Source organism: Canis lupus, chromosome 1 (assembly GCF_048164855.1).
Source record: "Canis lupus baileyi chromosome 1, mCanLup2.hap1, whole genome shotgun sequence".
NCBI lineage: Eukaryota > Metazoa > Chordata > Mammalia > Carnivora > Canidae > Canis > Canis lupus.
Genome location: NC_132838.1, coordinates 21,903,750 through 21,964,163, shown reverse-complemented (window position 1 = coordinate 21,964,163; position 60,414 = coordinate 21,903,750). Strand labels below are relative to the sequence as shown.

The window sequence follows — 60,414 nt, the reverse complement described above, 5'->3', positions numbered from 1 at the left end:
CCCTTACAGGAAAAGCTTGCCAACTCCCATGTTATATAAAAACCAGTCTGGATTATAAATTTCAGGAAACTCAGTGACTTCTGTGCAGACATTCAGTTCAAAAGGAAAGTGGCCTTTAAAGTCAGCTGGATTAGCTGGGACAAGCCCTTGAATTCAATCAAGGGAGGTAACTATAGGCTGCATTTATTCATCCTTTCATTATAGGTATCATTTTTAAGTCGATTGTAATTGGGGAGTTAATCTTTGTCCCTTCCCACAAATCTTTGCCTTTCCCCACACAAGCACCCAAATGAACTTCTCCTGTCAAATCTCTAACTTCCTGAAGGGATATTTGCCCTGAACAAAGGAAAGGGCTGTACCAGAATCCAATTTCAGGGACGTTGGTAGTACGGTGGAGATGTGAGACGGTGTGAAATCCTTAGGTAGTGACCTTCGAATCTCACCAATTCCATACAAAGAGCTCCTTAGGTCCACTTCTCCCTTGATTTGCCAGCCAGCCAATTTCTGCACAAACCCGAATAGATATGTTCTGCTTTCTGTTCCTATCTGACACAACTATTCCCGACCAGGGTTGGGGGGCGGGGTACAATCCTACCCAGTTCCATAAGGATACGGAAGATCATCAGGGCTTATAGACAGGACATATTAGTGAAGTTCCTGGTACTTGGCTCCATGCTTGAAGATGATGTGCTAAGCTCCCGTGTGGCTCAAGGTTTAACAAATAAGAAAATATTTTCCAATGATAATGAGATCGCACAAGTGAAACCATTCCTGAACTGTGGCAGGCAATATGACCATAATAGGTACTATGGTGATAATAGACCTCGTTATGACTCAGCAAAAAGCAAGCCAAGGTTAGGTCAGAAAAAAAAAAATCCTATGGGTAGTCTTGTTTTATACTATAAGCACATTATAGTCAGTTTAGCCGCCCTAATCCTGACTGATACAACATCCCGTGCTGTTTGCTCTTCCCAGGGACTCAGGAAGTGTCTGAGTTTGCTAGGGCTGTCGCAACAAAGTGTCACAGACTGGTGGCTTCAAAAAGAAAGTTTATTGTCTCACAGTTCTTGACACTAGGAGCCCCAAATCAAAGCCTTAGCAGGGTTTGTTTCTTCTGTGCAGTACAAATATGTCCCAGGCCTTTCTCCTTGACTTGATAGATGGCCATCTCCACCCCATGTCTCTTCACAGTCTTCCCACGGTGAGTGTCTGTGTCTAAATTCCCTCTCCTTAGAAGGACGCCAGTCATATCGGAGTAGGACTCACCCTAGAGAGCTCGTTTTAACTTGGTTACCTCTATAAAAACCCCATCTCTAAGTAATGTCACATTCTGAGGTGCTGAGGGTTAGGACTTCAACAAAGGAATCTGGAGACAATACAATTCAACCTATAACATGAAGGACAGTTTAATTGGTGAATTTAGGTACAAGACCCTTTTAGTTGAAGACCTAATTCTTTGGTGATCCATTGATCCTAGTGTAAAATGTTCTCCCTAACTTTCTCAATTTCTAGACCTGTCTCGCCCTCACTACTGAATCTAGCCAACCAAAAGGGAAGAAGCAGATGAGCTTGCCCTCCACAACACTGCAAAGGATGAGTAGTGAATTCAAAGACCTACATGTGGAATTAAGGAATACTCAACTTAGTATTCAGGTTTTGAATATATGGATCTTTCCCCAAGAACTTGAGAACAGGTAAGAATGCATCTACCACTCTCTGCAGAGCGTAGAAAATATGAGAGGTGTGCTCCTGCTTGAGGTCAGTCTGCAGGCTTGGCTGGAGTATAGTGTAAGTAGAAGCCACCAAGGAAGGGCGTTCACCTATGTCAAAGGGAAAATCAAAAAGACTATTTTTATAAGAACATAGAAGTGATAGGACACAGATAAAGACCAGGGGGCACCTGGGTGGCTCAGTGGTTGAGCATCTGCCTTTGGCTCAGGGTGTGATCCCGGGGTCCTGGGATCGAGTCCCACGTCGGGCTCCCTGCATGGAGCCTGCTTCTCCCTCTGCCTGTGTCTCTGCCTCTCTCTCTCTCTGTTTCTCATGAATAAACAAATAAAATCTTTTTTTTTTTTTTTTTTTTTTTTTTTTTTATGATAGTCACAGAGAGAGAGAGAGAGGCAGAGACACAGGCAGAGGGAGAAGCAGGCTCCACGCACCAGGAGCCCGACGTGGGATTCGATCCTGGGTCTCCAGGATCGCGCCCTGGGCCAAAGGAACAAATAAAATCTTAAAAAAAAAAAAAAAAGACACTAGCAAAGACCAGATTTCACTAAGTTCTGTTGGGGAGCAAACTTATGAAGAAACATAAGGCACTGAAGAGAGGACTTTCTTTTTGTGGCTAGAAAACTATATCTATACATCTGAAAAATAGCCTATTTATTTTTAAACACTAAACTAAGTTTATTTATTTACAGCTTTAATAAAAAAGCATTCCGGCTAAAATGTTAATTGTAGCAGCCGGCCTTTTCCATTGTTCCCTGAGTACACCCCTGACATTTAAAATACAGTTTTCATTTTCATTTGTCATGTACTAACATGTGCTGCTGCGCATCTTAATGCAGGCAATTACTGAAAATGTCTTTGATGCAGTAAGACAGGTTCTACCTAATTCTCCTCTTCTGACTCTGCAGGGTTCAATGACAAACCTGGAAGTCAAAAAAAAAAAAAAAAAAAAAAAAGAAGAAAGAAAGAAAGAAGCCCCAAAACCTTTGTATGAAACCTTCCCCAATTTCGTATTCAAGCAGTGACCAGTTTAATCATTAACTTATAGGCCTCCTCCGCCACCAACAATTGCTAAATGGTAGCAAAAAGCTGTGCAGGAAACTCTCAGCGAGGTACACTCAAGAAGCTCTGAAATAATACTTAGGAGACACTGTAAAATGCCTGTTGTCAGCTTCGTGCCTGGGGAAGTATGAAGGAGCAAACACAGAAATCCTGAGTTACCTTTTGCAGTAGCCCAATTTTAGTCCATGCATTTGTTTATTTACAGATGCCTTTCCACCGGGCAAGAGATGGAAGTGTAGCTGCTGGGCTGAGACTAACAAGAAGAAACGGTGGTGACAGTCACTGAGCCCCAGCAGAACTGAATTATTGGTACGACTGTAACGAGAAGAAAAGAATCTAGCATTTCCTGAACACTCACTCAGTGACTAGGTCAGAGCTTCACCAACTTTAATGTGCTTATGAATCACCCAAGACATCCTCTTAATAAGCATATACAGATTCAGCAGGTCCGGGGCAGGGCCTGACATTCTGCGTGTTTAATAAGTTCTCAGTGACTGCTAACTGCTGATCCCCCCACCCCCCAAAGAGTCTAGAGCCTGAGCAAGAGCCCGGATCCTTCATCTTTAATACTTACTATAAATTTAAGAGGTAGATGTTATGATTGCTTTTTAAAATAGACATTGGATTCGACATGGATGGAAGTGGAGGGTATTATGCAGAGTGAAATAAGTCAATCGGAGAAGGACAAACATTATATGGTCTCATTCATTTGGGGAATATAAATAATAGTGAAAGGGATCATAGGGGAAAGGAGGGAAAATGAATGAGAAATTCAGAGAAGGAGACAGAACATGAGAGACTCCTCACTCTGGGAAACGAACTAGGGGTGGTAGAAAGGGAGGTGGGCGGGGGGTTGGGAGTGACTGGGTGACGAGCACTGAGGGGGGCACTCGATGGGATGAGTACTGGGTGTTATTCTATATGTTGGCAAATTGAACACCAATAAAAAATAAATTAAAAAAATAGACATTGGAGGAGAGGTTAAAAAAATCCATAAACGAGGAAAACTGAAGTTTGACAAATAGCCTAAGTTCTACTATCCCCAGGGTGCCGATAACACCTGATAGGGGTACCAGATGCTTTATTTTATTTTTAAAAATTTGAGTCTCAAATATGCCTTGTCATCTGTGATATTTTTTTTTTGTCATCTGTGATGTTTGTCTAAAATTCAGAACCGTAGGCCCCACTACAATCTATTAAATTACAATTTCTAGGGGCGCCTGGGTGGCTCAGTTGGTTAAGCATCTGCCTCCTGCATGAGTCATGATCCCTTGCTCAGCGGGGGAGCCTGCTGCTCCCTCTCTGCTCCACTCCCCCACCACAAACCATCCCCTATGCCCCTCCCCCACCTGTGCTTTCTCTCACTTCTGCTCTTTATCTCTCAAATGGGTAAATAAAATGTCTCAAGTGAGTAAATAAAAATCTAATAAAAAATCAGAATTTTTAGAAGACATGCCTAGGAAAGGGTATTTTATTTTTATTTAATTTTTTTTGAAAAGATATTTTAAATTGGCATGTAGATTATTCTTGTGCTCAGGAAAGTTTAGGGAACCGTGATCATCCAGGTGACATTGTAGTTTTGAAAACTCAGGTTGGGAGTACTGGTGTTCTTTGTTTCTTACATTCCTTGGAGAGAACGTGATCTGATCAGGCAAAGAGGATCTCAGAACCTCTTTACTGCATGTCGACTTCACTGAGAAGGGCTGCTGATGCACAGGGAATGAAACATGTTGGTTTTTGTGATGTAGGGGATAGGTTTAAACCTGTATCTTATAACAGGGTGCGAAGGTACAGTATCTAATTATGTCGCTTTAATTGTAAGGTGAAAGCCGCAACAGGCACAACGTTTTCCTTCCCTCTTACATCAAGTAAATGATCTTTGTCTACCAATCCAATTATAGAGCATCTGTATTCTAGAATAAAAGCTCAACTGAATAATATTTCCCATGTCCAAAGTCCATAATTAAATTTTTTAGTTGGGACTTTCAAAGAGATCAGAGTAAGCTTGGTTATTTATCTTTGCTTTGAAAGGGTGACTTTGTGCCAAGGAGATTACCCATAAATTTTTCACTATAGTTCTGAGTGGTAAATAAAAGGACTAAAGAAGTAGACGTTTTAAAGTAAACATTGAGTTATTTCTTTTAGATCACTGACCTCTTTTCTAGCTTTTAAAAGACACATTTATTATACTGCCATCCTATACATTATTAAAAGGCACTCTAGGATCTTGATATAGTTAATTTAATGTATTTATGAAATACATAATTTATTAGCTTAATACATTCCATTACTAATAGAACCTTATAACAACTAGAAGACCTAGACCTTGGATTTCCTCATGTATTTCTACATATTGAAGAAAATATAAATATATAAGACCATTTTCAACTATCACATTTCCTCTTAAAATTAGCAGAACATTGCCAATATGTCATAGTGAAATCTCACTATGACACAACTACACTAAGGGTAGAATTTGTTGCAGACAAATATAAATAGTGAGACATTTAGAGACAGCCCAATCGGAGGTCAAAGCCTAGATTGGGGCAGTGACTTAACATTTCTGAACCTCCATTTTCCTTCCTCTGTAAAATAGAGATGTTTTCTTCCTGAGTTAAGTATTAGACTAGAGAGAGACAAGTGCATAAGCACATTCTAGGTGATTACTGAATAGTAATTAGAAAATGATATATATTATTGCTAAACTGCCAAAAGGACTTCTTTTTAATGATTATCACTTACAAGATGATCTCAAAGAGTAAACTCCCCTAGCACTCCACTAGCAAAATTCCTGGGTATTTACTTCCTCCACTGGACCACAATGAAGCCAAATAATATCTACACTTTACTTATTCAAATTCAACTATATGCATGTGACAGTAAAGAACAAAATGGAAAGAGGAAAAAAATTTCCCCAATGTTACATTGTCTAGGCAATTTAGCTCAATAACCCACTCAATGAGCCAAAATCTGGCATAAACACAAGATGGGAAATGTGGATCTTTCTCTCAGTTGGTCTTACGTCCAGTGGGCCTCTCCAAGTAGGGACATTTTGCAGTGCAAAGTATAAATCTGGTATCTTGAAATGTGTACTTCTGTACAAAATATTCCTAAAGCAAGTATAGCAGTAACTGTCGTTTATCTACTGCTCAACTAAAGAAACGATGCTCTGTTTCAGAGCTGGAGGGAAAACCAGCTCTATTGGAACTATTGAGAAATAGTATGTCTCTCTCTGAAGTAACAACTTCCTGAGGAATTTTCCAACACAATTACAAAAAAAAATTATTTTGAAATAATTTTAGACTTACAAAAGTTGCAACAAAGCTGCAAAAATAATTCAGAAAAGTTGTTGTCTCCCCTTTAGTCAGTCTCTCTGATGTTAACAGTGTACATAAACCATGATAAAATTATCAGAAGCAGGAGACAAACACTGGTACAAAACTACTAACTGCATAGCTTATTCAAATTTACTGGGGTTTTTTTTCCCCCCCAACGTCCTTTTTTCTGTCCCAGGATCTGATCCAGGATCCTAGCTCTCATTTATTTGCTACATTTTCTTAGTCTCCTCCACTCTGTGACATTTCCTCATGTTCCTTAGTCTTTCCTTATTTTGATCTGTGCCTCCATGTAGGAAAAAAGAAAAAAAACTGAAGTAAAGTTGACATTTTTATAAATGTCTCAAGTAAGAATTCTTAGGTAATGCTGTACAAATCCAAAAGGAGGATATTTTCTACAGTGGATTTTTTTATTAATTTGTCATTATACAAGTGAATGTAGCAGATGCCACTATCTGAATGAATATAACTGCCTGAGTGACAACAAAAGTAACAAAGTGCTTTTGCTCTTGGGTAGTTACTACCTTATGGTAAGAACCATTCCGGACATTGGGAGAAGAATCTGCTGGCAGTACTCCATGTCCATCACCTTAGATGGATTGCACATTCAGCAATTCTGACTTCAGGTTCTCATTACCACTGATTTCTTAATAATCTTGCTGGCTTTTATTCAAAAGAAAAATAAGCTAAAACTTATAGACAAGTAAGAATCATCTCATGTGGAAACTCTTTTTATGGAGTGATGATTTTAACAGTAGTAATTATCTGTCAGGTACCAGTATGTTCAAAAATATCCTTCAATTATAAAAATTAAATGGGCATTAACTACACAGATAGCATCTTTCAAGGAATCTGACATTATGGTAATAGAAGTGGAAAACAATAGTTAAGACCTAGGAGGCTTAAAAATTTTGTAAACATAATTCAGAAGATGGTAGTTATCAATTTATACACATGCTAACTAATAAACAAAGTGTTCATTGCACTTTCGAGTATCAGCAGCAACATGTAAGATTCCCCCCCAGCTTTATTGAGGTATAATTGTAAATAAAAATTATACATATTTACGGTATGCAACACGATGATTTAATATATGTACACATTGTGAAATGATGACCACAATCAAGTTAATTAACACAACCATCACCTCAGAGTTAGTTCCCTGTGTGTGTGCATGTGTGTGTGTGCGCTGAATCTAGAGGACTGTCTTTATCGTTTTTGTGTTCTTTTATATTTAAATATTTGAAATTCTAGTTTGTGATTATTTTTTAAAATAAGCCTTTTATTTTGGAATAAATCTATGCTTAGGGAAAAGTTGCAAAGATAATAAAGAGGTCTTGCTCCTTACCAGTTTCCTCAGGTGTTCACATCTTCTATTACTACGGTACTTTGGCCAAAATTAAGAAATCAACATTGATGTATTTCCACAAACTTGAGGTTTTATTTGAAAGATTTGTCTATACAGGACTTTTAAAAATCTAACATCATGAAAAGTTAGCCAGCTGATGTCGAAATAATGCCTTTCATTTACTGCACATATATTTTTGGCAAGTATCAGTAAGGTAAAAGATATACTGGGTCCCTACTGTAATGCAATTTATATTCTAGTAGGAGGCAGAGATTAAAATCAAGTAAAGAGGGGATCCCTGGGTGGCTCAGCGGTTTAGCACCTGCCTTCAGCCAGGGGTGTGATCCTGGAGACCAGGGATCGAGTCCCACGTCGGGCTCCCTGCGTGGAGCCTGCTTCTCCCTCTACCTGTGTCTCTGCCTCTCTCTCTCTGGGTCTCTTGTGAATAAATAAATAAAATCTTTAAAAAAATAAAATAAAATCAAGTAAAGAGCAAATAAAAAGTTACATATTTGGGTGTTATAAATGATACGTAATACGTCATAAGAGAATGTGATTCTGGGGGAGGCTATCTGAGAGAATGTGGTTTGGAAAAGTCAGTTGGAGGTGCTGACATTTGAATTGAGAACTGGAGAAAGAGAATAAGCCAGTTAATGTGAAAAAAACTTTTGAGTGGTCTGGAGGCTGGAGGTTGTCCGGTGGCTAATTTCATGCATCAATTTGACTAGGCCACAGGATGCTCACATATTGGTTAAACACTATTCTGGGTTTGTCTATGAAAATGTTTCTGGATGAGATTAACATTGACATTGGTAGAATGAATGAAGTAGAGTGCCTTCCCCAGTGTGGATAGCCTTATCCAGTCTGTTGAAGGCCTGAATACTGCCAAAAAACGAACTAAGGAATTTTTTTTTTTTCCGAACTAAGGAACAATTTGCTTTATCTACCCGCCAAATAGTTAAGACACTGGTCTTCTGCTTTCAGAGTTGGACTCAAACTAGAATTTGCACCACTGGCTTGCCTCGTACTTAGGCCTGTGGGCTCAGACTGGAACTATATCTCCAGCTCTCCTAGGTCTACAGATTGCTGACTACAGACTAATATATACCCCCAGAATAGAAAGGAGGCTGGTGTGGCCCAAGTGCAAGGAAAAATGATAAACAGCTATGAGAAGAAGTAAGGAAGAAAGGTCAAGTGTGCCCCAGTGGTGCCATGAAGACCATGGCAAGCAAGGGGTTTGATTTCTACTCTAAAGGTTGTGGGAAGCCTTTGAAAGGTTCATAGCCAGCAAATGAAATTATAGATCATTAAAAGATCATTCTAGGGCCCATATATGGTAAAAGGAAGATGTTAGGAGGCTACTGCCATAGGCTAAACCAGAAACGACTGTATGTGGCCTGGACATGGAGTGCGTTGGTGCAAAATCAGAGGATTTCAGAGCATGTCTAGAAGCAGAACTGACAGGCCTCATGTATCACGGTGTGCTTTCACATGGTGTTTTATTAATTTAAAAAGATAAAGATAACATTCTTACTAGATCTTGAGGTTAGATTTGTCCTGGGGAAGGGTGGGTTCACACTCCTGAAGAAGGGCAAAGACAAATGTACAAGGATGTTTACTGCAACAGAAAATCAGAGATGAGTGTCTATCAATTTGGAATTGTGAAATAATGCAGCCACTAAAAAGAATACAGCATATTTGTGTGCATGGAAAATAAATGATGTTCAACAGATACTAATTGAAAAAACATAGTGCAGAAAGTCTGTATGGTGTGAGCCCACTCATATAAACTAGAAATGATTATCACTATGTCTATCCTATCCTAAGCATTATAATAGAAAGTCTGATGCAATATATATCTATCATCTATCTATCTAATTTTAAGATTTTATTTATTTGTTCATGAGAAACACAGAGAAAGAGAGAGAGAGGCAGAGACACAGACAGAGGGAGAAGCAGGCTCCCCGTGGGGAGCCCGATGTGGGACTTGATTCCAGGACCCGGGTCATGACCTGAGCCACTAAGCCCCCCAGGCGTCCCTACATCTCTATATTGTTAATAGTGGTTAACTGTTAACAGTGGCTAAATCAAGGTGCAGAGGGGGTTATGGAAGATTTTCACTTTACACCTTATACTTTTTAATAGAAAATCTTAAACAATGAGAAGAAAAATAACTTTAAAAAAATCAGTCACAAGCAGTACATTTAGGATTAATAGGTACATTAATGAAGTCTTTGAATCAACTTTAAGACGTAAGTCCTAAACATATAAATATTATTTTCGTTTTTGAGTTTATATTAAACTCAAACCAGGAACATGGAGGTTACTGATTAAACTGAAATTATTAACATCTCCAAGATGATGGTGAGACCATATTTATTCATTTCCTTCAAATTAATATCAAAAGCAAATAAATGTATAATGTTTTTCTATGTCATTTGTTCTGACAATACATCTCACAGTGGTTTTTGTGGTTTGGTAAATAAATAGATGCAGAAATATATTTGTTAAATTAAAAAATATCTTTCTAAGTTGTGCTTTATGAAAAGACTATTAAAGGATGGTTATTTCTGAGCACCCAAATTATGGATTCTTATGGATTATTTCTATTTTCTCCTTACCCCCTTTCTATATTTTCCCAATTCTCCATAATAATCATGAATTACCTTTGCAATCAGAAAAAGGGTTTCCTTAAAAAAAAAACTGTTACATTAAGGGTGCCTATAAATATAACATAGTAAACATATTTCAAGCTGCTTGCACTTTCTATATGACATCCAGTAGTTCTTTTTCCCACAGTGGCTGAAGTTTGCAGACTTTATTTACAAACTGGGACCAAATCACTTGCATAGTGATCACCTTGATCCCCATCTCTCTCCAAAATGACAAAGCAAGGTCCACTGAGCACAACCTGAGAGTGTTTTAAATGGCATTACTAAAACAACTATGCAGGCTTTTCATTAGAATTCTACAGAACCACAAAGAAAGGTCAAAGCAAAGAGAAGCTGACTGTTAGAAAAACTGTAGCCTCTTACACATTCTCATAGCCACAGTCACATGGTATGAAGCAAATATTTTTAGGTTACATGGAGAAAATCTGAAGCTGCAGCTTTGGTGTGCAATGGGATGTGCAAAGAGAGACAGAGAGAGAAGAGGGTTTCTTAATGATTAAAGTTTTTGTGCAAAGGGTTTGAGATCCTTGGATAAAAGTTGTTAAGTAAATACTGCATGACATGCACATTGTATGACAGCAAGTCATAATTATAGTTTGCTTTCAACCAACTGAAGCCTTTCTGTGTTTTCTGGTTTCAACTTCTAAGACTTATAAATTATTTCTGACTCATCAGCTTTTCACCTTAGGGGCAACTCACAAGCTCCATAAAAATGTGGATATTTTTCTTAAATCTCTTTTCTAGCAAATGCATTCATTTTTTTAGCCTCAGAATGTAAATTCCCACAATGAGGGGCAATTAAATAATACTTCTCTCCCTCTCTTATCTTCTCCTTTCTCTAAAAATGTCTATTTTTAATTAAAAGCACATATCCAAAGATTGGTTCTTCACTATAACTGGGGACCTGAAGCTGAGGAGACAGTTGGGAGCAGGATGGTAACAATGATACTACTAGGTCAAAGTGCCCAACCTTGGCCCAACCGACACTTTGGGCTGGATAATTCTTTACTGTGAAAGGCTGTCCTGCACATTTTAGGATGTTCAACAATATCCCTGGCCTCTACACACTAGATGCCAGTCCCCAGATGTGACCACCAAAAAGTATCACCAAGATATTGCCAAATATCTCCTAGCACCAAAATCAATCCCAGTTGAGAACCACTGCACTAGGCCCAGAACCCTACAAAACCAAACGCTTTGTACCTTTGCCAATTCAAATTGTTCCTTTGACCTCAGAGTCAACCTCTACGTACCTACCTAACTACCAAACGTAAAATGAAGACACTCACAAACACCTTCACACTTTTCAAGTCGAAGCCCTTGAACATTGTCTAGAGTTCTTCCTCTGAGCCCTATGTGGCCAATTTGGCTTGGAGGAGAGAAGCAGGCACTGGTAACTTTCCCACCCTCCACTGATATCAGTGCTCATGCTTGTCACTTGCAATGTGCCTAAGTTCATGGTGTCTTGACTACTGAAGCTTATAAATATCCAGGGTTTTTTTTTTCATCTGCTAGTCACACCGAGACCCCAACCCATACTTCATGTGAATATTGTTTCAACCATAATTTTATTTAATTCAATATGTTTATTTCGCCTTGCAATTCTATCATTTGGTCCTTAAGTAGGCAGTTATGATCTAGGCTCAACATATTTATTTCCTGAAATTATCCTAGATTAGAACTAGGTAATGAAAACTGAGGATGGGATTTATAGAATAAAAAAAATCACTTCCTAATTCATTGCACAACAAAGAAACACATATCAGCTCGTATAAACTGTATTTTATGCATCTTAATATATGCAAGGGATGTTTATTTTCCCTACTTCAAGTTATCTGGTATTTGAAGCACCAAGGAAAATGGGCAGAGAGAGTGATTCCTATATGGAAGAAACATTATTAACAAATTCTTCTCTATGGGTAGCCCAGGTGGCTCAGCGGTTTAGCGCCGCCTTCAGCCCCAGGGCGTGACCCCAGGGTCCCGGGATAGAGTCCCCTGTCGGGCTCCCTGCATGGAGCCTGCTTCTCCCTCTGCCTGGGTCTCTGCCTCTCTCTCTCTGTGTCTCTCATGAATAAATAAATAAAATCTTAAAAAACAAAAACAAAAACAAATTCTTCTCTATGGAGAACTGTGACAAGTTGATTTACCATTACTAAATTAATAGTCTTGAGTAAGTAAGCCCTTAGTCTCTGCTGGCCTGTTTCATTTTTGGTAAAATGTGAATGATGATACCTACCTTCTAGGGCATGTTGAATGAGATCATGTTTTAAGCTTTTAGCCCTGTGCTGGACATAGAGGTGTTTTATTAATGTCATTTCTATACCACTTCCCGCCTTTGTTCCTAGCACCAAGCTAAATAATTTGTGAGATTCAGTGCAAAATAAAAAATTCTTGCTCAAGAATTATTAAGAATCTCAAGATGACAATATAAAACATTAAGCCAAGTGAGGGCCCCTGTGAGCAGGGGCTCTCTGTGCTACTGCACCAGCTGTACTCTCATAAAGCCAGCCCTGCTTACCCCCCTAGGGTTCTCAACCTTCCCTTTGTCTATTCCACTAAATTAAAAGCCCCTCTTCAATCTGACAACTGACAGGGAAATAAATGTCACTAACCAAATAGGGCTTGACTGTGTGTGTTGTTTTTCAATGCGGGCTCACTTTTACTCAAGCTATTGAGTGTCATGAGCCTAGTGCTATTATGAAGGACCTATTTTAATTTGCCATAGCATTTTAGGGGTTTGTTTCATTCTCAACACCGAGGAATTGAAAAAAAAGGGGGGGGGGAATCCCCGGGTGGCTCAGCAGTTTAGCACCAACTTGGCCCAGGGCGTGACCCCGTAGTCCCGGGATCGAGTCCCATGTCGGGCTCCCTGCGTGGGGCCTGCTTCTCCCTCTGCCTGTGCCTATGCCTCTCTCTCTCATGAATAAATAAAACCTTTAAAAAAAAAAAAAAGAAAAAAAAAAAACCACTTCAGTTGTCTATAAGAAATTGGATGCTTGATGAGAGCCCAAGAGGTACTTAGTAGCTTGAGAGGCATTTACTTGAAAAGCTCTTTATCCAAATTATCCAACAGCTTTCGCAAAGAAAGCAGCACAGCTCGAAATATTTTAGATCCTGGACTGGAGACTTTTAAGGGACCAGTGTGGCCCGGATGTCTTAAAGTGAAACACCCACAGAGGAAGAGCTGGTCTGCAAACCAAGCCCCAGTTCTGTGGGTCATTCCTTCTTATGTTAAGGATGCACCAGCCTGTTCTTTAAAGGATTTGTCAAGGGTCTCATATCCTATTTGAAAGAACAGAATCCTGCCTTAAATAGGAGAAAAAAGAAAGGCAAAACATGTGTGTGAACGTAAGCACAAGTATGTCCTCAGCAGACAGAAATGCCCCACCCCGTCTCTTGGAAGTCAGGCGGGCCCTCGGGCATCCTCGGGGCACCCTCGGGCATCCTTGGGGCATCTTCGGGGCACCCTCGGGCATCCTTGGGGCATCTTCGGGGCATCCTCGGGCCACCCTCGGAGCATCCTCGGGCATCTTCGGGGCATCCTCTGGCATCTTGGGGATATCCTCGGGGCATCTTCGGGCATCCTCGGGCCACCCTCGGAGAATCCTCGGGCATCTTCGGGGCACCCTCGGGATATTCACGGGACATCCTCGGGCATCTTCGGGCATCCTCGGGATATCCTTGGGGCACCCTCGGGCATCCTCGGGATATTCACGGGGCGTCCTCGGGCATCCTCGGACATCTTCGGGCATCTTCAGGCATCCTCGGGCAACTTCGGGGCATCCTCGGGATATCCTCGGGGCACCCTCGGGCATCCTCGGAGCGGCAAACGGAATCAGCATCTGCGGAGCGCCTGCGGGGCGCCCCGGCTTTGCAGACACGGGAATGCGCAAGCATGTGTAGGTTTCGTGAATTCATTCAACCTCCCGACACTGAAAACACCTTTTTTTCTGTCTTTGATGCCGCGTTGGCCCGGGAGCGCCGCGCCGTCGAGCCCACGGCCCGGGCCGCCCGGGTCACGCGCGCAGCGAGGCGGAGGCTGGTTCCGAAACCCCCCGCGGCCACCCGACCTGAGCCGCTCAAGGATTCAGGCCTGACCCGCCGCCGGCGCCTTGACCCCGCGAGGGACCCGCCCCATCCCAGGGCTCGCAGGCGCCTGGCGGCTGGGCCGAGGCCTCCTTCCCCCCCACCCCCAGGCTCCGCGGCCTCGCGGCTCCGCCCAGCACCCCACGGGGCCCCAGTTCGCAAAGTTATCCGGGGAGCGGGCTGGCCTCTTTGTCAGACTAAAAACGTTTAAATTTGTGCGATGGGCCTGACTCCAAAGATCTCACCAAAAACAGACAAAAGCAAAAAACCAAAAAAAGCTGTTTCGGCCTGAAAGCCCGCCCTTCCGGCCTGCCCGGCACGTGGGCCCAGCGCGCGCCGAGCCCGCGGCGGCCCGGACTGCGCAGGCGTGGCGGCCGGGGAGGGGCGGGGCGCGGTTTCCCTGGAGACCGGGCGGAAGCGGCCGGAGGCGGCCGGAAGCAGCGCGGCGGCGGCCCCGGCGACATGGAGCAGCGGCGGGCGGGGCCCGCGGAGGAAGCGGGCGGCGACGAGGCGGCGGAGGCGGGCTGCAGCCCCGCGGCGGCCGCGCCGGAGGAGCCGGGCGGCCTCGGTCGGCGTCAATGAGGAGGGCAGGGCGGGGGCGAGGGAGGGCGCCGTCCGTGGCTGGGCGTTGGGCGGCCCAGACCCCGACGCCCGCGGCGTGGCCTCCTCGGGCTCGAGTGGGCGTGCGCGCTGCAGTGCCGCGGGGAGGGGCGGGGGAGGGGGCGGGAGGGGAGGGGAGGGGCGGGCGGCGCTGCGGACGGGCGCATGCGCGGGGCCGCCCCCGACCTCGGGGACCCCGCCTCCTCCGACCTGGGGGGGGGCGGGCTCCGCCTCTGACCTCGGGGACCCCCGCCTGCGACCTCGGGTTGGGGGATCCCGCCTCCGACCTCGGGGCTCTGCTGCGTAGCGCCCACCCCGGCCCGGCGCCAGGCTGCTCTCCGCACCCCCTACCCGCTCCCCCTTTACACGTTTAATTCTTTTTTTTAAAAAGCTTTTCTTTTTTTAAATATTTTTATTTACTTATTCGTGGACACACACACACACACAGAGGCGGAGACGCAGGCAGAGGGAGAAGCAGGCTCCATGCAGGGAGCCCGATGCGGGACTCGATCCCGGGACCCCGGGGTCACGCCCTGGGCCGAAGGCAGATGCTCAACGGCTAGGCCACCCGGGCCGCCCCCCTGTTTTTCTTTTAAGATTATTTATTTATTCATCTGAGAGAGAGAGGCGGAGGGAGAAGCAGGGTCCCTGCGGGGAGCGCGGCACGGGACTCGATCCCGGGACCCGGGGGCCGCAGAAGCGCGTCGGCCTCCTGCAGCGCGCGGCCGGGGCGGCTGCGGTGCGTGTGGGCTCAGTTGGCGGAGAAGCGAGCGCAGGCCCCAAGCGGCGAACTGAGGCACAGACGCCACGCAGCTCCGCCGGCTTCCCCGTGAAAGTGCGGGTTCCCGTTCGGGGCCACGGTAGCGCGTCGCCCTTTAACCGGTTGAGAGCTGCACAGCCCTGCGCCCTCCCCGCGCCTCCCCACCCCAGGACATGAGCTCCTTTTTAAAATTCAAGAAATAGTTATTATTTTTTTTTCTTTTCCCATTTAACGAGTTCTTATCGGGAGCCTGTTAGATGCCAGGCGCGGTCCTAGACCCTGCGGATTCAGCCCCGAACTAGACGGGCCTGTTACCCTTGGTACCTAGGGGGAGGCCTGGGGGCCATGGCCTGGCTTCTCTGCCTTTGTGTCTTTATGATTTTTTTTTTTTTTTTTTTATTTAAGGACATGCTACTTTGATTTTTTTAGTTGGTTGAAATCAGCGTTTGAACTTCTCTGCCCCTTAGGCTTTAATCTAGATGGTTTTGTTTTGTTTTGTTTTGTTTTGTTTTTTTACCATAAACTTGCAAGCAACGGATTGCCTCTTGGATCTTCCGTTATCGACCAGGATAGGATTTTCGGCCTCCAGGTAGCGAGGAGCCTGAGAGCAGTAAGAGTCCACAAAGAAATAGGAGCTGAACAGGACTGGAGACCCGACTGCACGTGCAGTTTAATCTCTATGATTTTTTTTTTTTCAGATGCATTGACCCATGAATCCAGGAAAAAAAAAAAAAAGTCATTCTGCATTCTTCTTTCTCAGTTACCGTTTTTTTTTTTTTTTTTTTTTTTTTTAAAGAACTGACGGTTACTCAGAGACGACCAGCAGCCTGAATATATTTATTTCTCTGTTTTTTTGCATGTGGCGCGTTGGTTCACGGTCAAGTGGTGCCCGAAGGAGGCCCTCCAGCCAGAGTCATAGTTCACGTGGACCTGGATTGCTTTTATGCACAAGTAGAAATGATCTCCAACCCCGAACTGAAGGGCAAACCTTTAGGTAACTCTGGGCGTTAGCAATAATTCCTTTTTGTATAAGAGTGCTAGCTCTTCATTTATGTTGATTATATTCCGAGTTGTTAATCCTATTAAAGATTTTGCAAGCAGTTCTTGAGGTACTTTGTAAACTCTCACGACCAGGTGTGAAACTGATAAGCCCTATTTAATAAATGCTGGATTTTATACAAGTACTATAGCCAACTGAACGTGAACAGAAAGACCATAATAAACTTGCAGTCTTGTTCTCAATGAAATTTATAATCCTCTTGTCTCAAAGTCTTACTACATTCTAGTGGAGTTTTCATCTATCCAGTTTTGAAATTAACTCTTGAATTGCATAACAGTTGGATTTTGAACAGACCCCTAAATACTTAAGGCATATAGGGTGTAAGCTTTTCACAAAAATATAAGTATCATTTTGAATAAAAGGCAAAGAGAAATTTTATGTTGAGAATTTACTTATTAATATGTTGGCTTTTTTTTTTTTTTTTTTAAGATTCTATTTATTCATGAGAGACAGAGAGAGAGAGAGAGAGGGAGAAGCAGGCTCCAGGCAGGGAGCCCAATGCGGGACTCAATCCCGGGATCCTAGGACCACGCCCTGAGCCGAAGGCAGGCACCAAACCACTGAGCCACCCAGGGATCCCTATGTTGGCTTGTATTTGGAAAAGTCATTTAAATTTCCAAAAATTTATTTTATGCATGTAGTAAGACTTTATCTTTTAATATAAACATAAAGGGCAATTCTGGTTCACCAGCTGCTAACCTCTCGTGCCTAGTTTGGTTTTGATAAATCCCAGTTCAACCCAGCCTGGTTGAACAAAGGGATGATTAGTTTTTAGTATGCCAGTACCGGTCTAAGATATTTAAACTTTCCCAAGGGCGTCAAGGAGTTAGGATTGGAGGATGTAAGTTTTCTCGTAAAGGCATTTGTAATTAGTAGCAGTATAACACAAAGCTGCTATGTAGATAATGCTCAATAAAAAATTATTGTATGATTAAGACACAGGAATGAATGATTATCTGGAAGTGAGAAATGTGATGCTAAAAGTTTCTAGGAGAAAACAAAAGTAGTCTTTCAGTTATGCTCACCGAATGTGTGACTTTTTGGGCTGGTGACATACAGTGGTGAGTCTACCTTAATTTAATTCTGTATTAAGAGATTGCTTTTTTAGTTCAAGTTACCAGTCCTATTTTTTATATAGTTCACTAATGACTCTTAAATTACTTTGACCCAGAGATTCTGTTTTGGGGCACAATCTGATATATCAAAAATCTTTATGTGAAATAACGTTTCTTGCCCTGTTTATAATATTTTAGAAACAAATGTCTGACATTGGTGGAATGGACGTAACCTTTTTCGTTCACCCACCTGTTTGCGTTTTACGTATGTTAGATGAACATTACTATTATAATGGCAAAAAAGTGGTCAACTTGTGTAAAGAGAAAATTAATTTCATCAATCTTAAGCCACCACTAGTAAGCTACAATTTTTATGATCTGTAGATCATAATTTAATCATTTTTGATAAGGAGGAGGCCTATTAATGATGCCTCACTGTCTAATATTCAGCTAATTACTGTGAAGAACAGTTTGGTAATTACATTTATTGGGGATGGGAGAGATCTTTAATGATTACTGTAGTTTGACACTTGTAACAGAACGTTGCTTTATATTCTTTGGAAAGTTTTTCTAGCAGAAACCAGTAATTAATTGTACTCAGTTATTTTCATCTGCCTTATTTTTTTGGTGAAATATGGCATACACTTTATATAGAGCGAGTTAATTCAATGTAAATCAATCTGGTTTGTATTGTCTGAAAAAAAAATCCTAGAAGGATTTTATTTGTATCTTTTCACTGAAGACTCCAGAGAACATACTGATTTATGATAATTTTTGTTGAATTTTACTTAATAAAACTTTGATGAATGGAGGATTTGCTTTTTAAATGAGTAGAGCTTTTTATTCTTAAAATAGATTGCATTACAACTTATAATAAGGAATTAGTAGATTTTATTTTAAAATATTTCTTTAATCCTGCTCAGTTTTCTCATAAAATATTTACTTTTTATAGGCGTTCAGCAGAAATATTTGGTAGTTACCTGCAACTATGAAGCTAGGAAACTTGGAGTTAAGAAACTAATGAATGTCAGAGATGCAAAAGAAAAATGTCCACAGCTGGTGTTAGTTAATGGAGAAGACTTGACTCGTTACAGAGAGATGTCATATAAGGTTACAGGTACAGATCATGGGCAATGTACTTTCAGCATTAATTTGTATATAGGATGCCCATTCACTACATGAGTCTTTTAATTAGTAAAATGCCATAAATCACTTTTGTTTGCTAATGACTTTTATTTTGGATCTTGCCTGGTTTTAAAAACATTTTATACACATAAGAGGATGACTTTATATGAGCAATATTGACAAAAAAATGTATAGTTGGGAGAAATTTGGAGACTCTTATGACTGATATTTATATACTGTGAGAAAAAATGTAAAATAAGATTTGGAAACAAGATAATGGAAAGATATACCAAAGAAAGTAAAATACTTTTTTTTATTTTAAACTTAAATACGAAATTTATTTATTATTTATTTTTTAGATTTATTTATTCATGAGAGAGAGAGAGGGGGGCAGAGAGACAGGCAGAGGGAGAAGCAGGCTCCACACAGGGAGACCGATGTGGGACTCGATCCCAGGTCTACAGGATCACGCCCTGGGCTGAAGGTGGACGCTCAACCACTGAGCCACCCGGCCTGCCCTTTAAATACCAAATTTAAATGAATTATGAGGAAATAACTGTACTTTGATGCACTGATATTTGGGAGAGGCTTCTCTGATATTTGATTAACTTAATTAAAAACTAGATTTGTTAAGAACTATTAGACAAAATAATGAGTATATTCATTTTTTCTTGGATTGTATACATATGTGTATATGTACACTAAATATTATAGTATAGATAAACTCCTCCATATTAAGATTTGGGTTTGAATCTTAAGAGTTTTAGTAAATTATAGGAAAAATGAAAATGCATTTGTACTGGCATATTGCGAATATATAATAATTTAAAAACGTATAAGAATCAGCTATTCATCTTTTTTGCTATTGTTTTTGCATGTTCTTTTATAAATTGGAGCAGTTTTCAGATGAAAGTGTTAAATATCCAAAGCCCTTTCAAATTTACAAAAAAAAAGATATTTAAGAAAAATGGATGAAAGATATAAATAGGCAGTTGACAGAAAGAACAAACCCAATGTCCACAATTATGTGGGACAAAAATACTCAAATTCATTAGTAGCTAAGGAAATTTGAATTAGTGAGAGATTGTTTTATGTCCATCATACTTGCAAAAAATAAAGAATGTGAGAAAAAGTAGAAACAAAGCATTATACTTTTATAAAAAAAGTACATAGAAACATTTTTTGAAATTAGAGATATATACTGTATGGTGAATTCAAGCTCCATGTTGGTGTAATTACATAATGACAAATATTCTAAGCATGATTTGTGCATTAATAAAAAGTATTTTCTTAATTTTCTCATAGTATTTTCTGAGTTGAAGTAGGAAAATGGCTTAATAGTCCTATACTGAATTTAGCTCTGAGCTATTTATAATATATAATCTTGTTTATTTTATATTTTTCTACTATGTATATTTTTATATGTTTTGGTCTAGATAGTTTTTTCTCTAATTACAAACTGCTCTCTTTGGCCTTGTATGTTTAATAAATGCATCTTGTTCATGAAGTTTGACAGCAAAAAAGAGATTAACTTCAGGAATAGGATAATGATTTATCCCTGTGACCTAGTAATAGAACTCATATAATCAATCAGTGCTCAGTGATCCACCAGCTTTGTGCATGGTCCCGTGTTTAATTTGCTTTTCTGCTTACTTAAAAATTATCCATTATTTTTCTTATATAGTATATGCTTTTGAAACAAATTGCAGAAATTGATGAGGGAAATGCAGTAGAATCCTTTTATGTGATCAAACATTGTCAGTCTCAAATAAATGGTTTTCTCTAGGTAGATTGGAAGGGATTTTTGGTGGTCACTAGGTCACATTATTAATCATTATTGTTTTCCCTGGATATTATCAAGTCGGCATAAATAAAATGGAGATATTTTTACTATTTATATAAAAAATGATCTGTATGTACTTTAATTTATGAATTTATGAATTTATAGAACTTTGAGAACTGCATTTTTATATAAGAAGGGACTAATAGTTTTCTGCCATCCTGCTCGTATCAGTAGATGATTCAGAGAAGTGAAAATTCTTCTCAATGATTTCAGAGTTAACTAGTTTTAATCCGAAAAATAAAAATTAATTGTCATTTTGAATTTATTTCAAATTTTGGTTCAGTTCAGTTTAGCAAGCATTTGACTTAAGGACAAGGTATTGTGTTAGGTGCTGGACATTTGAAGATATGTAATTCATGATCCATATCTACTCTTAAGTAATAAGCTGGGAGATGACTAATCAATATTTTGCATTGTATATTTTGAAACTTAAGTGACTTTTTTTTTATTCAGTAATTATTGGAAGTTTTATTTATTTATTATTTTTTAACTTATTTATTCATGAGAGACACACAGAGGCAGAGACACAGGCAGAGGGAGAAGCAGGCTCCCTGCAAGGAGACCAGTGTGGGACTCGATCCTGGATTCCGGAATCACGCCCTGGGCCAAAGGCAGATGCTCAACCACTGAGCCACTCAGGCGTCCCAGTGGAAAACTTTATTAAAGATATTGTGGAAGTGTGAATATACATAAAACCTTTAACATATTTGATATATTTTTAAGCACGAAATAGTTGAATCTATATTTTAGTTAGGACTTTAGATAACATCTGTGTACCAATATTATTTCAATTTAGAGTTGTTGGAAGAATTTAGTCCAGTTGTTGAGAGACTTGGATTTGATGAAAATTTTGTGGATCTAACAGAAATGGTTGAGAAGAGACTACAGCAACTTCAAAGTGATGAACTTTCAGCACTGACTGTGTCAGGTCATGTTTATAATAATCAGTGTAAGTGAATTCTTGTATTTAATAACTAAAAGTATCTAAATTTTTTCACTGAATTCAGTGAGTTCAATGAGTTGAATTATCTTTCTGAAAATTTTATGGCTTTTGTTGTAGGTACAGCATATTTCAGTGATCGATCTCAAATGACTAAAATTAGATATTGCTATTCCATATTAAGTAGGCAGAAAGTGAGATTTTGATGATCTGTAGCTTAGGGCTCCATGCTCTTTTCTTTTCTTTGACACATTTTGTGTTACTATTTCTTTTTTGTTGTTGTTTTTTTGTTTTTTTTTAAGATTTTATGTATTTATTCATGAGAGACACACAGAGAGAGAGAGAGAGAAGCAGAGACACAGGCAGAGGGAGAAGCAGGCTCCATGCAGGGAGCCCGACGTGGGACTTGATTCCAGGTCTCCAGGATCACGCCCTGGGCCGAAGGCGGCGCTAAACCGCTGAGCCACTCGGGCTGCCCTGTGTTACCATTTCTTAACAGCCATACCTCCTTAGGTCATCCTTAAGTTATAAGAGTTGCCATGATAATAGACTTTTTAGAAAAATTTTTGATTCTCCTAAAACTGTCTTTAAGCAAAAATTTGAAGTAAACTGAATTTGTTTTTTGTTGCCTCTTCTGCTTGTTCCCTTCTATTCCCCCAGGCATCAAGACACTTATGTTGCTCTCTGAGTTCTTGAGTTACCCCTGTGGAAGCTTGTCCAGGCCTACCTGCCATCTTTTGCAAGCTCATATTCAGTCAGTTTGACAATCTTTGCCAGCTCTTAGCAAGAAAACAGAATGGTCCATCTCCTTCACATATTAAAGTATAAATGACTAATGGTATTTCCAGAGATATTTGCATTTGAAAATAAGTGTCAATAAGCCCCAGTGAATATCTATTAAACTTTAAACACCTTGTAACTCTGCTGGTGACTTCCAAATCATACTACCATGGAAAACATGCTACTCTGCTTTTGTGTAAGACTTGCCCTGACCTTCTTGCTCCTAGGTCTCAGCATATGTGTCCTCTTATCGCTTTTTTGAGAGCTGGTGATCAATCTCCAGTCTAGTTTTCTGCCATTCTGATATTAAAGAAGAAAAGGGGTAGAGCTGCAATTCTCTTCTAGCAGAGGACATGAAGCTTTTCACATCTTTTGTGCCATGTCACTTATAAAGACTGAATAGAAGGTTCTAAGTAGGTTTCCGTATAATTTTTAAAGCAAATACAGTATTTGTTAGAACATATTACAAAGCTAGATTTTCTTCTTCTTTTTTTTGTTTTAAAGATTTTATTTATTTATTCATGATAGACACAGAGAGAGAGAGAGAGAGGCAGGCTCCATACCGGGAGCCCGACGCGGGACTCGATCCTGGGACTCCAGGATCACGCCCTGAGCCAAAGGCAGGCGCTAAACTGCTGAGCCACCCAGGGATCCCGAGAGCTAGGTTTTCTATCCTAAAGAGAAGATATCTAATTCTTTATGAATCTTTCCTCACAAGATTCTGTTAAAATTTTTTTTCAAACCTACAGAAAAGTTGACAGTAATACAGTGAGAACACTATGCCCTTCCTTGTAGATAGACCCATTGTTATTTTCCTACATTTACTTTATCTTGCTCCTTCTTTATTGATTGGTTGGTTGATTGATGACCTGTTTAAAGGTAACTTGCAGACATCATGACATTTCATCTGTAAATACTCCTGAAGATAAGGAGAGCCTCATATAATCCTAATACCATTTTCACCCTGAAGAAAATGTTTCAGTATAATTTCCATATACCTTTCATAAAAGATAAATTACATACAGATTAAGAATTGTTTTCAGTAGCACATATAGGTAGTGTGTGTAAAATTTAGATTCACACCTTTAAAGCTGTAATATCAGCTCTTATTAATGTAATACTTCTACTTTTATGCTTGCTTATGATTAAACATGAGTAAAAGTTTTACCAATGTCAGTAGGGACTTTTTTTTAATGAGAGATCAGTTTTCACAATCTGTTAATCATTAAGCACTCCCAGCATGCATTCACTATCACAGGCACTAGGAATTCACTTCTGGAAGTTATTTACTTTACAGGATTACTATGAAGAATCAAAGAGATGTGTTAAGTGGGTGACAGTATGGTGGTGTTGGAGAAAAGGGTTGGATATAGTTTAAACCCTGTGCCTCCCCCTTTTTTAAAGATTTATTTATTTATTCATGAGAGACACAGACTGAGAGAGCAAGGCAGAGGGAGAAGCAGGCTCCCACATGGAGCCTAATGTGGACAGGATCCTGACCTGAGCCGCAGGCAGGCATCCACCTGCTGAGCCACCCAGGCATCCCAAGCCCTATGCCCTTTTTAAACTCATTTGCAAAAAAAAAATTTTGTGGTGACTTTTAATGATATTTGCTTTTTTTGTAGATATAAACCTGCATGACATCTTGCACATCAGATTACTTGTTGGATCTCAGATTGCAGCAGAGATGCGGGAAGCCATGTATAATCAACTGGGTCTCACTGGCTGTGCTGGAGTGGCTTCTAATAAATTATTGGCAAAATTAGTTTCTGGTGTTTTTAAACCAAATCAACAAACAGTCTTACTACCTGAAAGTTCTCAAGTTCTCATTCAGAGCTTGAACCATGTAAAGGAAATGCCTGGTAAGACATTTATATTTGAAAAATATACATTAGTTTTCTTAAATTTTTTTTAATTTTAAAAATCATACTTAAATGTTCTTAATTCTTAGAATCTGTATACTTGGCTCTTGGAGAAAACCCAAAACCCTAATGTTCTTTAGGGAATCTGGGTTAAGAAATCTATGAAAGTACTTTTCTAGTTTCACCACTTTTTGTATAGTTTGAATATGATCATGAAACTTATAACCTGGAAACACAGTCCTTTATTTTTAATCCCTGCTTTGTATCCCTAGACCATACACTGCATCTAGAGGGGGCATTGGCCTTTTACTAACTATTCTGGGATTATATGGAAAATATTAGGGCTATAAGAGGCCCTTCAAAGCATTGAGGCCAAGTTCGTGTCTTAAAGATGAGGAAACTGATTTTCTTGAGGGGATTAGTGACCTTAGGTCATGGGGCAAATTTCTGTCTTTGACGGCCAGATACGGTTTTATAGACCATTAATGAAGGATATGTTAAACTTCATTTCTATGGCATTGCTAGGGCGTAAGATGTTAGAATTCTGTGGAAGTGAATTTCTAAGATGGCTGAACCTTCAGATGTCATAACTTCATTTGTTTAACCCATGTTTGTGTGATTACAAAATGTTTTGTACACTGCCTTGCTGTCATTAATATTGTGTACCTTGAAGTTTTCTGGATGACATTGAGTCTGTGTTCTGACTACATCAGGTTGTAATAAATTGAGGACTGTATACCGTTCATACGACATTATTACTTGGCTTTACTTTTTGAGTACTTGCGTTTATTTATTTTTATAGGCTTTCTCTTTTCTTTCTTATTGCCAGATTGCCAGCTCTCTTTTATTTCAGCTATGAAAATATCTGACACACTACTAATTTCCCCTCCACGGGGGCATGGGGGACTCAGTCAGTTAAACCTCTGACTCTTGATTTTGGGTCAGGTCATGATCTCAGGATCATGAGATCAAGCCCAGCATGGGGCTCCATTATCAGTGTAGAGTTTCCTTGAGATTCTCTCCTTTATCCTCTGCTCTTCCTGCTCTTGCTCTTTTTTTCTCTTAAATGTTAAAAAAAAAAAAATATTCCTCCACATCCATTGCCTTTCAGTTACTACTTTTACTGTGGTGGGAAATCAAAATACTGTAGAATTTTTCTTTTTAATGAGAAAAATAAAGGAGTACTAATTACCTGAGTATCTCAGGGTGATAAAGTATTGACTGAGTTTTAGTGCAAGAACTTTTGATAAGAGTTTTGCTAATGAGTAGATTTTTTTGTTTGTTTGCTTCCTTGATCTTATTTTGGGATAGTAAATATTGCCAGATATGTCTTGTGGATAAATGTGTGATATTATGTGTAAGAATCAGGTTAGCTGACTAGCACATGCTAATTAATTTTGTTGCTGTAGTGACAGTCTTCCTTTGCATGAATAATAACCATTATTCTTGAATACTTCCAAGGTGTTATGTAACAGGTGGTAAACATTTCATTTTATCAAGACAGCATTTTTTGGTTGTCTCCATATTTATTACCTTGTACTAGGGTTGTGAGGTTTCTGAAGTGGTTCATATAAGAGGTCCTGAGCAGAAGAAGGATAGCCTAATTTTCAATAAAATTTAATCCTAGTGAAATATTCATTATGGAATTTAAAGATGTGTGTGTGTGTGTATGTAATATTTTAATTAGCTTTATTTTAAGAAGAAAAGCTACTCTAACACTGTACGTATTTCTTTTTGTCTAGGTATTGGCTATAAAACTGCCAAACGTCTTGAAGCTCTGGGTATCAGTAGTGTGTATGATCTTCAAACCTTTTCATCCAAAATATTAGAAAAAGAATTAGGAATTTCAGTTGCTCAGCGTATCCAGAAGCTCAGTTTTGGAGAGGATAACTCTCCTGTGACACCTTCAGGACCACCTCAGGTACCTGATAATGATTTTATTTTAATTGGGTACTGGTTGCCACATTATTTGAGATAAAGATTTCTGGCTTTAGTACTATGTTCTTATTATTCTAATTTGCTTACTAGGTTAGTATTGGTCTCTATCCTATGAGAACACTAGTTTATTGAGTTAGTAAATTTTTTTTTTTTTTTAAGTAGGCTCTATGGTGGGCCTTGAACTCATGACCCTGAGATCAAGTGACCTGAGCTGAAATCAACAGTTGGATGCATAACTGACTGAGCCACATAGGCATCCCTAGATTAGTAAATATTTTTAAATTGAATCTAAGAATTCGTATTTCTGTCTCAAGTTAGGTACCTTGCTTAAATACTACTTACAGCCCATATTGCATATATTAGGCAAAATATTTTAATTTTTAAGAAATCTTGTTTTCCGAGTAGTCTAATGATTTAGGAAATGAAGACAGGTATAATCACCCAGTTAACACTGATTTTTTTTTTTTCCTATGTGACAGGCACTTTACTAAGTGCTTTATGTACCTTAGTCCATTTAATCTTTACAACAAAGCTTCGAGGTAGGTAGTGCTACCCACTCTCCCGTTCTTGTTTTAAAGATGAGGGTACTGTACTTCAGAAAGGTTAAATAACGTGTCTAAGGTTAAACTCAAATTCAAGTGCTAGGAGATTAAGAGCCTCACTGTAATTGTAAAGTAAAGCTTGGAGTTGGTACTAGAGCTTTATAATTTTCTTGACTTTCTGGATACTTTCTAGTGGAGTACAGTAACTTGCAGATAAAAAGAGTTAATAAAAAAGTGAACTAGGGACACCCGGGTGGCTCAGCGGTTTGGTGCCTGCCTTCAGCCCAGGGTATGGTCCCGGTCCTGGGTTTGAGTCCTACGTCAGGCTCCTTGCATGGAGCCTACTTCTCCCTCTGCCTGTGTCTCTGCCTCTCTCTCTCTGTCTCTGTCTCTCTCTCTCTCTCTCTGTATGTGTGTCTCATGAATAAATAAATAAAATCCTAAAAAATAAAATAAAATAAAATAAAATAAAATAAAATAAAAGTGAACTAAATGGCTGAAATTAAGCACAAGAAGGAAGTTAATAAAGAATATACTGAATATTTGGCATGCACACTTATAACTGGATATGCTTATTGGTTTACAATAATCCCTATTTGTGCTTCTTTGGTAGTCCTTTAGTGAAGAAGATTCATTTAAAAAGTGTTCATCAGAAGTCGAAGTTAAAAATAAGATTGAAGAACTACTTGCCAGTCTCTTGAACAGGTGATTTTCCATTTTGCCATATCATTCTATATATTCTGTATAGAGTATCTAGAAAGTATAGTTGATATTCTATCTTGAAATTTATAGATTAACTGGAGACTGAACAGTGTAAAGAGAGATCGCTTATCATTGAATTTCTCTACAATATAAACTGTTGCAAAAAATAGCAATAGACACTCATAACTAAATATAATTCATTTTCATTAGTCTTAATTTTAATAACATTGTGGTTATACTGTGGCTCTTAAGCTGCTCACAGTTACCTAAGAGGGTTTTATGGATATTTAGAATCTCTACACTTAGAAATTTGTGATGATTGAGGATAGGAAATTGTGAAGAGCACATGATGGAGAAAGTAGACGAACCCTCATATCTCCTTTGCATCAGACTATGTGAAAGAAGATAGACTCAGACAAAGGAATAGCTAAATGAGGCTATGTGTGTGCAGCCAGAGTGTGGTGTGTGCAGGGCCCTGGTCTGTAAATAAATGAACGTGTCAGCTGCATTATGAGTATACAAATAGCATAGCATAAACCAAACAAGATGTTTAGCTTTCTGATGCTCCTTTACTATCATATATCTGTTTCTCAGTATTCCATAGAAGAGTATTGTCTGTCTTCCTCCTATTTCTTAGACTTCTCAGGATAAGGTGGCAGGGGCCTAACAGTTTAGAGTAGCTGTGCTTCTGTAAATGAGGGTAGGATGGCTAACTATGACTGAGGAAAAAGGATTTTAGATGACTCTAAGTCTCAGTAAAATAATGGGGTAAAATTTCCTACAGCGTTACTGTCACATGCTGTGTGGTTCTCATGTCTTGAGCAGAGCCATGCATTCATCATTTGCTGCACACGACTGGGGCTGGCTGAGTGACCTAGCTTCGGTGATATAACTCAGGCTGGGCCTGTGAGTATGTTCCTGAAACTGGGTCATCTGCTTGGCTTCAGTTACTATGAGACTACTATGAAATGCCTGGCCCTTGGAAAGAGTTCTGCCCGTAAAGAAACTACAAAAAAATTTTTGTAGGCTCTTATATTTGTAGAATCGACACAGAAATGAGGCTAGGTGCTCTAAACCTGTAAATTACCAAGTATGAACCATTTATCCGTGTCTCTGTTTTCTATCCCCTCTTCTTCAGTAACTGAGGTATAATACCATCTAAGTGACTGGCCAAAAAAAAAATTGTGCTTGTGTGAATGTATTTTCCCCTCTAGTTTAAGCTTGCTTAGAATATAACCTTTTCCTAATAAGTCTTAATTAGTTCTACAAACCAAGTCACACTCTAAATTATATAAGGACTTCATAGAAGAAGTTTAACTGGAAGATATTTAAACTAGTAACACATTTATAGGAACCATGTAAGATATTTTATTAGTAAGGCAGCAATCAAGACGTTTTGTGATAAAAAATTATCACAAAAATCCAAGTTTTCCAGTTCAAAATATTTGAGTATGTTTAACAGTGTACAATATTTTTATTTTATGTTTGTGATTTTTTAGTGCATTGCCATATATATAAAAAGGAAAATATTATTTTTTAATGACATTTATTCCAGTAATTAGATTTTCTGCTTTTTAAGTGAATTTCTTTCTCACTAAAACCTTTGTTTCAACGCTAAAACCAAGGCCATTTAAATGGAACACTTTTTAAGACACATGTACATGTATGTCTTTAGTATATAATTGATGTTTCTTTGTTTCTTTTTAAGATTTTATTTATTTATTCATGATAGACACACACAGAGAGAGAGAGAGGCAAAGACAAAAGCAGGCTCCATGCAGGGAGCCCGATGCAGGACTCGATCCCGGGACTACAGGATCATGCCTGGACCAAAGGCAGGCACCAAACTGCTGAGCCACCTAGAGATCCCCCCTATAATTGATGTTTCAAGTCATTGCTCTTATTTGCCATATAATGGTGATATTCCTGTTCCTTGTGTCTGTTCAGGGAGTGCTCTTTGACAAAAGTTATCTAATTTAAAACCTTTTTTTCTTTTTTGTAATCTTTTTTTTTTTTCAGTATAAAAATTTCACATATTTGCCTCTGCCAGTGAACAAGTCTCTTAGTTTCTTAAATTTCCTGCTGATTTTAATAAGTTGTTTTTAGTGATGTTTGTATTTGATTATAAAATGACTTGTTATATCTGATTTCCATTCTTTTCCTGATTTCACTCAATTCTGATTAAGGTCTGAGAGCTCTACATTTAAGATTTTAGAGCTTTGGTGCATACGCTTGGTGTAATTTGTTTGGGCCATTCAGGGCCTTTTACTGCTTACTGCCTAGTTATCAACCATGTTTATAATTGTTACAGTTACTAAATTTGATACCTCTTAGATTAAAAAAATCTTTAGGTAATACTTTACTTTCCTGTTTCTCCTTTCTCTTAACTTTTAGAGTATGCCAAGATGGAAGGAAGCCACATACAATCAGATTAATAATCCGTCGATATTCATCTGAGAATCACTGTAGCCGTGAGAGTCGTCAGTGCCCTATTCCATCACATATAATTCAGAAGTTGGGGACAGGTATGGGCTAATTTTCTAATAATTTAATTGGCAGGTTGAACTCTTAAAAGAACTAACTTTGAATTAGAAATATGATCCAAAGTTGTAGGGTCTTCACAGGGAGTTAGTGAGCTATTAAATACCTTCATTCTATCAGGAATTTTCACAGGAAAACTGTGTTGGTTTTTATAGATAGTAAAAATGAAGATGCAGGGCGGCCTGGGTGGCTCAGCGGTTTAGCGCCGCCTTCAGCCCAGGGCCTGATCCTGGAAAACCGGGATTGAGTCCCAGGTCAGGCTCCCTGCATGGAACCTGCTTCTCCCTCTGCCTGTGTCTCTGTCTCTGTCTTTGTCTCTCTCTCTCTCTCTCTCTGTCTCTCTCATGAATAAATTTTTAAAATCTTAAAAGATGCAGTTAATAGGGTTTCCCAAGTTCAAAGAAAACAAAACTATGATAATGTATTATATGGCACAAGATAACTTCTTTATGGACATTTAGATTGTTTCCCTTTTTTGACTCTTAGGAAAATGATGCTATGAATATTTGCATTTGGGCAGATACATGTTTTTATCTTGGGTAGATTACAAAGACTGGAATTGCTGAGTTATGTGGTAAATTGAACTTTAAGAAACTGCCAAACGTTTTCCCAAAGTGAGTATAACAGTTTATATTCTTAGCAAGAATGCATGAGGGTCCCAGGTTTTCATGTTCTCTCTCCCACTTAGTATTGTCAGTTTCCTTTATTATAGTCGTTCTTGTGGCCTAGTAGTGGTATTTCATTGTATTTTATGTTTTTTTTCCTCCTCTTTTATGGATAATGCTTTTGATGTCCTATCTAAACATTCTTTGTCCAACCCAAAGGCCATAGATTACCCCTCCATGTTTTCTTTTAGAAATTTATAGTTTTAAGCTTTAAAATTAGATCTAATTTGAGTAAATTTTTGTGTGTGGTGTGTGATAAGGGGCTTAATTCATTCTTTTGTATGTGGATATCCACTTGTTCCAACAGAATTTGTTAAATAGATTATTCTTTCTTGAATTGTCATGGCTCCTTTGTCAAAAAACTAAGTTTATTTCTTGATTTTCTTATTCTTTTTTTTTTTAAGATTTCATTTATTTATTTATGAGAGACACAGAGAGGGTGAGAGAGAGAGGCAGAGACACAGGCAGAGGGAGAAGCAGGCTCCCCATGGGGAGCCTGATTAGGGACTTGATCCCAGGACTCCAGGATTATGCCCTGGGCTGAAGGCAGCACTAAACCACTGAGCCACCCAGGGATCCCCTTGATTTTCTTATTCCATTGATCTGTATGGTTATCCTTATATCAGTTCCACCCAATCTGATACTTTGTTATGTTTTGAAATTAAGTAGTGTAATTCCTTACCTTTGTTCTGTTTTGAATTATTTTGGCTATTCATGATCCTGGGCTTTTTGTTTGGGGGAAGATTTTAAAATAGGAATTTGATTTTTTTTATTTATTGTAGGTTTATTCAGATTTTCTATTTATTTTGAGTCAGTTTTAGTAATTTTAATTTTTTTAGGAATGTGTCCATTTCATTCAAGTTGTCTAGTTTGTTGGCATGAAATGGTCAATATTCTTTTATTACAAGTGCCTGGGTGACTTAGTTCCCTTCAACTTGGGTCATGATCCTGGAGTCGAGGGATCAAGTCCATATTGGGCTCTCTGCTCAGCGAGGATTAGGCTTCTCCCTCTCCCTGCTCGTTTTTTCTCTTTCACTTGCTCTCTCTCTCTCTGTCTCATAAATAAATAAATAAATAAAAATCTTAAAAAAAAAAAGATTCTTGAACCAATAGAGCATAATGGTATAATTTATCAAAGCTGGGAAATGGGTACATAATCAATATCTCATCTCTAGTTTTTAAAAAATTTCCCCTTGTAATCCTTCTAATTTTGGTAGGATCTGTAGTGATGTCTCTTCTTTCATTCCTGATTTTGGTAATGAAGGTATTCTTTTTTCTTTGTCATTCTAGCAAAGTTTATCTGAGTAAGCCTCACTCAAAGGTTTTATTGATTTAAGATCCAACTTTTGATGTCATTGGTTTCTCTGTTGTTTTTCTACTTCCAATTTCATTTAATTCTGCTCTTTGTTTTGCCTTCTTCCTGCTGGCTTTAGGTTTAATTTTTCTTTTTCCCTGGTGTTTCATTTATTTTATACTCATTTTATAATAATTCAAGTTTAACATTACACATTTCTTTTTATTTTATTTTTTTTATTTTTATTTTTTTTAATTTATTTTTTATTGGTGTTCAATTTACTAACATACAGAATAACCCCCAGTGCCCGTCACCCATTCACTCCCACCCCCCGCCCTCCTCCCCTTCTACCACCCCTAGTTCGTTTCCTAGAGTTAGCAGTCTTTACGTTCTGTCTCCCTTTCTGATATTTCCCACACATTTCTTCTCCCTTCCCTTATATTCCCTTTCACTATTATTTATATTCCCCAAATGAATGAGAGCATATAATGTTTGTCCTTCTCCGACTGACTTACTTCACTCAGCATAATACCCTCCAGTTCCATCCACGTTGAAGCAAATGGTGGGTATTTGTCATTTCTAATAGCTGAGTAATATTCCATTGTATACATAAACCACATCTTCTTTATCCATTCATCTTTCGTTGGACACCGAGGCTCCTTCCACAGTTTGGCTATCGTGGCCATTGCTGCTATAAACATCGGGGTGCAGGTGTCCCGGCGTTTCATTGCATTTGTATCTTTGGGGTAAATCCCCAACAGTGCAATTGCTGGGTCGTAGGGCAGGTATATTTTTAGCTGTTTGAGGAACCTCCACACAGTTTTCCAGAGTGGCTGCACCAGTTCACATTCCCACCAACAGTGTATGAGGGTTCCCTTTTCTCCGCATCCTCTCCAACATTTGTTGTTTCCTGCCTTGTTAATTTTCCCCATTCTCACTGGTGTGAGGTGGTATCTCATTGTGGTTTTGATTTGTATTTCCCTGATGGCAAGTGATGCAGAGCATTTTCTCATATGCATGTTGGCCATGTCTATGTCTTCCTCTGTGAGATTTCTGTTCATGTCTTTTGCCCATTTCATGATTGGATTGTTTGTTTCTTTGGTGTTGAGTTTAATAAGTTCTTTATAGATCTTGGAAACTAGCCCTTTATCTGATATGTCATTTGCAAATATCTTCTCCCATTCTGTAGGTTGTCTTTGAGTTTTGTTGACTGTATCCTTTGCTGTGCAAAAGCTTCTTATCTTGATGAAGTCCCAATAGTTCATTTTTGCTTTTGTTTCTTTTGCCTTCGTGGATGTATCTTGCAAGAAGTTACTATGGCCGAGTTCAAAAAGGGTGTTGCCTGTGTTCTTCTCTAGGATTTTGATGGAATCTTGTCTCACATTTAGATCTTTCATCCATTTTGAGTTTATCTTTGTGTATGGTGCAAGAGAGTAGTCTAGTTTCATTCTTCTGCATGTGGATGTCCAATTTTCCCAGCACCATTTATTGAAGAGACTGTCTTTCTTCCAATGGATAGTCTTTCCTCCTTTATCGAATATTAGTTGCCCATAAAGTTCAGGGTCCATTTCTGGATTCTCTATTCTGTTCCACTGATCTATGTGTCTGTTTTTGTGCCAGTACCACACTGTCTTGATGACCACAGCTTTGTGGTACAACCTGAAATCTGGCATTGTGATGCCCCCAGATATGGTTTTCTTTTTTAAAATTCCCCTGGCTATTCGGGGTATTTTCTGATTCCACACAAATCTTAAAATAATTTGTTCTAACTCTCTGAAGAAAGTCCATGGTATTTTGATAGGGATTGCATTAAACGTGTATATTACCCTGGGTAACATTGACATTTTCACAATATTAATTCTGCCAATCCATGAGCATGGAATATTTTTCCATCTCTTTGTGTTTTCCTCAGTTTCTTTCAGAAGTGTTCTATAGTTTTGAGGGTATAGATCCTTTACATCTTTGGTTAGGTTTATTCCTAGGTATCTTATGCTTTTGGGTGCAATTGTAAATGGGATTGACTCCTTAATTTCTCTTTCTTCAGTCTCATTGTTAGTGTATAGAAATGCCACTGACTTCTGGGCATTGATTTTGTATCCTGCCACGCTACCAAATTGCTGTATGAGTTCTAGCAATCTTGGGGTGGAGACTTTTGGGTTTTCTATGTAGAGTATCATGTCATCGGCGAAGAGGGAGAGTTTGACTTCTTCTTTGCCAATTTGAATGCCTTTAATGTCTTTTTGTTGTCTGATTGCTGAGGCTAGGACCTCCAGTACTATGTTGAACAGCAGTGGTGAGAGTGGACATCCCTGTCTTGTACCTGATCTTAGGGGAAAGGCTCCCAGTGCTTCCCCATTGAGAATGATATTTGCTGTGGGCTTTTCATAGATGGCTTTTAAGATGTCGAGGAATGTTCCCTCTATCCCTACACTCTGAAGAGTTTTGATCAGGAATGGATGCTGTATTTTGTCAAACACATTTCTTTTTAGTAGTGCTTTAGATGCTTTAGATTTGATGATTTCCCAAAATTCATTCTGTTGTTTTCTACCTTAATTTCATGTTGATCAGAGAACATATTTTGAGTAATTTCAGTCTGTCTAGATTTCTTGAGTGTAATTTTATTGCCTGGCATGTAGTCTATCCTGGAAAATTCACTATTTATATTTGAAAAGAAGAGTTGAGCAACACTGTCAAATCATTCTACCTAACTAAAATTTGTGGAAGACTCGACCAATATGGCATTTTTGAATGACAGTTTGTCTGGATATAATTTTTTTTAATGATTTTATTTATTTATTTATTCATGATAGACATAGAGAGAGAGAGAGGGACAGAGACACAGGCAGAGGGAGAAGCAGGCTCCATGCCAGGAGCCCAACATGGGACTCAATCCCCAGACTCCAGGATTGCGCCCTGGACCAAAGGGCGCCAAAGGCAGGCGCCAAACCACTGAGCCACCCAGGGATCCCCTGGATATAATTCTTGACTGTTTTTCTTTCTGTACTTTTTTTTTTTTTAATTTTTATTTATTTATGATAGTCACACAGAGAGAGAGAGAGAGAGAGGCAGAGACACAGGCAGAGAGAGAAGCAGGCTCCATGCGCCGGGAGCCCTACGTGGGATTCGATCCCAGGTCTCCAGGATCGCGCCCTGGGCCAAAGGCAGGCGCCAAACCGCTGCGCCACCCAGGGATCCCTCTTTATATACTTTGAATATACCATTCTGTTGTCTTCTGGTTTTCATAATTTGTGATGAGGAGTCAGCTCTTAATCAGTCCCCTTCTAGTCAGGAGAGAATAACCACCAAAAATTTGAATAGAGAAAGCTTCACAGAATTATTAAACTGTGATAGGGGAATGATTTTAAAGGTATAAAGAAGACTCTTAAGAGGTAACCAAGGACTGAGGAAAAGTACCTAATAAGGAAGAACAAACTTAGAAAGGAAAGTCCCCTACCCCTCAAGGACAAGGAGTGGTTGCAGAACACTGGATGGTGGAGAAATCTTTTGAATTACCTGCCCCAGAGCTTGTCCATAGTTATTGGACAGAGAGAAAACCATCCTCTGATCTGTGGATGAGCTGAGACTGGTTGGTAGGCACACAGAAGGAGTTGGGATATTGGGAGTTTCCTTATTGATGAGGCAGTGCATGTGTTGGAGTATGCAGTGTTCGTGTTGGAAGATTCTGTTATCAACCCTTTAGGATACAGGCAAGCTGAGGCTCGTGGATGGTTGTGCTGAAGATATCTGTATTCTGTTAATGCAAAGGCAGAAGATACGGTGCCTGCATAGGAAGACCTGGAGGAAACAGCCATCTGAGGTTAGAGGCAAGTCAAGGGTGTTAGGTGGGTGTGCAGAATGAGTGGGAGCACTCTCCTGGTATGTATGGTATTTGAGTGGGTAGTACCATGGTACATAGTCACTAAGCTCAGGTTAGGGCTTGAGGTTACTGAGTGTTCTACATGTGTGTAGTATTGAAAACACTATTAGATGTCCCCACACGTATGTATTACAAAGCATGTAATGGGAGAAAGAAAAAGCAAATGGTAGTACATTGGAACCAGGAAGAGAAGCCACCTTTCTCCTTTAATAGTCTTCCAGTGTTCTCTAATGACAATGTGTAATGTCATATTCAGTGTGAAAAATTTTAGAATCCAGTGCATTATCACAGAGCAGGTACTGAAGGATGAATTTGGAGCTGAGTTGTGGTATAACAGTAGTAGTTGTATTGTTATTCTCATTTATGTGATGAGTTTTCTGTTTTTGTCTTTCATTAGTTTGACCATGATATGTCTAAGTGTGGAATCTTTGTATTTATCTTTCTTGGGATTTATTGAATTTCTTGATTCTGTAGATTTATTTTTTAATGAAATTTTGGGGGTTTAGGCTCTTATTTCTTCAAGTCTTGCCCTTTTTTTCCCTACCATCTCCTCTGGGACTCCATTGTACATATGTCTCTATGCTTGATAATATCCTACAGGTATGTGCAATTCTGTTCATTTTTCTTCAGTCTTTTTTCTCTTCTTTTAGCTTGGATAATTTCTTTTTCCTTAAGGATTTTATTTTTTAGGTAATCTTTACACTCAATATGAGGCTCCAACTTATAACCCTAAAATCAAGAGTTGCATGCTATACTATACCAACTAAGCCAGCTAAGCACCCCAAGATTGGATAATTTCTATTGAGCTGTCTTCAAGTTCTCTTAATTCACCTCTTAATCTCAAAACGGCTATTGCCCATCTAATGATTTTATTTATTTTGGTTACTGCACTTTTTAACTCTAGACTCTCCATTTGGCTTGTTTGCATATTTGAGTCTGTTTCCTTAATGAAATTCTCCTTTTTTGGTAGTTAACATATTTTACTTTATTTTTAATTTTTATTTTTTTAAATGATTGAGAGAGAGAGAGAGGTGTTGAGCACAGGGGAAGAAGCAGAGGGAGATAATCTTCAAGCAGATTCCCTGCTGGGCTTGGAACCTCTAAGTAGGCTCAGTCCCATGACCCATGAGATCATGACCTGAGCCAAAACTGAGAGTCACATGGTTAACTGACTGGTCCCTAAAATACTAGGCACTCCTCGTATTTTACTTTAATTCTTTAAAGTGGTTTTCTTAAAAAAAATAAAAAATAAAAAATAAAAAAAATAAAGTGGTTTTCTTTAATTCTTTTTTTTTTTTTTTTTTTTTTTTTACAGATTTTATTTATTTATTTTAGAGAGAGACAGAGACGGAGTATGTGTGCACAAGTGGAGGGAGAGGGAGAGAAGCAGATTCCTTGCTGAGCGTGGAGCCCAACTTGAGGCTTAGTCTCTTGATCCTGAGAGATCATGTCCTAAGCTGAAATCAAGAGATGGAGGCTTACTCCACCGAGCCACATAGGTGTCCCTTTAGTTTTTTGAGCATATCTATAGTAGCAACTTTGAAGTCTGCTAAATGCAACTCAAAGTCCATTTCTATTGACTGCTTTTTCCTCCTGACTAGAATCACACTCCTATTTCTTCATACATTGTAATATTTGTTGAAAAGTGGACATTTTAGATAATGTATTTTAATAACTCTGGATTTGGATTTTTTTTTTTAAGATTTTATTTATTCATCCATGAGAGAGAGAGAGAGGCACAGACACAGGCAGAAGGAGAAGCAGGCTCCATGCAGGGAGCCCGATGTGGGTGGGACTCAATCCCAGAACCCTGGGATCACACCCTGAGCCGAAGACAGACTATGTCTGCATAGTTTAGTGGTTAGCCAAAGAGTGGTCAAAGCTTTTGTTCAAATGCTAGGGCCTGAAAGTCACCACATTAGTCACAAAGTCCAGTTCTTTTTTTTTTTTTTTTTTTTTTAAGATTTTATTTATTTATTCATGAGAGACAGAGAGAGAGAGGCAGAGACACAGGCAGAGGGAGAAGCAGGCTCCATGCCGGGAGCCCGACGTAGGACTCCATCCCGGGACTCCAGCATCACGCCTTGGGCCAAAGGCAAGCGCTAAACCACTGAGCCACCCAGGGATCCCCACAAAGTCCAGTTTTATTGTAGTTTTATGAGGAGAAGATTTTCTGACCTGATCACACTTGCATAATCAGAAGTCCCATATTTCAAATCTTTTGAAAACTTAAACTCATTTGGCCTTTAGTATTGGTGTGAGATTGTCCCAGTTTAGTATGTAATGTCAAGATGTCCCAATGATATCTGTTTAGGATTTTAACTTCTTAATGCAAGCAATATAAATTATATTAAGCTTTTCATGTTAATTGTGATATAATGTGCTTAAATATAGTCTTCTCAAATAATTTTGTTTAGGAAATTGCGATGTGATAACCCCCATGGTTGATATACTTATGAAACTTTTCCGAAATATGGTAAATGTGAAGATGCCGTTTCATCTTACTCTTTTAAGTGTGTGCCTCTGTAACCTTAAAGCACTAAATACTTCTAAGAAAGGGACTATTGATTATTATTTGACACCATCATTATCAACAACTTCACGGTCTGGCAAGCGCAGTTTTGTAAGTACACTCTTGTTGGATTTGTGTGGTTAACTTACAAAATTTTTTTTTAAGATTTTATTTATTTATTCACAAGAGACATACAGAGAGAAAGGCAGAGACATAAGGAGGGGGAGGGGAAGCAGGCTTCATGCAGGGAGCCCGATGTGGGACTTGATCCTGGGACTCTGACATCACACCCTGAGCCAAAGGTAGATGATCAGCCACTGAGCCACCCAGGCGTCCCTTAATTTACAAATCTGTTTATGTTCCACTGATACAATTCAGAGATCCTTTTGGATGATATTGTTTGAATTTACTTGTATATATTACCTATCATATCATGGTTGCTAGCCATAAGTACTGTACTGTGATCTAAGAAGAAAACATAAGCATCACTGAATACAAGAGAAAACCATTTTGGAAGTTCCTTGTTTTGGAAGTATTAAAACATTTTATAGCAACAGGAATATGATGAATATGAAAATATTGCTAGATATTGGAAATAAAATGTTTGTCTATTAATTTAAACATAAGCTAGCAGCATTCCCTCTCCCAATGTTTTTGTTAAAGTATTTGGTTTTGAAATTTGAAATTGTTTTTTTTTTAAGATTTTATTTATTTATTCATGAGAGACACAGAGAGAGAGAGAGGGAGGCAGAGACACAGGCAGAGGAAGGAGAGAGAGAGAGAGAGACAGGCAGAAGGAGAAGCAGGCTCCATGTAGGGAGCCCAACGTGGGACTCGATCCCGGGTCTCCAGGATCAGGCCCTGGGCTGAAGGCAGCGCTAAACCGCTGAGCCACCTGGGCTGCCGTATTTGGTTTTGAAATTACATTGAATTTTGCTAGCAGGATTGATATGACTACTCATTCTAAATTGTAGAAATTAAGAGTGTGGCAATACAGAAGCAGAGGCTGGTCATACTTTCAAGTGACTAAAATAAAACTCTATGGCCATTTAGCAAATCTCTACTTACTAAATATGGGATGCTTTAAGAAATAATCATATTTTACTAAATTGTACTTGCCTGCAGTTAACTCTTAATTCAAAATGTTATTTTCTTTGTTTTAATGTTTAATCAGTATATCAGTAATATCTTCATTAACATTTCAGTTTAAAAATGAGAACAGAATACTGTTACAGAAATAATCAGTGTCTCTTCAAATTACTTTTTTTCTGTAGTTTTTATTCCCTTTATTAACTGAAATTTTAAAAAGTTACTTTTTACTTCTTATTTGGTAGAAACAGAATTAGAGTCTTTATAATGGTTTTAGGAAGGTAAACATAAATGAAAGTACCTTGTACATGTCTGGCATATGGTAAATACAGTGTCCCAGATCTCTTCTCCTTTGACTTTTTTTGCAGTTACTGTTGATGTTTCCTGGGTTATTTATGACTGTGTATATATTTTCATGGTGCTTAAAACTAGAGGGAAAATTTAAGTGAAAATTTTTATATAGAAAAATTATGCTAATTAGAACTGAAATTTAAATTTTTATTTTATGTAAATATAAATAGTACAATATCTTCATATCAATACTGGATTTTTACCATAGAAATATATATATTTTTTGTTAAATGTTACACTTCAGAATAGAGATTTTCAGAAAACTAGCCTTTGATGTTCTGTGCATATATATATTTTTAAGATACTTGTAGGCAAATCATTTACTTTTCTAGGCTACCGTTCCTTTATTCACAGAATTGTAAATTTGAAAACATGATTGTTAAGGTCCTTTCCAAGTTTCCAGATGCATACCTATCTTCTGGCTCAATACTATCTAGGAAGGAAACCTCTCCCTTGAATAGTGAAGAAAGATGCACACAATAGTGTGACTAATGTGGTGGATTTATCATCTCTCGTTGTTTGGAATTGGCCAAAAGGATTGAAATTATTGAGTAGGACAGAAACGTGTTGGTCAGGTAATAGTCCTCTTCAGCATCATGAATATTTAAAAAATATCAGATACCTCTAATTACTGTTATTCTTGTGTCCTAGAAAATGAAAGACAGTCATATGGAAGATTTTCCCAAAGACAAAGAAACAAATTGGGATTTTCTACCATCTGGAAGAATTGAAAGTACAAGAACTGGGGAGGCTCCACGAGATACTGCAGATTTTTCTAAAGAAAAAGACAGTGATGAATTCCCACTCCGCTCACTTCCTGAAGGTATTGACCAAGAAGTCTTTAAGGAGCTTCCAGTAGATATTCAAGAAGAAATCCTTTCTGGAAAATCTGGAGAAAAAGTTCAAGGCAAAGGAAGTTTGAATTGTCCGTTACATGCCTCTAGAGGAGTATTATCTTTCTTTTCTACAAAACAAATGCAAGATAGTCCCTTAAATCCTAAAGATCATTTATCCAATAGTAAACAGATATCGTCTGTATCTTCCTGTGAACCAGGAACATCAGGTTTAAATAGCAGTAGTTCCTCTCCTCCATCTAGCCAAAAGAATTATTCACATTATATAGACAGTAGATTACAAGATGAACGAATGAGTCAAGGACCTAAAGAATCTCAAGGATTTCATTTCTCAAATACAAACCCTGCTGTATCTATTTTCCATTCATTTCCAAATTTGCAGAGTGAGCAACTTTTCTCCAAGAACTGCTCTACAGATAGCCATAAGGAACCAGTAGTGACAGTCTCTCATCATGAAGGACTTAAAGAAAATAGAGAGCAAGATTCTAGTGATGAGAAAATTACCTTTCCTTCTGACGTTGATCCTGAAGTTTTCTATGAACTACCAGAAGAGGTACAAAAAGAGCTGTTGGCAGACTGGAAGAGAGCAGGATCAGATTTCCACAATGTACATAAATAAGCACGTTCAGAAAAAAGGTCTAAAAAGCAAAGGAAAGGCCATTGTTCTCAGATTTAGCAGTTTATTAAGCTCCTCTAAATTAAACACTAATAGATATTCAATAATGTAGAAATTCCAATATAAAATGTTCCAGATAAAAGCAAGTCTAGTTATGGGAAGTAAATTCTGACAAAGCATAACAATATTCATAACAGAAGAAATAATGTAAAATTATCTTATTTCTAAAGCTGTTTTATATTGCTTTTCAATAAAAAGAATATCATGGTTAATATTAGTACATTTCTCATAAATCGGGATGGGTGGTGGGGAAAGACATACATCTGTGTGTAAAACATAGACTAGCAAATCATTGCTGTGACATAGCAAAGAACAATTTTTTTTTCTGTGAAATAGGGAATGGCTCAAGAAATTCAGCCCATTAGGAAACTTCCAGATAAGAAATTCTACTGCCAACTACTAAAAATACAGATATCTATGACTGAAGTATTGTGTACCATTTAATAATCTGATTTTTTAAAAAATACCAAAGCAATGTATATGCAACGAATGCTTCTGAGTATACACCAGAATCTGCTACAGTGACTAGTACAGAGGAGGCACTCAGTGAATATCGAATGCATGGTGTGGCAGGGGCCAGTGTGAAGTTGGGCAGGAGTGTGTATGTTGTAGACAATTAGAAGGAACTCTCCATCCAGGTAGATTAAGGGAAGGATGGACACCAGAAAGGCACCATGATAGGTTTTTCAGAATGTAGGTAATAGAAGAAGTCCATTTCCTTCGGGCTAGTCTATAAGGTTTTCAAAATTTATTTTTTAATTTTTTTATTTTTTTATTTTTTTATTTATGATAGGCACACAGTGAGAGAGAGAGGCAAAGACACAGGCAGAGGGAGAAGCAGGCTCCATGCACCGGGAGCCCGACGTGGGTTTGATCCTGGGTCTCCAGGATCGCGCCCTGGGCCAAAGGCAGGCGCCAAACCGCTGCGCCACCCAGGGATCCCCAGGTTTTCAAATAATGATTAGATGTTTTTGCATCTTCTTATTTTTGGAGATGAGATTAAGGATGTCATACCCAAATCAAATGTATACAATCACTAAATCTATAGGTGTTCTCTTTTTCCCAGGTTTCTAGAACACATCAAAGTATACCTCAGCACTGATTTAGAAGAGTCCTGTTCTCAGGTTTATAACCTTGCAGATATAATCTAGTTGCAGATATAATCTAAAGAAAAGACAATAAAAATGAAGTATACAAATGTGAATAAAGAGTAATGTAAAGATACCTTCCTTTAGGTAAGAAGTTTTAATTTAGTTTTAGATTTCTTGAAATTTGAAAATTCCCTAACCAAGGATTTTTAACAGGGAGTTTGGGGTTATCAAAAACAGTAATTTGGAGCAAGAGCCTCAAAAGTTATTTATATGCAAATATTTAGTACTCTAGGTCAAGGATTATGAATTCTCTACATGTTGCATACTGGTAAGGTTGTTAAACTGATAAAGTATATTACTTTAGATAATATATTTAAATTTTTTTCTAAGAATCCTTGTATTTCAGCTGAAATTATTAAACAGAAAGTTTTTTTTTTTTTTTTTTTTTTTTAAAGGTTAAGAGTAAAACAATTTTGGCCAGTTTAAAAATAGAAAAGTGGAAGTGGCAGTTTCTGAAATGAGGATGCAGAGGTATTATTACAGCCTTGTCACTCATCCTGTGGCTTTAAATTACCTTTTCAACATCTTTGTGCCTTTGCATTCTGACAGGTTACCTTTTATTTTCCATCTCCTTTTAATCCTTATTATTTTCCTTTGGAATTCCACAGATTAACTATAGTGTTTGGAGATGTGAATTTCCTTTTTTCCTAAGTATATATACTGGCTTCCACTTTCTTTCAATTCATGTTAGTTCTGTAAGATATTTGACTACTGGTTCCTCAGATACTGCTTTTCTGTTCTTCTAGGACTCTGCACAAATGATGGACTTTCTTATTCCATCCTTCATATCCCTTGATCACATCGTTCTCGGCATCTTGTTTATCTGCTGCATTTTGGTTAATTTCATCAGCTCTGTTCTTGTTCATTAATTTGTTTTTCAGCACTATCCAATCTACTGTTTATTTTTTATTTTTAAAAATATTTTATGTATTTATTCATGACAAACGCACAGAGAGAGGCAGAGACACAGGCAGAGGGAGAAGCAGGCTCCATGCAGGGAGCCCAATGTGGGACTCGATCCCGGGATTCCAGGATCAGGCCCTGGGCTGAAGGCGGCGCTAAACTGCTGGGCCACCAGGGCTGCCCCTGATCTACTGTTTAAAACACTAATGATGCTTTTAATAATTATATTTTCATTTCATTTTTTTTCTGATCTTCCCATTTATTCATTATAGCCTCTTCTAAGTCTGTTTCTAATTTTTAAAAACTCATTCTGTTTTTGATCATTTTAATATTTTCAGTCTTTGTAAGTCTGTTTTTGGATATTGTTGTGTGCCATTTTAGCCTGTTTTCTTGAGTGTGTTGCTGAGCTTAGTTTGTGGGAAGACAAAGGACCTAATCTGTGCATGCTTCCCTTCAGATATGATTTGCATCTGCTTCCAGTGAGTCAGTATAAACTCATTTGGTACCACTGGAGCCCCTTGAAGGGTCCTTCCTGTAGGCAGTTGTCTTAGTTTGTCTTATTTTCAGCTTCCCGACCTTGCTCCTGTCCCAAAGTTTTGTTTCCAGAGGTCAATTGCTGGCTGCTGTCAGCATTTGCAGTCAGGGTGAACCCCGCCTTTCAAGTTTGCTTTTTGCCTGATACCTTCTGATGCTTTCCTGCTTGTTTCAGCTCAATTTTTGCCCCTTTGATTGTAGGGGATTGGGGCCTGGAGATTTCCTTTGTTCAACCAACAATGAATTAAAAAGTCTTTTTTCTCTAGAATCTAGTGTTTTGTATTGGAGGAATTCTTTTTTTAGAATTTTATTTATTTAAATGAGAAAGGGAGAGCACAAAGCAGGGGAGCAGCAGAGGGAGAGGGAAAAGCAGACTCCTTGCTGAGCAGGGAGCCTGATATGGGACTCGATTCCAGGACCCTGGGATCATGACCTGAGTTGAAGGCAGATGTTCAACCCACTGAGTCACCCAGGTGCCCCACTATTAGAGGAACTTTTTTTTTCTTGGTTATTTTAAACAATTTTTATATGTACTTTTTAATTGGAGTTCAATTTGCCAACATATAGTATAAACAATCCAATCATGAAATGGGCAAAAGACATGAACAGAAATGTCACCAAAGAAGACACACACATGGCCAACAAGCACATGAGAAAATGCCCCGTATCACTGGCCATCAGGGACATACAAATCAAAAGCACCATGAGATCCCACCTCACCCCAGTGAGAATGGGGAAAATTAACAAGACAGGAAGCCACAAATGTTGGAGAGGATGTGGAGCAAGGGGAACCCTTCTGCACTGTTGGTGGGAATGTGAACTGGTGCAGCCACTCTGGAAAACTGTGTGGAGGTTCCTCAAAGAGTTAAAAGTAGACCTGCCCTACGACCCAGCAATTGCCCTGCTGGGGATTTACCCCAAAGATACAGATGCAGGGAAACGCCAGGACACCTGCACCCTGATGTTCACAGCAGCAATGTCCACAATAGCCACACTGTGGGAGGAGCCTCGGTGTCCATCAACAGATGATGGATAAAGAAGATGCAGTCTATATATACAATTGGAGGAACTCTTAAGAGTATTTGTCCTACCATAGTGCAAAAGTGCAAATCTGGTGGGATTCATTTTTTCCATATTTTCTACTTTTTTCTCTTTTTCTATGCTATACTTCTTTTTCATCCTTTTTTGGATTACTTGAATTTTCAAGATATATTTTCCCTTGACTGATTTAAAATGTAAACATTTTAAGTACTTCTGATTACCCTTTTAATATGCGTGGGTGCTTGTTTGGCTGAGGTCATGATATCCGGGTCCTAGGATCAAGCCGGCAGTTGGCTCCCTGCTCAGTAGAGAGTCTGCTTTTCCCCCTGCCCCTCCCTCTGCCCCTTTCCCTGCGCATGTGCTCTCTCTCTCAAATAAAATCTTCAAAAAAAAATTTAACATGCCTAACATCCAAAAATAGCAAACATATGTGCTTTCTTTCTAAACAACATAAAGATGTTAAAATATGTTAATTTTAATCAATTCCTCTACTTCATTAGCCTCCAAATTGGATATTATTGGTATTTTATAGAGTTAATGTTTAGGTTTGCACACAGGATTATCTTTTTCTTTTTTTAACTTGCATCTCAGGCATTCATTCCTTCAAAGTAGAATTCACTTTCTAAAATTGTGTCTTTAAAACTGGATTTTGAACTGACTTCTTTGGGCTGTTTTGAGAGGTTCACTTTTATCTTTGGAGATCTGCAGTTCTTATTATATGTCTAGCTACAGATTTCTTATGTTTGGGATTTAGTTGCTTTCTGAATCTGCAGATTTATGTCTTCATCAAATCTGGATTAATTTCAATATTTAAAAACATTTTATCGTGAAATTTACATACAGAAAAGTGCATACATAAGTTAATGGGTAATTATAAGCAACAACTGTTTAACTTGGTCGAGAAATAAAACATATCAAGTGATCAGGAAGTCCAGAGGGTTTTTTTGTTTGTTTTTGGTTATGTAACTGAACTCAAGGGGTTCCCTGTTGGGGGTACACCACATTGAACACAGCGCAAGGGAATGTTGAAAGCAAAGAACTCTTTATTGCTTGTCACAAGTAAGAGGACAGGGAATTAGCTCACAAGGAACTGTCTCACCATGCCACTAGTGCAGGAAGCTTTTATTCAGTGTAAGGGTGGGAGGAGGGAGCTTCCGAAGGCACTTTTGTTTGAATTGCGCAAGCCTAGCATGTCAAGAGGCTAATGCATACATCATGTGTTCAAAAAAAGGCAGAAAACTCCACCCATAGAAGGAGATCTTATTATCATAATGAGATAAAGGTACTTCAGGACAACTCCAGAGGGCTTCTGCCCTGCTCCAGCTCCAGTCCAGCCCAACTAGCTTAGATAGGGAGCTCCCAGGGGACGGATAACCTAGCAAGACACCTAGCAAGCTATCAGGCCAAACACCTGGTTGAGCTTCTACTTGGCTGGAACTATGGGTTCTGCAAAACAAAACCCGGTTCCTTCCCTACTTTTGTGCCTTCCCCCTCCTCCCTTCTGCTGCCAACATTCAGGCCTCTTCTTTGGGTAACTCTGTTGTATCCTAGCTAACAGTTGTTTTCTTGTTAAAATTAGATACAATTGGCATAACATTATTTCAGGTGTACAATATAATTATTTGGTACTTGTATATATATTGCAAAATGATCACCATAGTAAGTCTAGTATCTGTCACCATTCATAGTTAAAATTTTTTTTTCCTTGTGATGAGAACTTTTAAGATCTTAGGAAACCCAGAGTTTTTCTTAGGATTTCAGTATGTTGGGAAGGTTTAGGAAATTATTGACCTTGTGGTTAAAATCAGTCTCCGGGTCCCCAGGGCCCCTCCCCTCCCTGAATGTCAGGATGGTTCTAAGTCTCAACATTCTAATCATGTGGTGATCTTTCTGGTCTGGACCACTGCATCCTAAGCCTGCTTCCTGTTGGCATAGGTATCTGGGGCTCCTCATGAGTCACATCATTTAGCATACTCTATGTTGAGTAAAAAAGACACTTAGATTACTTGGGAAATTCTAAGGGTTTTAGGAGCTCCATGCCAGGAACCCCGGACAAAAGCCACATAAATTCTACTGCAGAATATTTTGAAATAAGTTTTGAGATGTTTTATGGCCCCAAATGTGCCCTACCTTAGTAGATGTTCTGTGTACACTTGAATGTGTGTTTTGCTGTTGGATGGAATATTGTATAAATATCAATGAGCTTTATTTTGTTAGTGTTCAAGTCTTCTGTATCCTGATTTTTTATTGTCTATTAATTATTGAGAGAAGAGTATTCAAATCTCCAACTATAATTATAAATATCTTTTTCTCCTTGCAGTTTATCAATTTTTGTTTCATGTTTTTTTTTATTTTAATATATTTTAAAAATTCTATTTAAATTCAGTTTGCCAACATACAGTATGATACCCAATGCTCATCTCATTGCATCATGTTATTTGAAGATATATTTAGGGCTATCATGTTTTGATGAATTGGCCCCTTTATCATTCTGAAATGACCTTCTTTAACCCTGATAAATTCTTTGCTCTGGAAGCCAGTTTCCTGATAAAAGCCACTATAGTTTTTGTTTTTGTTTTTAAAGTAATGTTAGACTAGTGCCATTTCCCATCCTTTTAACCTATTTGTTTATGTAAAAAATGATGTTTTGTGGGGGCTATACAACTGAATGCTTTTTAATTCAGTCTGATATCTTTACCTTTTTTTAAGATTTTATTTACTCATGAGAGACACACACACACAGAGAGAGAAAGAGAGAGAGGCAGAGACACAGGCAAAGGGAGAAGCAGGCTCCATGCAGGGAGCCTGATGTAGGACTCGATCCCAGGACTCCAGGATCACACCCTAGGCCGAAGACAGATGCTCAACTGCTGAGCCATCCAGGCGTCCCGGTATCTTTGCCTTTTAAGTGAGGTTTTTGATTTATATGGTGACTGATACAGTTTTGTTTAAATATACCAGTCCACTATTTCTGTTTTTTTCCCTGTGTTCCTTGCCCCTTCCCTCCCCATTTTTCTCTTCAGGCTTTTACTGGGATTATTATTATTTTTTTTAATAATTATTTTATCTCCTTTATTGGCTTGTTACCTGTAACTCTTTGCTTTGCTGTCTTGGTGGTTGCTTTAGGGTTGATACTAAACATCTCTAACTACTACTTTATGTTTAGGGCCCTTACACTAATATACTTCCATTTCTCCCCAATCAGCCTTTGTGCTTTTTTTATCATACATTTTACTGCTCCATACATTGTAACCCCAGAGTAGATTTTTAATTATTTTTATTTTTGCTTTATACAAATTTTAAAGATTTTGTCTTAATGTGCATGTGGGTGGGGAGAGGGACAGTGGGGGATGGAGAAGGAAAGGGAGAGAAACTCAAGCAGACTCCACACAGCATGGCACCCAACACTTGGCTCAATCTCACAATCCTGAGCTCATGACCCGAGCTGAAATCAAGAGTTGAACACTTAGCCAACTTAACCACCCAGATGCCCCTATAAAATCAAATTTTAAAGAGATTTAAAAATAGGGAGAAAAATGCTGTTAAATATACCCACATTTCTAGTCTCATTTCTTTGTGTAGATCCATATTTCCATCTGGTATCTTTTTTTTTTTTTTCTGCCTGTTAGACTTTCTTTAACATATTTTTGTAGTATAAATCTGCTGGACATGAATTCTTTCAGCATTCTTTTGGCTTATGTCTTATGTCTTAGGTCTTTATATTTTGAAGATAGTTTTGCTGGGCATAGAATTCTAAATTGTGTGGGTTCTTTTGTGTTTTTTTCCCCATATTTTTTTGTTTTTCTTTTCGTTTTGTTTTGTTTTGATGGGGGAGGTTAGGGGTCTGCTTGCCTTTAAGGTTTTCTCTTTATAACTGGTTTTAAGAAATTTGATGATATTCTTTGGTATAGTTTTATTCATATTTATTGTGCTAAGTATTTGTCAAGCTTCTGGAATCTCTTATAGTTTTCATCAAATTTGGAAAAATTTCAGCCATTGCTTATTCAAATATTTTTATACCCCCTACTGTCTTCTTTGGGGACTTGAATAAGATATTTCTAGGGTGCTTCAAGTTGTCTCCTAGCTCACTGATGCTCAGTTATTTTTTTGTCTTTTCTATCTCTCTGTTATCTTTTAGATAGGTTTCATTGCTCTGTCTTCAAGGTCACTATTTCTTCCATAATAATTTGTCTGCTGTTACTTCTATTCATTATGGTTTTCATGTCAGACATTTTATTTCATTGGATATCTGATTTGGGTTGTTTTTGTATCTTCCATGTCTCTACTGTGGAATACTTATAATATTAACTAAAAATGTTTTAAGGTTTTTCTACTAACTGATATCTGTGTCACTTCTGCAACTATTTCTGTTCATTTGCTTTTCTCCTCATTGTGGGTCATATTTTTCTGCTGTGTGCTGCTTGGTTATTTTTTTTTTTTTAATGAAGTCTTTAAGATTTTATCTATTTATTAGAGAAAGCAGAAGCAGAAGGGAAGGGCAGAGAGAGAGGGAGAAGCAGACTCCCTGCTAAGCAGGAAGCCTGACCCGGGGCTCAATGCCAGGACCCTGAGATCATGACCTGAGCTATCCAGGCACCCCATAAAATGTTTTGCAGTAGTTGTGAATTTTGCCATGTTGCATAATGGGTGTTTTGTTTTTCTGTGAATATTCACGAGTTTGGTTCTTAGTCACTTTAATGGCTTATTTTATTATGCAAAACCAGAGCAGCATTTAGTCTAGGGACAATTTACCCCACTCTGAAGCAAAATCCTTTTGAGGATTGTATTATATGTCCTGTGATTTGTAAGGTTTTCTGCTTGGACTGGTCATAACATAAAATATCTCTGGTCCTGTGTGGATTCAGGAGATAGCTCCCTCTGCTTTTTTCAGGTGGTCCCTTCCCCTATGTTGGGTAATTCCTTCACATGCATGTACTAATCAGTACTCAGCTGAAGATTCAAAAGGTATTCTCTCTCTAGTACTCTGCTCTCTGAACTCTAGTCATCTTGGTGCCTCTAGACTCCTGGCTTTCTCTCCTTAGTTCACAGAAGACTGCTAGGTTTTCTCTGGCTTCTCTCTTCCAAAACTCCATCTTGGAAACTCCTTCAGAGAAGTAAGCTAGGGAAATTGTCAGGCCTCATTTGCAGACTTTACATTTTTGCTGTTTATATATATATATAAATTTAACATTTATATTATTTAATAAACATTTATATATAAAGTATTTATATTAAATATATGTATATATATATTTTAAGATTTTATTTATTCATGAGATACACAGAGACCTAGGCAAAGAGAGAAGCAGGTTCCATGCAGGGAGCCTGATGTCAGACTTGATCCTGGGACTCCAGTATCACACCCTGGGCTGAGAGTGGAGCTTCACTGCTGAGCCATCCAGGTGTCCCTATGTGTGTGTGTGTGTGTGTGTGTGTGTGTGTGTGTGTGTATTTAGAGATCACTGGGACAAGAATTTCTTGTTCTCTAAATGTTTCTATAGTATCCTTTGTTTCTTGGATACAGTATTTTATTATCTAAAATTGTTACTAATAGAAATGCCCAAGATTTCATCATACTAAAAAATCTCTCTTGAAGTTTATTTTGTTTGTTTCATTAAAAGTACAGGACTAGGGACGCCTGGGTGGTTCAGCAGTTGAGCAGTTGAGTGTCTGCCTTCGACTCAGGGCATGGCAGTTAGATGGAAAACACCACAATTTTTGAAAGGTGAAAAATGCAGTATCTTTAAAAAAATTTACATGATGAAGGTGACATGGAGGCCTGCCGTTTTGACTATTTTCTGCTGACAAGGCTGTGCAAACACGAGTCATTTTTGTAATGATATTGCTCAGTCTGTTCTCCAGTTTTCTGGAGAGAGAATTGTTATGGAGTTGGTGACTGGACTGTTTGTTCCAGTGCCCAGTCACTAATTCATAGATGTCAAGAAGTATTTGTGGGAGTCAAAGTAGGGATTTCCTGGTGTTTGAATTACAGCTGTAATATGTGTTCTTGCATGTAGTAGTGCCAATGTAGACTTAGAGGTAGTAGTCCTTCTGGCTGGATGCCTCCATGGTGTTCTGGGAGACACCCCTTGGCCGAGAACCTGCCCATCTAACTTTTCCAACAGTGTTCTAAGTTCCAAGTTAGCTGTATTAAATCCATCCCTTTTTACTTAAAATACCTAGATTGTTTCTTTTCTGTCCTGCTCCTAGAGTGATACAAAGTTTTATTTCACTTTCTTAAAAACTACTTGAGCCTTTTCTTACACTCTGTATTAAACCAGTTTATTAGTCCTGTCTTTATTTTACTTATTTTAAACATAGTCCTATTGATTCTGGATTAGGTAATACAAATGTTTGAATTCTTGGGTGGAGGACTCGGATTCTTATTTATTCTTTGTTCTGATGACTTTTTCATGCTGGTCTTTTTTCTCAGGTATTCTATAATTTTGGATTGTGGATGCATACTTGTTCGGCTTTATTTGTGGGGCTCCTATAGAGTCTGGGTACAGGTGTGTCCCTCCCAAAAATATTCACGCTTGCTTCTGCCAGCCTTTGGGAAACCATAACCTTGGACCACCTTAATTTCTCATCTGTAGAATAAAACCCTAGATTTGGGCAGACTGTGGGGATGGTTTTGCAAAGGATACTTTTACCTTCTCCCCTCAGCCAATCCATTTGTCTTTTGATTTATGGTCAGATTATTTTTTTCTAATTCACCATTTTACTGAAAGGATCATCCTTCGAGATTCCTGGGCCATCTTATCCCAGTTACCTTACTTGGATGAGTCCAAGGTTTTGTCCTTTGTCTATAAACTTTGATTGATTTATTTTGTTTACTTATTTGTCACATTTCTCCCTTTGGCATACTCTTTCCACTTGTAAATGATTGAGTTGTGTGGAATTCACTCTCTTATCTCATAGTATCATAGTATTACCTGTTCTTTCTTTTTTTTTTTTTTTTTGGAACAAAGAGCTATTAACAATATTGTCTTTCAAAGAGTTCTGCTTTTGATATGTACAGGTAAGGCTTTCATAATTTGGTGATATTTGAATATCTTTTCTTTCCTGAATTATATTTATTATATATTAGATATATTAAAATTTAAAGTATTGAAAAAATATTTCTAAAACATGCTAAAGTACTTTGAGAAAACTGTTAACTTCTTTGAAATGTTGTTTTGGTCTGGAAGATAGAACTTCTGTAGAGAGTTTAGGCAAGAATTTTTAATGTAGTAAATTAGATGCTTACCAAATTTATTGCATTGCTGACACAGTGGGTTCTGGGCTTGGCCTCCAGAAACACATCTGAGGACTAGATAGAACCAATCCACCAGGTAAGCTTTCTGATTTGAAGCCATTGGTGATACTATGAATTCAAGGAGCTGAAATTAACATGCTGTCACCACTGCCGGTGCTTGACATCTGGAAAGCTATAGAACAGTTATCTACAGTTGTGTCCTAGTGATCAGGAACAAGAAACCAAGAAGATGCTGCTGCCTCGGTCATTGATGCACCCACCTCTTGACACAGAAGAATCTGGCAGGTGGACACTGGAACACAGAAGAAAAGCCTCACTTTTCCTTGTTCTTGCTGGCCAGCAGAAACAACAAAAAAATAGGAAAAATGGCCTCTGCCTCATTCAGCTCTCATAAGACTTCATTCAATGGGTGTAACCTAATTTGCAACCAAAGACTAGGTGTAATCAACTCCTGGGATGCTGTTTTTTTAGCTTTCCATCCTTTTTAGTTAGAAGCAAGGTGGAATGAAGGTGAGCAAGCCAGTTCACAGAATTGTCCATTACAGATGTGTATGTCTATGTGTTCATGTGAATATGTATGTATATAATATATATAATATGCATATACATAGTTACATAATTACATATAATTATATAAGTACAGATATAGGTATATTTACATATAATTATATAAGTACTATATACATATGTAATGTATATATGAATTTATAAATGAATTATATAATTACTACTGGATATATAATTATATATAATATGTCATGTAAATATATAACTATTATACAAATCACTATTAAATTTTTTAAAGTTATTACAATATGTTTGTGTTATAGTGGCAATTTTTTAATGTCATATTACAAACGTACTGTGATGAAATTCATCCTGGAGTTGATTTATCTAAACCAAGCTTACATGGATGCAGATATATTGTAGGTAGAAAAACTTGAGAAGTTGATAGAATATTTAATCTTTAGATTTAGCTAGATTGTAGTATTCTAAGTGTCATCAACCTTTTTTGATATAACACCCTAGCAGTAAAAAGAATGGAGAGCCATACACTCCCAGTATTTGTATTATTTAACTAGGGATACAATAATTTAGCTTTAGTTTTGGTATTTGGCCAAATTCAGTTATTTTGTTTTGGGACAATTGAATAATCAGCTACTTTAGCACCATTTGTGGCTTTACTGAAATTGTGCATGAAATTACCACATGATTATATAGGTTGCCAATCATATCTAAGCAGTGTTAATGATTCTAGTCATAAAAATAAGTCATATTTAGATTTATTATTAGCATCTGAGTATTCGATTTCAAATATAGGCAAGCTTTCTAGATATAACCAAATAAAATCTCATGAGCTTCCTCTTGTAATTCCATCAGAGTATAAATTTGTGATTGTTATTACAAAGTAAAGTGTTGGAGTATTTGATGAGTATGAAAACTATTTTACTTAGAAAACAACTAATTTTCAAATTATTGAATAGAGAAAGAGATTGGTAGAAGATGTGTGTGTGTGTACAGTTTACACACTGGATTGTTACTCAGCCATAAAACATTAAATCTTGCCATTTGTGAAAACATGGGAATTGTGCTAAGTGAAATAAGTCAGGCAGAGAAAGACTAGTACCATATGATTTCATTGATAGTGGAATCTGAAAAACAAAATGAGCAAATAAAACAGAGAGACTCATAGATAGAGAGCAAACTGGTGGTTGCCAGAGAGGAGGGAGTTGGGGAATGAGTGAAATAGGTGAAGGGGATTAAGAGGCACAAACTTCCAGTGATAAAATAAGTCACAGAGAGAAAAAGTTCAGCATAGGGAATATAGTCAGTATTATTGTGATCATGGTGACAAGTGGTGACTACACTTATCATGATGGGCCCTGAGTAATGTATAGAATTGTCGAACCACTATATTGTACACTTGAAACTTGCATAAACTTGTATGTCAACCTTACTTCAATAATAAATATTTTAAAAGATTGAGTTAATACGGATTATGAGAGGGTGAAATTACTCAATAACTTTATGATGAACATGCATTTTTGTTTTGAGTCACCAAAAAAAAATGTGTGGTTATTTGTGTTGTAGCATTATTTGGGAAATAGATTACAACTACCCAAGCTGGTAGTGAAGGTGGGGAGCTGGACAACAAAAACCTAAAGTATATGCAGTAGTAAGGTGAGAAACTGTTTGCTGAAGCTGGAATAATGGTGAGGAAATTGCTTTATTAAGAAGCTGTTATGAAACACAAACAGCTGTTTGTGCTATCTTAGAAAACAAAATAAACCTAATGAACTTCTGGCTTTGGGCAAGGATGTCTCCAGGCAAAGTGAAGAAAGTGCCACCTGGTGGTGTTTAGCTGCATAGGTTAAAGTGTACTAATGAGAAAGAGCTGAGCTAAGAAGGAAGAAGGAAGGGAGGAAGGAAAGAAAGAAGGAAGAAAGGGAAGAAGGGAGGAAAGGGCTGGTTAGGTTGTAAGCAGAAGTTAAAGGTTCTATTATAGAGAGAGCCAGAGTTACTAAATTGGAAAGGTAAAGTGTTCTTATTTCCAGCCACCTCAACTAGCAAAGTCTCAAATTAAGACATGGACACATATCAAACCTTCAAATCAAGATTATGACTATCAGATATTTTGAGAAGATGTCTGAGTTAAGGTGGTACTGAGTAGATTCTCAAGTGGACAAAAGCCTAAGGGTGTGGCCCCACAGAAGCGTGATCCAAAAGTAGCAATAAGAAAGTATAAAGAAAAAAATATAAAGAAGCATATGTTGATACCAATTATAGGTATGGCTTTTGAGTGTGTAATGGACCATAACCAGACAAGAAAGCTAAAAAATTTTAAAGTGGTAACTAACAAAAAACAAAAACTTCTTGGGCTAAAAGATGATCATACTGTAAAAATGTCTCTTGGCCCTTGACTTCCTTCGGCAGGAAGCCACTTGAGAAAGTAACTGAGCGGAAATCAGGGATCATTTCTTCATAAAAAACAAAGAGGAGGGTGGTAGGAAAAGAAGGACACCTTAGATAGGATAACCAAAAGCTGTAGGGAATGGTGAGTCAGGGAGAGACTCCCAGAGAGCAAGTAGGAGATTGGGCTCCAATCAGAAAACATTTCCCCCCTGCCAGAGAGGTAGGCACGGTAGGGTAGCAGCTCTGTTAGGAAGCAGCGAGTATATGCTTCCCTTTCTCCCCTTTTTCCAGTGAAACTATTTATTGTGGTCATTCTGTTCTCTTTTAATTATTATATATTGTGTGTGTGTGGAGGCAGAGGGACAGGTGACTTGTCTTTGTATTTCATAGATCTCTGGATCAAGAGGAGCTGCATATGGACCTGTCGTATTTCAGGAAATCCTAGACTTGAGGGCTCATGCTGTGATTGTAGGAGAACTGTGGGGGTCCTACAATGAGTGAATGTGTTTTGCATGTGGAAAGAATGTGATTGTGGCCAGAGAGTGAACCATCCTAGAACAGCTGCATTAATTGTCTCAGTTCTCCACCTCTCGTATTCATACTCCTTTACCATATGATTCTACAGTTTCACTAAAAGGGCAGATTTGATTTCTTTGCTTATTGATGACAAGTTTGGCCATGTGACTTGCTTTGCCCAGTGGGATGTTAGACTTGAAAAAAGCACAGTGTTTCCACTTCCTCCCTTTGCCTTCATCATAAGAACATGCTTGGGCTAGGCTGCTGGAAGATGAGACAAAGCACAGCCCAGACTTTCCAGGTGTCCTCCTTTCCCAGATGACCCAAAGCCAATAGCTGGGCATGTGAGAGAGCCCAGCTAGCTGATGCCAGCCTAATTTCCCCACAGACCTAGCAGATAAATAAAGGAACCCGTTATGTGACCCTGTGGTTTCGTGATTGTCTATTATACATTTACTGCGGTAATTGGTAATCATATAATAATTCATTATAGTATATTTGATGAATCATCTTCCTCACAAAGTATACAACAAAGAAAGTGTTAGTGAAAAATGTGGTAGTTAAAGCTTACTTTCTTCTGACCCATTAAATCTCAAAACAACCTTTAAATGGAGGATTAAAAAAAAACTTAAAACAACTTATTAAGATGATTATATGTAGACTGCCACTTGAACCTGTGTGTTTTATAGTATCAAATATGTATAGCGTCTGCAGGTATAGTCTAGTAGCTGACAATACTGAGAAATTATTTTTCCCTGCACTCTGTCCCACTTTAAAGTGTTGATGTCTAAATTTTTTAAACAAAGTTGTAATAAATATTTTTGGATGAGACCTCAGATTTATCCTTATATCCCAATTCATTTTATGATGGTGATAATAGAAACTGGCCAAAAACTTATTTATTATTGAAGAATAACTGACATATAATAGTTTCAGACTCATAACAATGATTTGATATTTCTATACACTATGAAATAGTCACGATAAGTCTAGTTACCATCTGTCACCATATAAAGTTGTTACAATATTATTGACTATATTCCCTACGCTGTCCATTGCATCTCTATGTCTTGTTTACACTATAATGGAGAGATTATACCTCTTAATCCCCGTCACCTGTTTTGTCCATTCCTCCACCCCCGCTGGCAACCATCAATTTGTTCTCTGTATCTTTGCATCTGTTTGTTTTCTTTGTTCATTCGTTTTTTAGGTCCCACCACACATAAGCGAAATCATATGGCATTTGTCTTTGTCTGACTTATTTCACTTAGCATTATACCCTCTAGGTCCATCCATGTAGGTACAAAAGGCAGGATTTCATGCCTTTTTTTGGCTGAGTAATATTCCATCGTGTAAATATACATACATCTTTATGCCTTTGTCTTGGCTAGATTTTGGCTATTGTACATGATGCTGTGATTGAACATTGGGGTACATGTCTTTTCAAATTAGTGTTGTCATTTTCTTTGGAAAAAATACCTAGAAGTGGAGTTGCTGGATTCTATGAGAGTTTTTTTTTTTTTTTTTTTTTTTTTAATTTTTTGAGGATGCTCCATACTGTTTTCCATAGTGGCTGCAGCTTTGGGCACTCCCACCAATAGTGCATGAGGTTCTTCTCACCAACACTTGTTAGTGCAGAATTGCTAAACTATTTTTGTTTTTCATATTATTTGGATGATAAAACCAAAGTTTTATATGGGATTTTTGTTATTATAGGTGGTACCTTCTACAATTCCTAGCTATTAAGAGGTAATCGAGATGGTAAAACATAATATATAGGGATAATGACAGGACAAGGACAAGGAATCAAAGATACAGTACTTAGTTTTATTTTTTTGGTATTATGCTTTACCTTACATAGGATACAAATTTATTAAATATATTATCTTCCTGTTTGTATAATGGAGAAAACAGTTTCAAAAATTGTCTTTCTTGGAATATATGTACTGTATTAAAATGTTTAATTTTGTGATTTGTGTGTTTATGGCTAAAAGGCTCACATTCTTCTGAAAGTACAGTCTAAAGTGGAAAACAGTAAAAGTGGCATACTCCCAAAATAAGGCACATCCTAAATCACAGCATAATTTCATCTTTCATTATGTCTTTTGAGAATTTTATTAGAGAAGGAAAACTACTCAGAGTCTGCAGAGTTTTAGGGAAACCAGCCTTCAAGGAGTTGTGGCCAGAAGTCTGACTTCCTAGTTAAGCTGCTCTTCAAAACTGTGGTGGTTTTCTACATATTTCCCAGCGGCTTTCCCACTATGCCCTCCCGTCTCCCACCCCACCAGGTTTCCATGCATCCTTTCTCACACAAAGGAGGCTAGAAGAACTTCTGAAGCTAGAAGGTGATTATTAGAAAGAAACTTGACTAGAAGACTAGAAACTAGATTGGAAACTTGACTAGAAGATTGCTTAAGAGTGTTAAACAGGTTCTCATAATGTAAATGTACCAACTATATATTGGTAAATAATGAGCTCTATGATAGGTCATTAAAAATCAATTTTTTTTATATTGACCAAAAGATAGCCTTATAATATTGATTTTTATGATACTACAAGAGAGCCTTATAGCTTATAACTTTATGACTCATTCAGTTGCGGGGGGCTTGGATACGATTTTACCTTTTTTTCCCTTTTTAGATAATTGTATATTTGCATGTAGTTATAAAAAAATAATGCAAAGAGATGTCATATTCCCTTCACCCAGTTTCCCCCATCAGTAGTATCTTGTGTAACTGTAGTATAATGTCACAATCAGGAAATCTACATTGGCACAATCCACAGATTTTAACCAGATATGTCCAGTTTTACATGCACTCATTTATGTGTGAGTGTGTGTATGTGTTCTCAACTCTGTGCAGTTTTATCACATGTAGACTCATATGACCATCATCACAGTCAACACACAGAACAGGCTTACCACAAGGATCCCTCCAACCCTTTCAAAGCCACAGCCACATGCTTGCCCCCACCGCCTTGATCCCAACAAGTCTCTATTTCTGTTTTCCATATCATTTTGTCAGTTCAAGAATGTCCTATAAATGGGATAATATACTATTTAACCTTTTGAGGTTGGCTTTTTTCACTCAGCAGTACTTCCTTGAGACCCCCTAAGTTGTATCAATAGATCGTTCCTTTGTACTGCCCAGTAGTGTTCCATGTATGGATTATTAGAGTTTGTTCACTTGTTAAAGGATATGTGAGTTGTTGCCTACTTGGGGCTATTTATAATAAAATAAAAAGTGCTGTGAATATTTGTTGGCAGGTACAGGTTTTTTGTTTTGTTTTTTTTAGAGCGAGAGCGGAGTTGGGGAGGGGCAGGGGGAGAGGGAGAGAGAAACTTAATTAGGCTCCACGCCCATCTCACAGCCCTGAGACCATGACCTGAGCTGAAGTCAAGAGTCAGGCACTTAACTGACTGAGCCACCCAGGTGCCCCCGTGTACAGGCTTTTATATGCACATTTGCATTTGTATACGCATGCAGTTGCTGGGTTGCATAGTAAATGCAATGTTTCATTTTGTAAGACACTGCCGTAGTCTTTTTCAGAGTAGCTGTACCATTTTACATTTCCACCTGCCCTATATTAATGTTCTAGTTTCTCCACATCCTAATTACATGTTGATGTAATCTCAATTTTTAAAAATTTTAGTAATTCTGACAAGTGGGTACCGATAACTCAGTGTGGTTATTATTTGCATTTACCTAATGGCCAGTGATCTCTTTTTGTGAATTTCTTTGCCATCTACGTACCATCTTCATCTTAACTGAAATGTGTTTGGTCCATTTTCTAATAGGATTTTTTAAAAGATCTATTTATTTTAGAAAGAGGGGAGGGACAGAGGTGGAGGGAGAGACTCCCCACTGAGCACGGAGCCCAATGCTGGCTCAATCTCACGACCCTGAAATCATAACCTAAGCTGAAATCAAGGGTCAGGTGCTTGACTGAGCCACCCAGGCAACTCTCTCATAGGATTTTTTATACTGTTGAGTTTGAGTTTTGAAAGCTGTTTACATATTCTAGATTCAAGTCTTTGACAGAAATACCTTGCAAATATTTTGTCCCAGGCTGTGGCCTGTCTTTTCATTTTCTCCACGGGGTCCTTCCTAGAGTATACATTTAAAAATTTTGACTAACGTCATTGGCTACTGAAACAAATCACCACAAATTTGGTGGCTTAAAAAAACCCAGAAATTTATTTTCTCATAGTCTGGAGACCAAAAGTCTAAGATCAAAGTGTCAGCAGCCTACTCCGAAGGCTCAGGGGACAATCTTCCTTGCCTCTTCCACCTCTCGGTGGCTGTAAGTGTCCGTTGGCTTGTGGCTGCAAAACTCTAATCCCTGACTCTCTTCTTCTCCTCCACTGTGTCTCTCTTCTGCACATCCCTTGTAAGGATACTTGATTAGATTTAGGGCCCACTCAGATAATCCAGAATGATTTCATTCTGAGGGCTTTAATTACACCTGCAAAAATCCTTTCTCCAAATAAGGTCACATTCAAGGTTCCGGGGATTTGACAAGGACATATTTTTGGAGGCCATCCAACACACTTACAGAGGAGAAACCATGGAATACTGGAATACATTGGGTGGGCATGGAGGTGCAGCACCCTATCCTGCTGGGCCCTGGTGACTCCGGGGATCAGGAAAGGGCAGTGAACAGTGACCCACCCTTCTTTGCACTAGCTGGCTAAGTCTTGTTGCCTCCCAGGTGGGGTTAGATGCTTACTCTGCCACCGGGCCCCAAATGATGCGTGGTCACACTAAGGGATCTCTATCAGACCCTGGAGGGACATCAAAGGACC

General features: G+C 38.3%; 1 protein-coding gene and 2 long non-coding RNA genes across 19 annotated transcripts; 2 read left to right on the top strand and 1 right to left on the bottom strand.

The window, feature by feature from the left end:
- The first annotated feature begins 1,063 nt into the window (after positions 1-1,063).
- Positions 1,064-4,976, top strand: LOC140631680 (uncharacterized). The gene is made up of 3 exons (XR_012029188.1): positions 1,064-1,201; positions 1,513-1,694; positions 2,993-4,976. It is a non-coding gene; the product is annotated as an uncharacterized lncRNA (long non-coding RNA).
- On the bottom strand, positions 1,064-52,647 carry LOC140631665 (uncharacterized). 3 transcript variants are annotated; one of them, XR_012029187.1, is made up of 6 exons: positions 52,173-52,647; positions 42,386-42,458; positions 40,176-41,256; positions 39,715-39,841; positions 2,947-3,102; positions 1,064-1,820 (listed from the first exon to the last, which is right to left on the bottom strand). It is a non-coding gene; the product is annotated as an uncharacterized lncRNA (long non-coding RNA). The 3 variants fall into 3 exon arrangements; XR_012029185.1 differs by having other exon boundaries at positions 41,123-41,256; positions 52,173-52,630; XR_012029186.1 differs by lacking the exon at positions 42,386-42,458 and having other exon boundaries at positions 41,123-41,256; positions 52,173-52,622.
- Positions 14,703-41,506, top strand: POLI (DNA polymerase iota). 15 transcript variants are annotated; one of them, XR_012029116.1, is made up of 12 exons: positions 14,703-14,796; positions 16,472-16,582; positions 18,656-18,820; positions 21,468-21,620; positions 24,017-24,253; positions 25,996-26,174; positions 27,347-27,438; positions 29,830-29,960; positions 35,701-35,752; positions 37,776-37,907; positions 38,230-38,435; positions 40,416-41,506. XR_012029116.1 is itself a non-coding variant. In XM_072822863.1 (11 exons), the coding sequence occupies exons 2-11, from the start codon at positions 16,546-16,548 to the stop codon at positions 41,235-41,237; spliced, it is 2,154 nt and encodes a 717-aa protein (XP_072678964.1). In that variant the 5' UTR covers positions 14,707-14,796; positions 16,472-16,545; the 3' UTR covers positions 41,238-41,506. The 15 variants fall into 15 exon arrangements, 10 of the variants coding, with proteins under 10 accessions (XP_072678981.1, XP_072678978.1, XP_072678983.1 ...); XR_012029121.1 differs by having other exon boundaries at positions 14,704-14,796; positions 37,800-37,907; XR_012029113.1 differs by lacking the exons at positions 37,776-37,907; positions 40,416-41,506 and adding an exon at positions 37,128-37,311.
- Positions 52,648-60,414: the final 7,767 nt, after the last annotated feature.

Bases quoted from the DNA above. Each gene is read 5' to 3' on its own strand.
- POLI (XM_072822863.1), top strand. From the start codon at position 16,546: ATGATCTCCAACCCCGAACTGAAGGGCAAACCTTTAG. The intron at 16,583-18,655 runs GTAACTCTGGGC...TACTTTTTATAG, and splicing joins ACTGAAGGGCAAACCTTTAG to GCGTTCAGCAGAAATATTTG. The intron at 21,621-24,016 runs GTAAGTGAATTC...CTTTTTTTGTAG, and splicing joins TCATGTTTATAATAATCAGT to ATATAAACCTGCATGACATC.